The following is a 72,089-nucleotide window of genomic DNA, read 5'->3' on the forward strand; positions in this document are numbered from 1 at the left end:
GTTTCTTTTTTTAAGAACAAATACTGAAGTTAAAATTTATGAAATATTAAAGCAGTATACAAAGCATAGCAAATATACTGTAAATCAGACGACATTTTACATCCAATAAGGATATACTTGTACACATTAAAATCATCCGATGGGGGAAAAACGGGAAATGAAGAGCTAAACCTTTGGAGGGATATTTCCTTTACGTTTTTGCAAAGGCCGAATTTTCTACTCCTCAACTGTATACCCTCTATGTTCAAAGCCATATTCACAACAGGGTTGCCATGTAAACACTATCCTCTCGTTTCACCTCAACGATTTTCTTAGTTTGTCAACATGACTGTTAACGTCACATAACACCAAAGCTTATTTGTGGCTACACACACTGGAAGTAAATGCGCACCATAAATAGCATGAAAACACGAAGCTATAATCCGATTACGATCAGACCTTTCACTGGTCTGGGCTGCGTCCAGCAGAGCTCCCCAAAATGACAGCGGATTTTGGAAAACGGTTACCGGTGAGATCTGTCGTCATAGCTTTTTTCCGGTCATCGGTGTTTTAAAAATGACGCTAGCGCAATAAAGCGTGCAAGGTACCAAGGCTTAACAAAAATTGTAAGATAACATATTTAAAGAGATAGATAACAACGTATTTTATAATTAAAATTAGAAAGTAACATGTCTCTTAAAATTCTCGCGTCATCAAATGGTTTCACGCCAATTAAATAGCTATAGTCCCATCAGAATCAGCAAGAGCTATTTGTATTAATTCCTCCATGTTTTTTCGCCAAGCTGAGAACTACGCGTTTTACGTCACGTTTTCCCAAAACCCGACTATTTTCTTTGAAGACCGCGCTGGCTCAGCGCTGAGCACCGTGACGTCAAATTCAAAAGCAAAATCCCGTCCTGTACGACACTGCTAACAGCGCTGAGCTTTGCTGAACGCGGCCCAGATATCCACCATGATTATAAAATCTAAGCCTAATTATTTAACAGTGTATTTAACTTTCGGCTCACTCTGAACCGTTAATGTCTCTGCATTACAGAAACGAAAACCAAACCCAAGCGTTTACTTTTTGGTTCACTAGGCCTATTGACAAATAGATGTACATTTGACCAATATCGTTGCGTTCGTTTTGAAATCACTATAGAAAGGATTATGCTATAAACAGATGTAGTATAGCTTAAGTAATATATAAACATCCATTTCAAATAACAATATTAAAAAACATTCTTGGAATATCAAAATGAAACAGAGCTTTAAAGCTACAAAAGTACTAAATGCATCGTAATTACGAAAAAGATTTCCACATATTCACTTTATATTATGAAAAAGTGAATATTAAGGTTCTGTAGGATTTCTTAACACATCAAAACAAAGCGAACTGCTAACTCGGCGCACAAGATTATCTTAAATATTAAAATAAATATAATTAATATTAAATATTTTCTTCGTTAGTTGTTCGCCTTATTGAGCGTTACATCGTCTTGATAAAGAACAATTAAACATTCTTGAGAGACTTGACTAATATTGGCGTTTAAAATGAAGCATACGCCGGTTGCTTCACCTTATTCTAATAGGTAGTATATAAGGATTTCGAATCGCAGCTATGGATAAGAACAGCGCAATTGCGTGAACCTTTGGTGGAAGCCCCGCCATTGGGAGGCCGGACGTTTCTCGTAACCCTGGCCGATCGCCGCGTATGTCTTAACCTTAAGGATGATGATGGAGTAGAAGCCAGGTGTGCAGACTGGTGTCCATGTGGGATGGACAAAAACTATGACCAGAAGATGGTGGTGTAGAAGCCAGGTGTACAGACTGGTGTCCATGAGGGATGGACAAAAACAATGACCAGAAGATGGTGGTGTAGAAGCCAGGTGTACAGACTGGTGTCCATGTGGGATGGACAAAAACAATGACCAGAAGATGGTGGTGTAGAAGCCAGGTGTACAGACTGGTGTCCATGTGGGATGGACAAAAATAAAGACGAGAAGATGGTGGTGTAGAAGCCAGGTGTACAGACTGGTGTCCATGTGGGATGGACAAAAACAAAGACCAGAAGATGGTGGTGTTAGAAGCCAGTAAGTACAGACTGGTGTCTTTGTGGGATGGACAAAAGCAACGCCCAGAAGGTGGTGGTGTTAGAAGCCAGTGAATACAGATTGGTGTTCATGTGGAATGGACAATTGACTAGTCAGATGAAATAGTAGTGGCCAGTTGCATTGTGGATAGCCTTAAGTTTTGAATTTTCCGGGAACTGTGAATGCGGTCCGGAAATGGCGAACACATTTGCTTCGATTCGGAAACTGCGAACGCGGTCCCCTGGGGTGTAAGTCAATAACAACAGCCTGACACACACACACACACACACACACACACACACACACACACACAGACATGCCTGTCGATTTTAGAACCTCTCCGTGACATACGTCACTCGGAGAGGTAAAAACCGAAAAATGAATCGGCCGCAAACAACGCCCCCTCTAACAATGGTCAACGCGCTGCAGGTACCCTCGAATGCTTTAAATGTGGAGGGCCCCACTTTCAAGATAAATGTAAGAGATTCAATAGAAATTCTTGGGCCCCAAATTTCTATCAAAACAACCATAGGCAGGATTATAACAGGCAAACGTTCTACCCTAGTCAAAATTTCGCCCCCCGTTTTAACAACCATAGAAATGGTGTAGTGTGTTATGAGTGCAATGAACCAGGTCATACCAAGTCGAATTGTCCGAAACTAATCGGATCGAACAATACCCATCAAAACACCCCCCAACAACCTGTACAGGGAAACTCTCAGCAGGGAAGGACTCCAAACCCGGTTCCTTCCCAGCCTCGACAATAAACCCGTTATTTTGTTATACGGGATCCACAAAGAAACACACTAAAACAAATTCTAAGAAATCAACAACAAATCCCAATTCAAAATTTAAAGTTCAATAGACCCTTAAAGAAATTAAACAAGCTGGACACCTTTTATCGCCGAGTCGGGATTTTTTTCGAATAGAGTACCAACGCCATCTAGTGGCGAAACGTTTCGTTGAATAAATTATAAAAACTTTACTAAGCCTTTGCCAAAATCTAAAACTGTGTAATTTCAATGACAAGCTTTGGAAATCTCCTTACCTTTCTACGATTTGAGACTCCATTGCGAAAAACAACAAGGTAATTACGTTGTGAGCTTGTGGTAAAGCGAAATCTGCTCTAAAACAGTTCCTAAATCACTTTCACCTGAAACTTCAGTTCCCTAGTTCCGCCATTAAATTTTTAAAGTACACTTCCTTGCCACTACTGCGCAAAATCGGCCCATAGCCGTCTAAACCAATCAGATTAGTATACTGATTACCCAGAATGCTCTGTCAATCCTCAAAAGACGGTTGGGAAATTTGAACGATTTTCTTTAAGGGTCTATTGCTAGCTAATAAAATTAATAGTAAATCTACAACACTAAATTCTAGTTCAGATTATCAGAAAAACCCTTGTTTAGCAAAAATTACAATTAAAGTTAATGGTTTAAATTGTGTAGTACTTGTGGACCCCGGATCAACTTTTACCCTTATAGATGACCAGTTTCGTGATAAAACAACAAACATAGTTAATAAAACCAGTAGGATTATGTTAGGTATAAAACTTGCCAATAAGACTAGAGTGACTTCCACAGGTAGTGGCATTGCGCAACTTCAACTCCCAGGGAAAACTACGTCATGTACTGTTTATTTTGTTAAGAATTTAATTTTCCCATGCATTCTGGGTATGAATGTATTACATACGGATGGTATGATTTTAGATTGTGGTGAGATGACGTTTAGTTGGAAAAATTCCCCTGGAGAGAAGTTTCAGTTTTTGCGCCACTACCCCAAACACGTTCCCATTAGTTACTTAGAATCTAAAGTAGTCTCTCTTAGTGCTCAAGCGATAGAAATAGATGAAACCGAGCTAGAAAAAGCCTTGTCATTGGCAGAGGTTACGCCCACACAGGGGTCAGAACTTGAAAATTTAGTAAATGAATTTAAATGTTTATTCGCTAAGAAACCTGGTATAACTAATATTGCAACCCACTATATCAATACAGGTGATGCATCCCCCATTTCATGCGCCCCCTATCGGTACTCTCCCCTTAGACGAACGCAAATAGATAAAATCATAAACGAAATGCTAGCCGATGATTTAATAGAACCTTGCTACTCCCCTTGGTCCTCCCCTTGTATTTTGGTTTCCAAGAAAGATGGATCTTTTCGCCTGTGCATAGATTACCGCCCACTGAATAACGTAACAATAAAAGATAGTTACCCCTTGCCACGAATAGACGACATTCTCGATCGCCTAAAAACCCCTAAATACATCCGCTCCAGCAACCTTTCAACGCATGGTTGATAATTTATTAGGACCACTAAGAGATCTTGGTGTTTGGGCATACCTCGATGATATCATTGTAATATCACCCACTTTTGAGGAACACCTGTCAACCCTACAAAAGGTATTTTCCACCCTTCAACAAGCTGGTCTCACTATAAAAGCTAGCAAAACAAAGTTCTGTCAGAAAGAGGCTAACATTTTAGGGCACGTAGTTTCGGAAGAAGGAGTGAAAGTAGACCCCGAGAAAACCTCCGCCATTAGCGAACTCCCCGCACCCAATACAGTAAAACGGCTACGTAGTTTTCTCGGTATGGCGTCATACTACCGACGTTACATTGAAGGTTTCTCCACCATAGCTGAACCTCTGAATACCCTCTTACGTAAAGACACCCCCTGGAATTGGACTTCGGTCCAACAGGAAGCCTTTGACCATTTAAAAAGCCTACTAATATCCGCCCCTATAGTACGTCCCCCTGATTACACACAATCGTTTCAGGTCCACACAGACGCTAGTAACACCGGTCTAGGTGCAGTTCTTAGTCAAACAATCAATGGTAAACCAGTTGTTATTCAGTATATAAGTAGTACCTTAAACAATGCAGAACGCAATTATTCGGTAACCGAGCGTGAATGCTTGGCAGTGCATTGGGCAATTAACAAATTCCGACCGTATATTGAAGGTAGTAAAGTAGAGGTCTTTAATGACCACTCAGCTTTGCAGTGGTTACGAACAGCTAGGGATCCCACGGGCAAATTAGCTCGCTGGCGATTAAGCATAGAACCTTATATTTCGGCCATACGTCATGTGCCCGGTAAGCTTAATGAGGTAGCGAACGCGTTATCTCGTTCTTCGGAGGAGGAGACTGACTCGCTGGTCGAGAAAGAATCCAACCCCGATGACGCACCTATCCTGGCATCTGTCGCGTGCAGCGAAACCGCCATTGACTTTGAGGAGGACGTCATCATCAAAGCTCAATCGGCTGATATTAAAATTAATGCTATTAAACTTTATTTAACTAATCAAACCGAACCCTCGGACAATAAGTTGAAGGAATATGTTAAGACCCACGCACCCAAATGTACGATTATAGAGGAAATTGTTTATCGTGATATTTTAAGGAAAGGTACCTCGGACAGCTCGTATAGAATTTGGATCCCAAAGGAATTAGTCCCACTGGTGTTACAGTTGAACCATGATTTAAAGATTTCAGGGCATTTAGGAATATTTAAAACGTTGAAAAGAATTCTGTCCCGTTATTATTTTGAGAATATGCCTCATTTCGTTACCCATTATGTAAGATCTTGTAAACCATGTCAGGCGAATAAAAACCCCCAACGCGCTCCAGCAGGCCTTATGAAATCAGCCGAACCGTCCGACCCATGGCAGGTAGTGTCAATCGATTTGAAAGGACCGTTTCCTGCTGGTAAAAGAGGAGCTACCCAATTGTTAGTAGTTTCTGACCTTATGACCAAATGGGTTGAGTTATTTCCCTTAAGGCGAGCTACCACGAACACTATAGTTTCAAAATTAGTCGATGAAGTTTTTACACGGTTTGGAATACCCTCTACAGTTATTAGCGAATATGGTAGCCAATTCGCTAGCAAAATTATGACTTCCGTTTGTAAAGAACTGGGTATTAACCACCGGTTTACGTCATTTTACAGTCCACGCGGAAACCCAGTAGAAAGGTTTAATAAAACGTTAGGTACTATGTTGGCAACATATGTTGAAAACCATAGGGAATGGGATGTCGGCATTTCGCAGCTCGCGATGGCATTACGTACCGCACCCCAGGAAACAACCAAGTTCACGCCTGCATTTTTAAATTTTGGGCGCGAACTCCGCACCCCTTTTGATATAACCCCAGCAGTCGACCCTCACTTAATTACCTCTGAATCTAATATTGTTGAGCAAGCCGCAAGTATTCAGGAACGTGTAACGTCCGCACTTGAGCAGGCAAAGGATAACATTTTAGCAGAGCAGTCAAGGCAGTCTGCCTATTTTAATGAGAAAAGAAGAGATGTTGAATTCTCTGAAGGTCAATTGGTCTGGCGTAAGAAGCATAATCAGTCTTGCGCAGGTGAGAGAATAGCTGCCAAATTATTAGCTAATTGGGATGGGCCTTTCAAAATTCATAGGAAATTAAGTCCTCTCACCTATAGATTATTCAGTCCCCCAGGTCTAGTTCCCCCGATTCCATGATAAGTGACCAACTATCGTATCGCAGGCGGTTTAGGCCTAGGAATAGGATAACTAATAGAGTAATTAATACTCGGAATAATTAAATATAATTCATGTCGGATTTACGAAATTTTGTTTTAGTATGATTTAGAGTGGTTTCTCTTGGTATAAACAGATAATTTAGTGATATAGAGTGGTTATCTCTAGGTGTAATTTAGTATGATTTTTTTTAATAGGATCCTTGTATATAATATCATGATTTGTTTAACTTATTCTTAGTTTTTGCTGTTCATTTCTTTTCGATGTTAATTTGTTTTTGATATATTTTTTTGGCATCACTTCGTGCAATTTTTTTTTGCTCTCTCGAACTGTATAAGAGTTTTTTTTTGTAAATATGTTTTTTTATCGAACGAGGTCGTTCGAAGCCAAGTGGAGGGGAATGTAACAATAATTTATTTGACCTCCCTAAAAATCGATGTAAATATCGCTTTAGATGTTTTTTAATATGTTAGCAAAACAAACTAACCCTTTATGAAGGGCCCCTTTTTTACTGGTTCTGGTCGCGTTTGGTTTTTTACCTGGTCTCGCGAAATCACACTCGCGACGTTAAAACGCGGGCACGAAAAAACTATAAACCTCGCGAAATCACATTGGTGACGTCAAAACGCGGGAACGAAAAAACTATAAAAGGAGGGGGCACACAATGGCTCTCTCTCTCTCTCTCGCTCTGCTCGCTCAGTGATGCCAGATTGAGGGAAATTTCCCATATCTGGGGAAATTTTGACTCCTAAAAACGGTAAAAAGGGAAAAGGGAAATTCCACCAAAAATTTGCTCAATCTAGGGAAATTCCATGGGAAGAAATATTTTATTCAAAACCTACTATCTCAACATAGAAAATTGAACAACTTCATCAAATTGACCTATTAATTACGTTGGATTCTTATTAGATGGCAACCCTGCTTCTGTTTTTAGTAATTTCCAAACACTGAATTACCGAAAGTCGTCTGTTAAATAAATGACCCATTGTAATCGTTACGAAAATACATCGCCAAAAACAGTTGTCAAGCTATAATTCTAACATTTTCTATGCGCAGAATCTGGCAACCCTGAACTAGGGAAATTTTGGTCCAAAAAGGGAAATTTTTAGGGTTAGAAAGGGAAATTCCATTTTTCCCACCTGGCATCACTGTGCTCGCTGCCGCCACGCCGGCCGATGACCATCGTTCCAGGACCCGAACTCTAAGGACGTTAGCCGCAAGGCCCCGGGATGACCCGAGACGATCCAGCCGCCCAAGGAAGGATCATTTTGGGCGCCAAGACTTCAACGCTGTTAGTGCGCGCAAAATACTTTAAATATCGTGTCGAACAAAGGGTCCGGTAGGCCTGGAAATTTAACGCGCGGGACAACTATGTCGGAACGACGGGCAACGCCTCTTCAAGAAAACCATGGTATCGTACTTTCAAATTACTTAACATAAGAGCTCTTCGCGATTATTGACCAGAACCAAACCAAACGTTTATAGTGAATATTTTAGTAGTACTATGTTAAACTGTAACTTCTTAATTTTATCAATGCTGACACTGTTAAATATTAAATATTAATTCCCCTAGACAAACGACCAAAAGTATCCTTATTATTAAACTTATCACCATGCATAGAAATAGTGTCGCTGTATTTCCGGTTTTTCTAATTGGCTGGTGGAACTGTGTTTAGGAAGTAAATTCGTCTCGGCTCGGAGAGGTTTATTTTGGTTTCCCAACTTGTTAAGTTATACGATGTGCTGGACCACCAAAAACACCATGTTGTTATGTATGGGCAATTTACCGAAAAACTGTGATTTTTTTAAGCAACGGAATGATGTGGGTTCTTATCTAGAAGGGCCTACCTCTAGAATACAGCCCGCCAATTGTCGGTATCCACTTACTGGTTTCGTGATTTAAGTTTACTTTACATTGTTTCCGCATAAAACAGCAAGCCGACGTCATACCAAATTACTTCAACTGCAACTTTTAATATAATTCTCAAAAATGAAATATTATATCAAATATTTTAATAATATATTTTATCCAAATTATAATGATTGATTTATAAATTATTTTGAATAGTCGACACAAAAAGTGGGAACCAATAGAATCATGGTCATATAAGTGCAGACACAGAACAAACGCATCCTACAGCAGCGTTGAATTTAGTTTTACTTTTATGGTTCCAAAAGAGAAACCTTGAAAATAACCCCTAAGCGAAGCTCTGCTATTTAAAACGAAGATGAGGCATGCCTTTAAACTGAAATACATTAATATCTGGGACCTCAGTCATTCCATTATGTTCTCTTATCCTTTAGTTTCTCTAGTTTTTGTCCACTAAGACCTTTTTTTATTAATTTATCAATGAACCACCGATTTTAAAACTTTGAAACTTCGTAGAATCGTCGAAAGTAATATCCTGATGAAATTTCAAGAAAAAACGCTCCAATCGCCATTAATAAACCATAAATGTAAATTTTGAAGACGGGTTGAAGTGTTTCAAATAGCATTACAGAGCAAGCAGGTTCTTTAATTCTCTTCATCAGTACCTCGTTAGTATGAAAATTCTTTTTCATGGCCTTCCTTGTATTTTGGCTGGTTTCAATGTACCTCAACATACTGTAAAAATTAAAAATGTCACTTTTCGAAGCTATGAATTATTAGAAAGGTGAACGTGAATAAATATTTGTTCTTTTATAATTCTGGTAATATGAGGACTGAAACGCCTCGGTAGTATAGTCTTAAGGTCCGTCCACACTATGGCTTTTTTTCGCGTCGCAAGCTACGTAACGCTCGCGCGCGCGGTACGTCGCTTCGCTCGGATCGTTTACACTACTGAAATTCGCGCCAAAGCCATGCTCGCAAGGTCTTGCAAACCTCGCGAAAATCTTTGGCATGTCAAAGATTTTCGCAAGGATTGCAGCCTCGCAGCCAATCAGAGGTCTCCTGGTTGGCGCAGACGCCGTGTATTCGAGATAGTTTCACGAAAACAAATATGTCTCCGGTTAATAGGCCTAGTGTTTCTCGTAAACGAGTGGAAATCAACAACTATTTTCGTTTTTATTAATAAATCACCTTAATAGAAATTGCACGAGAAGAAGGATATGGGTTCGCGAAGTTTTTGCAGAGAGAAAGAGTTGGTAATTACCATCATTTAATTCCAAAACTTCAGTTATATAAAGAGCTTTATGATGATTCCCTATATGTTCAATATTGTTGACTAACCCCCTTCTCAGTTTGATTATTTATTAAGGTCTAAAGTTAAGCCGGATATAATATTCAGCCAATGATGCTCTCGGATATGCTGCGAAGTTTGTCAACGAGGGCGTATACCTTAGCGAATTTCTATAGTGTAAACGATCCGAGCGAAGCGACGCACCGCGCGCGCGAGCGTTACGTAGCTTGCGACGCGAAAAAAAGCCATAGGGTGGACTAACCTTTATTTTTTTCTGACAAATCCTACTTCATAATTCAGATTTCCAAGCATGTAAACGAGGAGTCTGACGTGAAAAGCAAAGTTTCAGGTCGTTCAAGGTTCCGTTAAGCGGCGCCTTACACAGCTCTCTTAATTATCATTATTTATGCAAGTTTGAAACGTATTAAGTAAAGGATTAACAAATGAAATGAAGCATATTTGGAAAAAGAGAAAATAAATCATGTAGTTGCATACATATAATGCGCGTAGTAGAACGCCAATCTTGAAGGTAAGATAATGAGATACACTTACATGTAATTAGCGCTTTCCAAAACGATTCGAGGGGTATGTTTAGAAAAAACTACAGAGTAGAAAAAATTGAAGTATTTCTCAGTTCCCAAGTAGCATGAACAAGGTGAAAATTTTGGTTGAGATAATAAATGCATCAAAAAGTCAGAGTCGTGAAAAATAGCGTTTTTCCCGCAGGTAAATGATTTTTCTAATCTTGTTGAAGAGACATTTATAGACGTTTTGACAAAATTACTAAACATTTCGTCATTCTCATTCTTGCGTTCACATAGAAAATTAAAAAAAAAATAAAGTGAAATACGTTATTAGACTTGTAAGGTTTTATATTAGTTTTGCTTGAATGTACGATAAGACTATCGTGACAAACATATAACCCTTTAAGAGTTACTAACTGCGCATGATCACAGCCTGCAGCATTGCTATCGGTGCCGCGCAAGGAACACTTTATAGAATAATAATAACTTGTTTCGGAAATGTAAAAAATAATAAAATGCTGAAAATCGCGTCCAATAGATTTCTACCCATTAAAATCCACAGGGTTTTTGTAGTTACTTAATCCATAAAAGTCACTTTTATTTAATTGGTCAAGCCATATACGGTGCTGTTTTCCCTTTTGCATAACGAAGAGAAAAATCCCCTGATTAAATTTCCGATTGAATATAAATAAAAACCTCTCTCTATAATTAATTATATTATGTTTTCCCATAAATAAAAAATTTCTCTCTCTATAATTCGGCACTCGCAAAATTTGAAGCACAGTTACGATGACAGGGCGCGCGGACAATACTCTAGATTACTCACTCTCGTCATCTCCATAGCAGCTGACCCCTGCGAAACTAATGGTACAAGGTTTTCATTTGATAAGAGATCCTCAATGGAGTCAATATATTTTGATCTGTCTGTTGCTAATACGCTTTTTAAGTTTCCGTTATAAGCTTTCATTATGATACTGCACATAAGAATCCAACTACCAATAGCTATTCGAGTGGCGAAATTTGCTGTTTGTATATCGTACCCTGTAGATAAAAAGATAAACTCATCAAAAATTATTGTTAAGCCTATTTTATTTATTTGATATCCATATTAATCTACGGATAAACGTATAACTTCCTATGAAAATGTAATTATCTTCCTGCATAGGTTCATGAGATATGTTCCATAAGTTTGTCAATGGTTACTGCGAGCTTGTCATGAAGTGACGTAGGTGAAACGCCATAGATTCTTGTAAAGCGACGCTTGGTGGTGCACTGTCAAAGGCTTAGTAAAGACTAAATTTGAACATGAACTCCAAAACCACGTGTAGTCAATTTTCGCTTGTCGTTCTCGAACTAGCTCGAGCTGTAAGTCTCTAGCTTTACAAAGTGTAGGAAGTGTCATCTTATAAACTTATGCTTCGGTAGCATATTTAGGTTTGCGAAATTTTTATTTAATATCTATTGCCATAGAGATTATATAAAAACAAGCATCTGAAATGGCTTAAGTCAGTAAGCCAAAGTAAATTGCCCCTATTTCACCAAGTGATTAAAAGTTCTTATTTCATTTTACTATATTCAAGTCTTACCAGAAGTCCATTAAATTAGCATTGGAAGTAACCAAAAGCGGGGTTTGGGACTCCCCTCTCTTGTGTAGCAATACTGAAGAAGGGCGACACATTCGCCACCTCGCGATAATTTTTCTCAGATCTCCGGTTTAGGTGCGACTCGTACGCCAAAATTTGCCCTATCGAGAGAGAAAAAACTATTGGCCGAAAACGCCCCCTTCCACTGTAAAACCGAGCCCGCTTAAAAATAGGAGAAGGGATGGGGGTGTGAATTTTGGAACAGTCAAGGTCATTCAGTTTTTTATGACTCTTCATAAACCTATTGAAAAAAACTATTTAAAGGGAGGGTGAAGTAGAAAATCAAGTGGTTTTTTTATCGACTCCCCTACTATTTACAAGACCAGTCTGCATAGTCAAACATTCAGGAAATACTAGCTCCGAATGATTTTAAAATTCAAATTAGGTTCAGATTTAAAAGATAATTTTAAATAAGGACGTCCGACCAATCGCGTAACCCACTGCCTTTTTATAATTATTAGAAGAATCGATTAAAAAAACCACTTGATTTTCTACTTCACCCTCCCTTTAACAACCGTGGCCGTTCCTTTTTTTATTTTTTATAAAGCAAACAATCTACCCTTTAGAGATGCAGCGTTCATGGGCTGAAGAAGTCACGCCCCGCTCACGTCAAGAAAGACTTTCTAGAGAGGAGCTCGAGATTTAAAACTGTGTTAGGAAAGGGGAAAAAATTAAACCCCTATCCATGGAGTTAGAAGGAGTTTTTATCCCCGCAGAGACGAACGCTATACCAGCCATTGTAATTGTTCACTTTCTAGGCTAATTTAATGGACTTCTGGTCTTACTAAAACTATATAATATATCTCTCAAAGATAGAAATTACCATTTAGAAGGCTTGCTACATAGTACCAAATTATATCCGCTAATTTTTGCAATTTGGATTTAACATCTGACAAGTAAAGCTCCTTAAATAGTGTTGATACGAATGCAATCAGAATTATAGTTATAACTAAACAAAGCCAGACTGAATCGTCGAATCCTTGCACGGAAAATGTTTTAGATTCACGGGCAACGATTCCATTTTTTACTGGGTTGCAAGTTAATATTCCAGCTTTGGTATAATGATGAGGTGTAGTAAAATAACGACTCCGTATATATAATGGCATCTGCATCGCAAGCATAAAAGTGGTGTGGATAATCTTGAAAAAAAGAAATCGGTTAGTGCAGTTATAGTGTTAATATAAGAATAAAATAGTTGAAAATAATTTGACACTTTGCATCTATTCTCTCCTAATTTTTGCTATTTTTACCTTCTACATGCAATAATTTTACCAGAAGTATGATAAGGGACTAGAAGTGTCGAGGTAACCAAATTCTTCACTTGGCTAAAGTGAGTATTCTTGATAACACAACAACGGTTAACCCTCTGGTAGCGGTTTCTGCATTTCCCTCCAAAACGTGAGACGCTTGTGGTGGTAGACGGCGGAACTAGATTCAAGCACCCGCGTCCGTGTTCCGCGGCTTTAGGTTGTGGGGAAGGGGGTAGGAAATGTTTTTGGAACTCGACCACTTTTTTCTCTCTAGTTTAGGCGCGATGGAAGCGGCATAAAATCCTCAAATTTGTTCTTTGGTGCCAGGATCTACAGTAGATGATCTACTACCAATGCTAGAGCTCTTTACTTCTAGTCCCTTATCCTACTTCTTCTATGCCCATTGGACCTTGGCATAATTCCAGCGATATTGTTCTATCAATCCTCCTATTGACTCTATGATCTTGCACTCTAAGCCCTACTTTATTCAATCATTTTACTCCCACTGTGGATATTACCTCAAGCTTCAATTTGCTGATTTTATTCCAATTTACAAAGTAAGCCTATTTAAAACTTCTAAAGCCCGCGAAATTATTGAATTTTCTCACACCACTCAAAATGAAAATAACGAAAGCCCATAGTAGATAAACCTTTCACGATGTAGCTAAAAAGTGATGTAAAACTTTGTCTTAAAATGAAGAAACGATAAAACAGTTTTTATTATTATGTAGTGTTTTCTATATTTTAGAGTTCCCTTCATATACTGAATGAAGTGGTATTCGGAAAATCGAATCATCGACGTTTTCTCAAAACGCGATGGAAGTTTTTTTATTCGTCCTCCGGACGGAGCACGTATCTCCCAGCTGAAACAAGCTGAATGTTTTCTCCGAGGTTTTTTTAACAACTTCATTCTCGAAGTTTTAAATAGACGAAATGCGTTTTATCGTTTTTGTCATAAACATAATCCAAACTTACTCCAGTGTGGACTCCTCTTGAAAGATAAATATATTCTGAACTTTTAGAAACTGGATCATTTTGTTCCGCCAAACGACTTTTAACTTGTTCACGGGTGATATACCTAGTACTAGAAAGCAGTGTTATATGTATAATTACAACATTTATGATTTAAGTTAGTGTCTGCCTAGGTAATTGTTGTTTCATTGAGGCATAAAAAGTTTATCAAGCAGATTTTATATGATATTTGAAGAGATAAGTATTATTATAAACCGAGAAAATATTAGACCTGCGTGAATAGTGATTTTCAAAACGCAATCGAGTAGTTGAAAATTCGTATACTCGGTTTTAGCAGACGACTATTCGTTACTAAAAGATTAATAGCTTTTTAAATACACGTAGCCGTCTAAAAATATTGTAATTCGCGTGAAGAATGTAAATTTTCCTTTCTCGGATCCTCACGCCAAGACTGGGTATGGCGTGAGAGACAAATAAAACATCGAGAACTGTGCGATCACATTGAAATTCCAAAAAAAAAAACACGCTTAAAATATGTGACCATGGTCCCTCACATTTCCTGTCAAATATTATTTTTCTATCCGTGTTTAAAATATTTAAAACAATTACTCAGTTTAGGAAACTGTATTCGTATTTAATTCGGTTATTCGAATAGCCGTTTTGAATATATATATATATATATATATATATATATATATATATATATATATATATATATTATATAATATAATCTCGATGAAGAAATTGCGCCGTTATATATTTTTTGAAATCGGCGCAATGATTTCGTTGAGATTGAGAAGGAAAAATAACAATTATCTTGCAATTTTTTGCAGGCATCCCCTCTTTTTCCCGTATCTTGGCCAAATTAATGCCCTTAAAGATTTATTTTATGAAAATGATGATGAATACTGCCCTAACATAGTCTCAACGCTAATTTAAAAAATCTTATGCAGTAATATATTAGAAAATGAAATTATATCGTATTTTAAAATGTTTTAACTTCTCGACGTGTAGATGATAAAATGTTCAATTGAAAATTTAAAGAAAAAATTTAAATACCTGATGTTACAACAGTTATTCAGTTTATTCATAATGTAGTTCTCAGTGTAAAAAATCGATGTAGAATTTGGACTCTCTTTATTAAAATTGTCGTGATACTGCATTTTGTAAAGAAACAAACTTTATTATGATAGGGATAAAACATATTTTTAATAAAGCTTTTTATTTGTTTTTATTTTTCCTATTGATATTAAAGCTTCAATATATGATCGAAGACTGGTGTAATACATACAGATCGGGTTGAGTAAAAGAAAACGTTATCCATATTCAGTTTCCTAATAATGACAAGTCCTGACTGACTGATAATCAACGCCCAGCCCAAACCGCTTGCCCTAGAAGGCTGAAAATTTGCAGGAACGTTACTCATAAGAAGTAGGCGCGTTCTAAGAAAGGTTTTTCCAATCAGCCGCCATCCTAATAAATGGCGCCCAGAAATGTAAAAAAATATTCTCTATGCAACAAAGTCCGCATGTTTCATCCGATTTCGCAAATAATTAGTACACTGGTTTCCTTTAACCAATAGACGGACTGATTGGTCTTTTGGGTTCGATTTGTTGACATCATATTAAATGGCGGCCAGAAATTTGAAAACCTTTCTTTATGGAATAATGTCCGCATGAAAAGTAATAAAAAATGTCCCGACGGGCAACGCCGATTGCCTTCGCTCCAAGGGTGCTACAAAAATATTAGTCATCAGTAAAATCTACCCATTCTTTATATCATTTTGCTGGAAGTTCTTATTAAACGCGAGCGACGCCGCGGGTAACAGGTAAAAGGAAATATTTTTAAAATTAAAATTAGAAAGATGCACGTGGTTGGATCTTCGTGTAAATTTGGGTAATGGGAAACCAAATACGGGAATTAATCCAATGTCATTGACAATATCACTGCTACTAAAAGGTTCTGAAATGTTCATTTAATTTTGAAAAAGTTTTATAAAGATATATTTTGCGGTTCTCAACATCCTCCGTACTGAGGAGGATTGTGTTTGGTCTCGAGGCATTGGATAAGCTTGTTGTGCGGCATCGACAATGCACCAAGGGTTACGAGAACACACTCGGCCGCAAAAGGCTAAGGATTATTAGGGCCCCCCTATCATGTGTAATACTAAATAAGGTTAGGCTACAACTAAATGCATTATTTGCGGACAGACTCCAAGATATTTCGAGGAGAACGAGAACAAGGCGGATGCGCTACAGTAGTGAGCTTACGAGAGAACCCAAGACGGCGTATTTCACAGTCTCGTTGTTGGGCTTTGAGTCTTGCTATAGATAGCAGTCTTTCCACGTTATCCGTTACTAAGGTAACTGTTCTCAGAGAGGCAAGTTGAGTTTGTCCAAAATCCTTAGCAGATTTTTTACTCGAATGATACGAAAACCTAATTTAACCCAAGTTTTACAACAAAGCGATAAGAATATCTAGCATTACAAATATCTTTCCAAGTTTGCAAACATATTTGCTTTTAGTACATTAGGGTTTTAACATATAAATGTTCAAATTTGCTTATTTTAGTGCCTTCTATCAGGTATGCTAATTATTTCGACATTTGAAATGTTGTAATAAGGATCATTAGTGAAATATTTTTTCCAATCTCGCGAAAATTACATTACTATGCATTACATAGAATATTAAAATTTTAAAGCTATGTTTTTCTCGAGAACCAATAAATATCTGCATGAAAAATACATTTGACTTATGTAACATTCTAAAGAGGTTAATGCAAACACGGTATCATTACTGTCTTTTGTAAATAGACGCGCAGAGTTGAAAAACAAATAGCACGGGTCAGGAGCGTTTGATCGGGTTTGAAGAGATTAAATTTCTTTAAACAAAGAAGAAATTGCCGAAAATTCATAAAAATGAGGAGGTGAAATTTTACGGGCGCAGATTTTTCAAAAACTACTCATGTCCAAACCCAATTGATGAAATGTCATAGATTAATACTCTTAAGAATAGTCTAAAGTTAAATCTTGAACGAACTTCAACAAAAAATTGAATAATTTGATTTTATAGCTATACGGTTGCTCCATAAGAAAATAATAAATAGCTCTTATGGTTGCTCTGATTCCGTGGTTTCTCTCTCTCTAATAGGTTGATCTTGAGCTTCCAAACTTGGCCTGAAAGTCTCCCCTTTGTGTCTCAAGGGAATTAAAGGCTCTGTTCTAGATTGTCTTACCCTAGGCTTCTTCGAGTTGATTTAGCAGCTTAGTGGTTCTTTGACAAATTAAGCCTCTAGCTTCCTTTGCAGCTTCCATATCGTGGATCAGCCAATATAGCACCTCTTCAAGTCCTTCTCAATGACTTCCCTTGAACTGTCTCGTAATTTGTGCTATATTTGAATGACACGATATTTACTTCTCGTAATCGGCTGCCAGGTTTCGGCCAGGGCCGTCGAGAGAGGGGGACAATTGGATACCTCTCGGGGGCCCCGGGACTTAGTACTTTGTTAATTCTAGTGGATAATGGTTGTGAAAATATAAATATATAATTTAAAAATGTTTTCTTCAACTGATTTTAAAGGGACAGTAAAGCGGTCGGCGGACCGTTGAATATGTTTTGAAAAAGGCTCCCTCCCCCTCCCCTCCCCCAAAATAATTAACGTCAGCAGCTGATGTAAAACGCGTCAATGAGGAGTTATGTCGTGATTGTAAATCGGTTCTTCTCATCAGGTTAATTTCTCTTGTGACTGGTTGTGACCCGCCCCGCACCGGAGTTTCAGTCACCCCCAAACCCCCGCTGCGTTTGCTAGAACCAGCGATCGTACCAATATCAAAGGAGCTGGGATTGGCCCAATTGTATCACCTGCCGGATAAGGCTCAAAAACGCAAAAATAGGAAAATGCCTTAACACTGTTTCCTGCGGGGGGGCTGTGACGTCAATAACGACTTTTTCCAAATAAAAATTCAACTGTCCGCTGAGGTTTTTACAGACACTTTAAACAGTAAAAGGCCAAAAAGATATTGAAGAGTGGCAGTTTTATAACTTGTAAATTCTCTTAAAATCCTCCCAGTCTTTTATTCTCCTCACTCCTCTCACTAAGCATGAATCACTCAATGTAAATTATAAACGAAGGTTTAAATTTGGTTTCTCATGGGAATAACCCTAGGGCACGGAAAAAACTTCAACATTGTTACAGTTGTTTCTTTTTGTGGACAATCGGGCAAGCATAAATATTATTAAATAAATCATAAGCCAGTAGGTCATATACCAACAGCTTTCTAACTTCAAAGCTGACGGTTATGCGTTTAGGCAAAGTAAACTAATAATTTAACAACACAACAACGTCAACAAGTAGTACCAACCGGACAGCGCCTCGCAGCCGCCCATAAATCGGATGCGTAATTGTAACTTGATATTTTGTGAGTTAAAATTAAGGAAGCCAAAATAGTATTCTAGGAGAGCGGTCGCTCTCTTAGATAAGACTTGATACTGCCTCTAATGCTAAAGGAGGGTTCTTTGATTGGCCGTAACGTTTTTCGTATTGTGTTTGCTTGCTGCTTTGAAATTTTGCCAGTGAACTAAAATTTGGGCCCTAATTTTGTGGTTAAAATTTCAAAGAGATCCAACTAATATTTAATTCTATAAAGATTAAAGTTGTTAAGGGTGGTTTTAGAATAAAATGAATCAGACATTCGGTGAAAAATATTATATATTCTCGGTTAAAACCAAAATTTTGGATTTGGAATTAAACTTGAGGCAAATTAGGTGTGATTTATTAATATTTTCATAAGAAAATCTCTTTAAAATTTAGTAGAATACTAGAATTACTTTCAAACGTAAAAATCACCCGTTATTAAGCAATTACGCTAAGCCTCGGTCAAAAAAGCGTTATGTTGATGTTATATGCAACATCAACTTTGGTTATTTGGGATAAAAGCCAGACATTACGAATACTTGAGTTAGGTTTAAATAAATTATAAACCAATTAATTATTAATCTTACTGGTAGAACAATCAATTACTACATTATTATCTGTGAGAGCTGGGACATTTAATGAGCTATTGAGGTAAATTTTACACCATAATGATGAAGCCTCGCTGACTAAACGTTGGCGATAACTCTTCAAGGGAAATAATGACAAACAGAACTGTATAGATTCTTTCATTTAATAACATTTTACATTTGCATTATTTAAATTCTAATTCTACATTAAAGGTAAAAATATTGCTGTTCATTGGATCTCTAACACGATTTGTTAATTTTGACATACCAAGGTAGCTCTTCCAATTTGTAACTGTGTTTTTTTGAAGCCTTTTATAACACAATGTTTAACTATATGATATTATTTTCGGTTTATGTAAAATATGTAACACACTGTTCAGCGGTTCTGCTACTAAGCTTTCTCAAAGAAGTCAAAGTCTATGAAATTATTGGGAATAGATGTTTTTTAGACGCAAGTGTACGTTACCAAAAATTGTTTCAAACTTACGCTCATGGGTCGTACTTCTGGTTTTTAAGAGGATACCATACTCAAGCTTTTTATTTTATAACACTTTATTGTTAAATTAATTAAAATCAATTCTGGTTAAATATGTAACACTATTTTTTATTAAGTTTCTGAAATTATCAGAGCTAAATATCAAAGACACATATTTAATTGCTCTCATTTCGACGCAACTGCAACCGTATAGATTCATTCATTTAATAACATTTCTCTATTCTAATTACTTAAATTCAATCTAACCTGACTTGTCGGCTAAGAAGCAAACAAATACCTGGCTGCCAGGCTGTCTCTTACACAACAAAGTTGGCCATTCTCGCTTATGAGAAATGTATCCTTGTCATATGCATCTGTGGGTAGTTCAGCAACGAAAATCTCAAGGAAATCGCTGTTTTCTTGATGTTTGGTTGATGGGCTCGAGACGTCACAGTGACGAAAAAGGTTTTTGTACGGAAAAGTGACATTTTGAAGTTAGCGCTGTTTTCAAAAATGGAGTTGGGGAAACGTCTTACTGGCCCTCAAAACGTTACGAAGCGCAAATGGGTCTATTCAATTATTAACGAGCTCGTAAATAATGAAATTGTTTAAGAAAATTATGTCTATTTGAATGGTAGAAATAGTTTTGTAAAGCAAACTTATACAATTAATACCTTGAAACTATCAAATAAAGTCAGCATTAATCACGCGGACAAATTTTGCAACCTGATTTAAGTTACTGATTTGAAAAAGTAAAGTATCTCACCCTTTGGTGATTGCAGATTCCGGACTTTCGTGGAAACCGCTCAAATAACAGCATTTCACCGCTTGTTCGAGAGAGACTTTCACATCGAACTTAAACCTCAACATTCGACGGCTGAGAATGAAGCCAAGTTCAGATTGTGGGCGGCAATGCTTTGAGTCGCTTCTTTCGTCTTCACCGACAAGCTACTGACAAGATTCCAGTTTCGAGAACCACTGAACATCATTAGGCTTAAACGAACATTGTAGGAATAAAACCCCTTGTATCCGGAAAGTGATTTAAAACGATTCTGATCCGAACAAACACATCACTCTGAGTAGGTTCAGTCTAGTATTTGCACGAAGCATAGGTACCTTCAGGAGCAGATGACATCTGCTCTTGGTACCTTCATGGTTAAATCACACAGCAAAATAAAACATTTGAGGAAGTTTTAGAATACACAATTGCAGACGACGGTAACCGCGAACTAGCACAAGGCCTACTTTTAGGGAGTGAATAAGCCTAATATAGCTACGCCGATTCAACGTCCAATCATGGCGAAACTCTGATGCCTCGCGACTTTTGGCATTTTCATACTTTCCCCGCATCCACTTTGGGTGATACTAAGCTACTTTATTTCTTATTGTCGTTCGAGGATGAAACCAAGTTTATTTAAATAAGTGACACTTGGAAATCACCATAAGCTAAAGTAACTATAATGGCGTGCAAATAGCTAACGCAATCTTTGACAAATACCCAACTAACCAAAGTACTAAGTGAAACAATTACAATGAAACGGTTACAATAATTGTAACCGTAAACAAATTCTGTCATCGAATGAAACCAGTATTTTTCAAAATTTTTAAAAATAAGCATGATCTAGTGTGGGAGCGTTCCAATTAGGAAATCCAAAGTTCATAGTATATACTACTTAATTCCAATATTGGAATAGCAAATATTTTTGAAAACTCGCGATGACTTGAGAAGAATTTGTTTTCGAGATATTTAAATTATTACATAGACATTGACTAAGAAATAAATGGAAAATAAATAAATACTAAATGCATTTTTGGGAAAATAAATAATTACTAAATGTATTTTTGGGAAATTAAATAATTACTAATTGTATTTAAGGGAAAATAAATAAATACTAAATGTACTTGTGGGGAAATAAATAAATACTAAATGTATTTGTGGGAAAATAAATAAATACTATATGTATTTTTGGCAGGGTTGGCACGCTGGTATCCAGTCCGGTTTTATCCACCTGGATTAAACCGGATTAAACCACGATGAAAAATCCAGTGGATTTTTCAAAAAATATAATAATAGAGTACAGCGCAGGCACCATAAAGTGAGATGGAAGGAAACGTTTGACCCACATGTCTATACCTCTTTATTTCATCGAAATGGTCGATTCCCATATATTGTTGGTTAGTTTGACGCGCCCTCCACCCACTGCCTCACCCGAAACTCGTGAGACTGAGTTGAATTTCGCAACGCTAAATTGTTGGGTCGGACCGCGCGTTTAGAAAAATCTTTATCAGACCCTGCCCTATTGAAGATCACAAAAAAAAGCCTACCCGGGCCCTACCCTGCCCTATTGAAGATCACAAAAAAGCCTACCCGGGCCCTACCCTGCCCTATTGAAGATCACAAAAAAAGCCTACCCGGGCCCTACCCTGCCCTATTGAAGATCACAAAAAGCCTACCCGGGCCCAACCCTGCCCTATTGAAGATAATAAAAATGTCTACCCGGGTAGACTGTATGATAACCCTACCCGACCCGACCAGCAAAACATTTTAAGTAATTTTCTCAACAACCCGACCTAGGATTTTCCGACCCGACATGGGTCGGGTTGGACTGAAAAATCCCGAGTAAATCAGGGTCCCTACTCATCTCTAAGGGAAATGTCTATAGTTTTATCAACTTTTATGTACAATAAAAATGATTCGGCCTAGCAGAAGACATCTAGCGCACTAAATGTAAAAAAGAAGTGCTCAAATTAAGCACTAGAGAGTAGTTTAAAAAAAGCCAGTTAAATCCAATAAAATCCGGTTTAAACCAGCAAAAAACCATACCAGTGGCTTTTTCAAGAAAAATCCGGATTTTTCCAACCCTGTGTAAAATGTGTAATCGTGTTAGCGCGGGGTTAAGCATGATGGATTAGAACTTGGTCATTAGTGAGAAGAAATCTTCATTATCCAATTTCCACACAATTATTATTTAAAAGATGTGTTCCCCACTCTTTCTCCTCCATTTTACGGAAGTTAATTCCATTTACAACCATCAACATTTTATTGAGAAATGCCTGCCCAATTCAATACTCAAGAGATACAGTGACCACGACTCTATAAAGTGCCATTTCTAAGTAAGCATACATTTTTTCTCTTTTCCTAAATAGTTCAAAATCAACACAATCACAATACACCCAGAAAAAATAATGTCAGAATTTCATTAGCCTAAAAAGTAAAGGTATAAACTTACTAGCCAACTGAAGGTGTTCCCAGGGTTGGCAAAAATCCGGATTTTTCTTGAAAAAGCCACTGGTATGGTTTTTTGCTGGTTTAAACCGGATTTTATTGGATTTAACTGGCTTTTTTTAAACTACTCTCTAGTGCTTAATTTGAGCACTTCTTTTTTACATTTAGTGCGCTAGATGTTTTCTGCTAGGCCGAATCATTTTTATTGTACATAAAAGTTGATAAAACTATAGACATTTCCCTTAGAGATGAGTAGGGACCCTGATTTACTCGGGATTTTTCAGTCCAACCCGACCCATGTCGGGTCGGAAAATCCAAGGTCGGGTTGGGTGAGAAAATTACTTAAAATGTTTTGCTGGTCGGGTCGGGTAGGGTTATCATACAGTCTACCCGGGTAGACATTTTTATTATCTTCAATAGGGCAGGGTTGGGCCCGGGTAGGCTTTTTGTGATCTTCAATAGGGCAGGGTAGGGCCCGGGTAGGCTTTTTTTGTGATCTTAAATAGGGCAGGGTAGGGCCCGGGTAGGCTTTTTTGTGATCTTCAATAGGGCAGGGTAGGGCCCGGGTAGGCTTTTTTTTGTGATCTTCAATAGGCCATTCTATAAAATTTTCGGAAAACTTGTGGTCTTGAAATCTTGTTTTTCCTGTTGCCTCCTACGTCACAGAAATGACGTTTTAGTGACATCACTGACATGCGCAATGAGAAAGTCTTACATTATTTCCGCTTTTCGTCTGCATTTTTTTTTCATGGCTCGTTAAGCCTTTGCGGTATTTTTCGGCGGCCCTTCCCCTACTATGCGGGCTTAAGTCTTTGGAATAAAAGTTAATTATGGAAAAGTAAGAGAGTTAATTTACGTAATTTTGAGTTTATAACTAACATTTAAACTTTTTTGAATAACAGAAAGAAAGGCAAGAAAACAGCAGTCAATAACAGGGTAGCCCTTCCAAAAGGTAACTGGACAAAGCAATTGAAAATTATTCCGCATATATTTAAGGAAAGCTCTATAACCAAGCATCATGACAAATTAAAAGCAAAAAAACATCTCGCTCTTGGTTACCGTATGTTTAAAGCACATAAAGTTTCTGAAGTTTTCTTGAGCCAGGGAAAAATATATAGCGAACCTTTGTCATCCAGAACGCCTAATAATGAAGAATCCTATGTTTACATTAAAAGTAAAGTGGAAGGATCTTTTAGCATACATACTAAATACAACATAGCAATAAAAATGAAATCTCTAACTGGAACGGTTGAAACGGCATGGTGTGGTTGCAAAGCAGGAGCTGGTGGTGCTTGCAAACACGTTGGAGCTTTGTTATGGTATATTTTGGATTGCAAAAGAGAAGGGAAAACCTTTTTGCCAGATGACCAAGCATGCACCGAAAAGGCAAGATCTTGGAGTGCCCCTTCAGTAAATAAGACTTTATCAAAAAGAAGCTTTAATGAATTAGAATTTATCAAACACATGCCTGGAAAAGATAGCGAAAGGCAGAAAGAGATATTAAAGTCACTACTTGATTATGCCTGTTTGGCAGATTTTGAAACCCCACGCGATAATAACATTATGAAAGAAAGAATTTTAAACACAACTGCTAAATTACGTTTGGACAAAAAACGCGCAATGTTATGTAGAATTCAAGAAGAGAATGACTATCACCCAGCAATTAAACCTACCGCAAAATCTTCATTGAGCCCTAATACTCCCGAACTGTCATCTGGAGTACAACAGATCTCTCTACCGTTAGGACCATTGGACATCCCACACTGTTTAAAACCCCTTTTGACTCGGGCCTTATTGAAAATCCCAGACTCCTTAAAATTAAATTTAGAAACTTCGCTAACCCTCGAACAAGAAACCAGGGAACAATCAAACTGTCTCTTGTGGAAAACTGAAAGAAAAGCACGAATAACCGCCTCTAAATTTGGCGTTATATGCAAACGAAGAAAAGAGGTTAATGAAACGTTTTTGAAATCTGTAATTAATGGTGCCGATCTATCAAGGAATAAATACGTTCAAGAAGGACTACAGAATGAAGGGCTTGCCAACATCAAATATAAACTTATCTACCCTAATGCTACCACATTCTCAGTCGGACTATGTGTCAACCCTACACTTCCCATGTTTGGCGCATCACCTGATCGCTTGGTACATATTCAAGACATTGGCTATGGACTATTAGAAATAAAAACATTAGCAAAATGTAAAGAACTCGGCCAAAGTATCGAGGAAGCAACACAAGCCAAAGAACCTACAACTAGATTTTTGAAATTTGACGAAAATAAGAAGCTAACTCTAGATAAAAACCATAACTTCTATTTTCAAATACAGGGTCAGTTAGCCTTAACGTGCCTTAAGTGGTGTGATCTAATAGTAGACTGCGGTGATAATACACCATTCTGTGATAGAATCAAATATGATGAAAACTTTGTGAATACAAAAATGGTTCCTAAACTCTTAGCTTTTTATGTTGACCATGCATTGCCATACATGGAAAAAAATGTTTGAAAAATTGTGATATTTTAAAAACCCTCAATTTGAGGCAACAAAAAAGTACAAATTTCAAGGTTGCAATAAAATTTATTTTTTTACATCCAACAAAGGTTCATTACAGAAATTAACTAAATAAGCACAGATTTTCCAAATTTTATTTAATTGGCTACTCATATTATTAGGGAATATTGTACTCAGAAGATGGTACGATTTTACACTCCTTATGACTCTTTCAACGTGTATCCGCAAGCTTGCTATTTCTCTTGTATCTTTCTCTTCTTGTAGAGATAGTTGGGCTTTATCATGCAAAAATGGTGGCATATTTAGAGTAACTCCCTTTTCCATAAGCAAATCTTCTATGAGAAATCCACGGTCTGCCATTACAGAGTCTCCATGACTTAGGAGGCTAACTAAACCACTTTCTTCTGTCAGTTCTTTATCCGACATTCTTCCTGGAACCAAATCCGAAACAAAACTAATAAAGCCGTTAGGAGTTATACCTATTAGTCCTTTAGCAGTGTTGTGTGTTTTGTACGATGACCACGTGTCACTCTGAGTTTTAAAGTCGTTTGGCTTTTGTACAAAAAGTTCAGTGGCATCTATTATTACTCTGGTTTTAGGAAACTTTAATTTGAAATCTTCGGGCATAAACTCGTCCACCACCGCGCGTGACGGCCAAATTTGAAATTTAGTTAGTCTTTTTTCTAACAAATCAAACCATGTAATGCATAGGTTACTGACAGTTGAGACAGAAATACTGAATCTATAAGCCAAATCTTGCTCTAAAAGGCCAACTTTTAAACGGCAAAGAACCATGAATAACTGATTTTTAAAAGATAATAACATTGGACGACCTTTGGTATTATCATTTCGTTTGTATTTGCGTTTGTATCCTTTGGTTCCATTATAAAATTGTAAATTATTTGTGTCAGGTTCGATAAATTCATACAAGTCATTAAAACCCTCGATATTCTCGCAACCTGTATAAAATTTCATCATTGATGGCGACTGTGATATCTTACTTAGGGAAAATGGAGGTTGTCTTAGCGACTTTTCTAGTAGTTGAATTTTAGATTTATATTGCAGACATTCTAGCTTCTGCGATGAAATTATGTTCTTAAGGACAACATTTTCTGTTTTCAGTTCGTTAAAATCTTTCATTTCCGTTTCCATTTTTAACACCTTAGTTTTCAAAGCCAGGTTTTTGGTCAGCAACTCGTTACATTGGTTTTTCAGTTCATCATATCCATCTAATTTTGAACGTAGATCAAGTAGAGAGTATCTTTGATGTTTGATAACGCTAGCTAAAGAACTAGGCTCATATTCTAGACAGTAATTATGATCCGTTACCGTTGTAGTGTCAGAATCACTACTCTTTTCTGAAATTTTTCCTTCCAAGTTTGCAACCTCAGGTTCAAGCTCTTTGCGAAGGTTAGGGTTTTCGCTAATCTCAATCTCATGTGAAAAGGCGAGATCGCCTTGACCAGTTGATTTCCAAAAATATATGGGGTATTTGTCCGTTTTAAGTTTACAACCGTCTTCTCTGAAGTGGTAACCACATAAAACTTGATATTTTGTGCCCAGTGGCTTTCTTGCAATGGGTGTAGACCATGGTCTTCTTTGTGGAACTTTGAAATTTACGTCAGTATTATATAGTATAATGCGTATCCATTCATCTCTTTCATCTGGATCTTTCGGAAATTCACTAAAAGTCACGCCTTTGTTTCTCAGAGTCGAAGATGAGCAACCTGGAACGCAGCAATGCCTCCCAACCATTTTTTCTTAACAAAATAACTTAATGCAACTCCTTAGTTTCAACTCTCAGTTAGTACGGTCCAAAAATCCAATTAAGCAACCAAAGACCAAGGCTTAGTCAAGTTCAGCCGTGTAACTCCAGTCTAAGTTTCAGGCTGTCGGAATTTTTTATTTTTTTTTGAAATTATTAAGGTAAAATAATTAATATTACTCTAATAATGCGTATGAGAAACTGTTTTACCTTCTGATAGCAAGCCAAAATAATTTACTACTGCCGTTCCGTAGTTTCACTTCTTGAACGTGACGACCATATTGAAATTCGTTCGTCTTCCGGATATGGATAATACTAAGCGCTTAGAGGCGCCTGCGTGCTTTACCAGCAGTGACGTAGTAGGCAACAGATTCTCGAATGGCTACTCCCAATTTTTGGAAAGGCCTATAGGGCAGGGTCTGATAAAGATTTTTCTAAACGCGCGGTCCGACCCAACAATTTAGCGTTGCGAAATTCAACTCAGTCTCACGAGTTTCGGGTGAGGCAGTGGGAGGAGGGCGCGTCAAACTAACCAACAATATATGGGAATCGACCATTTCGATGAAATAAAGAGGTATAGACATGTGGGTCAAACGTTTCCTTCCATCTCACTTTATGGTGCCTGCGCTGTACTCTATTATTATATTTTTTGAAAAATCCACTGGATTTTTCATCGTGGTTTAATCCGGCTTAATCCAGGTGGATAAAACCGGACTGGATACCAGCGTGCCAACCCTGGGTGTTCCAGATGTCTATGAAATTTTGAAAGCAACCTCACCGCGACTAATCGGCTCCTAGTGAGGGAAGGCTTTCTGTACATGTATATAGATACGAAAATTGGATTTGAAGGACGAGTATAAAAATTATTCTAAACTTCTAGAAACTATTATAAGATACGTTTCAACACTCCTTTTGGAAGCCTAGCTTTTTACTGAACTTCTCTTGCCACGATTTCTGAACCAACAAAGCTGTCACTTTTATCAGACCCCTTTACGATTGAAATATAAATTGAATCGCGTGCAATGCCTTTTTACGTGCATCACGGGTCCACTAAATAACTAAGTAACCAACTGGGTATCAGCGCAATACTCCGTTGGTTTTTATATATCCACACGTAATAATCAATTGGTCTGGACTTGATTCTTAGGTTTGTAGATTAAAAAGTGGTTCTCGGAAACAATATTCTGTTGAACGGAGGTTAACCAAATATATGGGACAAAATATTCTGTATTTTCATTGGTTGCGTAAGGTATGGTTAGGTTACGATTGTTTATTGGGTGTTAAGTCATTAGTTTGAATGACATAGAGAATAAAATAAAAATAAAGACTCTTCAAATGCTGCTAATTAAGATAGTATAGATTTTGAACTACAATTTTAATTAAAATCAACGCTGTCTTAGGAGAAGGACAATGGTCTTTTTTTGTTCAAGATAAAGAAGTCGTCCGACTATTTGCAACATTTCGACTCGGCACGGGCCATCCACATGACCCCATTATGTAACACTCGATTTAAAGTCGGGTAGATTGCCAACCAACTAATCGAGCCGAAGCCGTTGCGCTGCAGGGGCAGCCTCGTATTTTAATATCCGATGATTCCGATCCTGCGCGAGTGCGAATCTAACTGATCATTATGGCAACTAGTGTTCCATTCATATTTGCCCCTCTCATTCTCTTAAATGTTTCAGCCAATCACGTAATCAAAATGACTTCCAAGTTCTACCATGGAGCCTGGAGGAAGTGCTCCCTGGGTTTACTTGCCTTATGAAACTGTGTTTGTTGGTCATAGAGTTCGATTATGGTCAGATATTTAAAAACAAGACGACTCAAGGGCTGGGCTCGTATAGCAGCCACATCGTACCGTACTAAAAAAGGCGTACAGAAAAATTGAGTGAAGAACCCTCGATGAGCTACCATTAACTGTGCTAAAAAGATTACCCGTAGGCCTAATCCTAACCTCAAATAATTCTGTTATTTTTATGTTAGTGCGACACAAACGGAAAACGTGAGTGAATAGCCCCTCGATACGAAGTCTTTAACAGCGCTAAAATGATCCACGTAACTTCTATTAATGAATTAATAAATACCGTCTTAAGATCATTCTAAACATAACGTCAGGATATATTTGCTTTTGCTTGTAAAATTTCCCTCGATTTCTTTGAATGTTGAAATAAGGGAGCGGGATTGAAAGCGTGAAACCCTTATTGTTAACGGGTGACAGAAATTTTAAATGGAGTAGGAAACCTTCCATTTAAATTAAGGTAATAAAATAATTGTCTCTCTCGCTTTAAAAATGTCGAGCAAACTTAAAACACAATTCAAAATGCTTAACTTTGCTGGTACAAATAAATCCAATGCTTAAAGTGACTATTATAATTCTCTTCCTTTTAAAATACACGAACGAAAAAAAATCACCTCACCCCATTTCTCTCCCATTCACTCTCCCTTCAATGACGAACGAAAAGTTATATACTGCCTAAGGCATTTCTCTTTCACGACACCACCACCACCGCCAACAACAGGCCATGTCAAACTAAGACCCACATCGTAGATGTTCATCATACGATGTGGCTAAAAAGGCAAAATTTTTACCTCTCCGAGTGACGATGACGTCAAGGAGAGGTCTTACACTGGACGTGTCTGTCACCGCGTTCGAAGTTGGCAAATCGGAGCAAACTTGTTCGAATAAAGCAATTTCCGGCTTCATCTCCCATCGTTAGCGAGATAATTTAGGGTTACAAGGAACGTCTAGCCCCCCTCCCAATGGCAGGGCTTCCACGCACCAAGATTCAGGCAATTGCGGCTTTTCTTATCATGTATTGTGAATCAATCGCCTTAAATACCCTTTTCCAAAAATTGTTATGTTTTAAACGATTTTATTAACAATGTTTCTTTAAACGACTTAACTAGAATTAAGGTAAATTAATGACGATTAAAATAATAATAAAAGTATATTTATTTAATTATTTAAGAAAAACCTCTTAATTGCGTCTCGACTCGGAGAGGTTCACTTTGGTTTCCCAACTTGTTTCTTTTAGCTCAAAGCGTACCTTACCAAAGACCATTTCCAAAACGTTTGTTCATTGGTGATACCCAGAATTTACGCCAAGTTCAACTGAAAAAATATCAGACACGTTCTGTCCAAGTGAAGGGCAATTCCGTCATGCAATTGGCGTGAAATATTTCCGTTGAACTTCTTTCCAATGTATTCTGTTGTGATTATTCCGCCCAGTAAGAACTAATCAAACTTTTATTACCGGTATTCTATAGCTATTTTTCCTAATATTGAACCATCATTATCAAAGCCATTATTGCTTTGACAGTAAACCGAGATTATATCTTTGTTTTTAAATTAAAGGCGTCGTAACGCTGTCGAGTTTCTACTTTATTTCGCAAATGTGCGTGCGACACAAAGTGTACTTTTAAATGACTTTTATAAAACTCCGAAATTGCTTCTTGTAAATGTCATCACTTCAAAAAGTCATTCCAACTGAGGGGCTAGCCACTCAGCGTAGTCAGCGAACACGTCTGCACACTTGTTTTTATACAAAATAGATAGCCGTAATCTATAAAAGCCTACACTCTAAGAAATGGAAGTGTTAAAAAGGTGTTAAAACGGTGTAAACCCCGTAAAAACACCCAAAAGAGTGTTTTATTACCTTGAGTTTTTAGAGGCCAATTTAAAGTGTAAATTCGGTGTAAAATAACACTATTAAAACACCGCTCGAAATTAAACATGAAAAATTATATTACTGCTGGTTTCTTAAATAAGGTCTTTCATTTATTTTTCATTAATGTTTTAATATTAAAGTCAATACAAACAGTAAAAAATTATTGAAAAACGTGCTTGTTAAACCTATTTTTAAAGATGATATTCATGAAAGAAAACAGTTTTATCCTTTAAATAAAATTAACAAAGAAATTGGTAATCTGGCGATTTGTACCTTCATAAAATATGCTAAACGTGTTACAGGTGTTAAGCGATACTCTTACAGGTGTTAAGCGATACTCTTAAAAAACGAGACTAGGTTAGATACTGGCCTCACAGTAGGGCCAGCTTGAGAAGCCAAAGTGGGGCACTTGCTTTTGTGACATGTTTTATCATTATTTTGAGAAAAATTAGAGTACTAAATGGATTTTTTTTTTTGGAAAATCTGTAGTGCAAATTAGATTAAACGCGTTTCTGGTGCTCGAAAAACTCTTAGTGAAAAGAGATTATTAAATTTAACAAGAACGTCTATATCTACTGCTTGAATAGTATAGCCTCCAAAACTATTTTAATACCCTATGCATTTGTACGAAGTGAAAAACTTTCTGCCTTTTTCAGAAGTTTATAAACCCATAAAAATGAATTTATACGCAACAACCCTCACTTAAAGAGGTATAGTTCTGCATGTGAGAACTTTCCTTCCTATAGGTGATGAAGTCCTCTCAAGGAAGAACCCTGCTATGAATATAGCATTGATTGCTAATAATACTGCGGAATGGCGGATAATCAAAATTTAATTAAACAGGAAAACCATACTCGATATTTGAGTTATGCCTCATGAGTGGTCAAAATGTAGGTACTATAGTGTTGTTACGTCATCGGTTTTGCTCTTAAGTCTATGAAAAGTACTAGAATTTCTACTACTATCCTACCAAATAATCTCCCACTCTTAAAGGTGTTACGCGACACTCTTAAAGGTGTGAAGCGACACTCTGAAAGGTGCTATGCCGCACCCTTTAAGGAGTTGCACAACACTAATATGAGAGTAAAAATTCACTTTCAGTGCGATATAAGAGTTAAAAAGGTGTTAAACTGCACCTCTGTTGCACAATTTTATACTTATCTTTGCCACCAATTGCTCAAATAAGTGTTATTAAACCCTTTCAGGGGTGTAAATGAACACCTGTAACGGTGTCAAATTTGGACCCATATAAACTACTTTTTAAGGTGTTAAAGCACACTCCATTTTCTTAGAGTGTATATGACATTTCATCAATTGGGTTTGGACATGAGTAGTTTTTTGAAAAATCTGCGCCCGTAAAATTTCACCTCCTCATTTTTATGAATTTTCGGCAATTTCTTCTTTGTGTTAAATCACACCCCATTTTTTGAGTGTAAGTGTGATTAAATCCCTTCAGGGGTGTAAATGTACACCTGTAACGGTGTCAAATTTGGACCCATATAAAGTACTTATAAATGTGTTAAATCACACTCCAATTTCTTAGAGTGTACGTAAAATTCGCGGCAGTGATTTCTATCGCGGCATCTCAGTTTTCACTGGATGAAAAACGTGCAAATAAACCCGCAAAATACGAGAACATTGCGGCTATCGAAGTCATTCTGTTATCATTTATCCCATTTGTATAATTTCTAATTCACGACCAAGTACAAACCAAGGCTTACCACATACGCTCGGCGAGTGTAGATTATAAAATGGCGACCCAAATCAAAACCTTTACCCACATGTTCAATGACGTCAAACCAAGAAAGTCTATGATTGGTCGGTTAGTGCGGAAGAAAAAACCGCAAAGGAAGAAAAGCGAAAAGCCGAACGTGACCGCGTATTCCGTAATAGGTGGACCGTAAATCTGAGAGTGATGAGCCCCTCGTTTGGCGCTGTTAATCCAACTCTGTTCTCGTGAACTTATTTTTAACTAACTGGTGTCGAAATACTCTTAAGGATAATGATAACAGCAAAATGAGCCTGTGGTTTTAACTGAAGTCTTCGGTCGATTCCGGCGGTAAAACTCGATTTGACTTCTCGTGGTGAGGACACGCTGAAGATTCGACCATTTTGTGTCTTCAAATTTAGCGTAAACTTGCTGTTGGAGAAGGGGCTTCTCTTTGCTTAACATGGAAGAAGAGGTCTATAACGTAAGCGTGTTCAGTGGCTTTGAAAAGGTAAGTTATCGATATCTGAAAACGTTTGAGTTGTGAATTCTGATGTCGAAATAGTCGATTTGTGCATCGGAGTTTTTGAGGTTGAAGAAACTACGCAATGAGATTCCGTGTCTTCCGATTTGCTCAAGGCTTTAGTTGTGGTCTTTACGATAATATATTAAATTTAATCCTCTTATCTGAATGATACTTAAATTTGTAGATTAAACGTTTATTTTATAATTAATTTTATTTTCCTAGCCGCTTTGGGATTTACCTAAATACTCTGTCTACAAAATGATTTATTGCTTATTTGAAAACACTAAACGCCTCCGGTAAAGTATGCCAATTAACCGCTACTCAAGAGCAAATGGAGGTGGAGTACAATTTAAAGGATACTGAGTTTAACTTGCGACTAACATTTGCTTTTAGGAGATTCAAATAATCGGATATCAAAAAACATTTTGCTTGAAAATTTTAAATTTTTATATTTTAAAATTGGAAATATTGTGAAAAGCTATACAACACGTTAATTTTTAAAACTTAGAATACAATTAAGGAATAGGTTTTGTTAAGTTTTCATACGGTTTTTATTTTAATCAGCTCTCATTTTATTCTCCTTATAGGGCCGAATTCTTAACCTAATTGTAATTTATTGAGAGAAAATAAAATGCAAACGCGTACTATTTTTAAAATGACGCGTATTTTTCATGTTAAAATATTTTACTGAAGTAATTTTGGTGAAAAAAGTAAGATAAGAATTTCTTAAAATAATTCATGTTTTATAATCTTGTCTTCAAAAGTGAAAATTTGAATTAATTTTCTACACTTAACTTTTACAATTTCCTGTCTTTTTTTTTACAATGACAGTTTTAGCTACATCGTAGTATGCCTATAGGCTCTTAGTTTGACCCGAGCTGTAATAGTAGTAATAGTAGTAGTTGTGGCCGGAGTTTTCGCTTCGTTCGGAATCGTTATCGTCCGATTTTAGCTTAAAAGGAACTCTACAGTACCTCAACTCACCAATAGGGATAACTGAGCTTGGTTAGAGATTTTCTTTGATTAAAAGTTTTTCACATCGCACCCGGGAATTGAACCCGGGTCGCTGGCGCGGTAGTAAGGCACTGTTCCAAAGAGACTTGGTCCGAGTTTTTATCCTTTAGTTTATGTCTGAAGTGTAGGGGTGGGGGTGTTGAACCTCTTAATATGTGCGGACGGATATTTTTTAATTTTGATCTGTGGGGTCGGATACTTTTGAAATTGGAATCTTTATATTTATTTTATTTTTATTTAAATGCTAATTAAACAGATGACGATGTGGCTACTATAGTAGTTACATAGTATAGTTAGGTCAACTTGTTATTAATTTATTATAGTTGTCGTTGAAAACTTCTCCTGACCCTTCAATATATATATAGTTATAATCAGTTTTTAGCTACGAGTGTGAAAGATATTTCAGATTATGATCTGTGAGTGTGTATGTTTGTTCTTTGTCTGTGGAGGCTGGATACACGAAACGACCTTAAAGGGACTGCACAGAAGGCATCGGCGGGTGGGCAAAAATTATTTGAAATGCGTCACAGACATCAGGTGATGCCAAGAAACAAAGGCTCTACATGGAGTGGAACTTGACATCTAGTTCTTGTTTTTCGCGAGATTGCAGCGCTTATTTCATGAAGTGGTAGTTTTCGAAATAAAACGAACTGAGCTTCTTTGAACCACGCCTCTCCTCAGTCACGTACCTCTGACGTATTTCAAATAATTTTTACCCACCCGCCGATGCCTTCTTTACAGTCCCTTTAAGATCTTAATATTAATGTACTCCAACTGTTGGGCCATCTCGAATATTACCTTAGCGAAAGAGAAAACATGAATAATGTACTACATTAGCTCATACGAAACTCACACTCCCTCCCCACCCTCAACCACACGTAGCAAATACGGAAAATGTTTACGTGACTTGTCTTCATAACGGTTCCTATTTCACCCTCACTTGGAAAAATATTTCTACGTTATCTCTATGGGAAAATGTAGTCTTTCTCACCAAAAAGTCGAATTCAATTTATGGATTCTAAATCCACCCTTAGCAAACTTAATTTTCGATGAAATTTGTATTACATTGAAATTTGTTCAAGGTTCATAATGGGGTACTCCCTCTTGGTTTGCTCCTGGTGTTGTAAAAGACGCTTTCCTAATTGAGCTTATATTTTAAGGTACATACACGTGAAAGACAAAGATTCCATTGAGGTTTGTCACTATAAATAAAACATTTAAGCTCTAAGTTTGAAAAAGGCTCCACTCCCTCGGTTTTATTGTGTACTATTCAAGTTGCCAAGCAGATCTAATAAGAGAGGAAAGTTTGAAAATTAGCACAACTCCCGCTGCGCAGTCTGTCTTTAACTTCTTGCAAATCTCGCAACGATAATACGTAAACCATATTGATGTCGAGATTGCAACGAGCATTACCTTCCCTCTTCCGCTAACGCCTTGACTAAAAAAACTTAGCGCTCAAATATTGCACTTATGCGTGAATTAAAAAATTATATTATCACTTCGCTGATCAATTAAGCTTTAAAAAGAGCTTGAAGGGTTGAAGAGAGGAACTGGGTAAACTTAAAAGCGATGTCCACCGACTGCGACTGCTCTAGAGCACTCTGGGCGAGTTTTAGTCCGCCACTGCGAACACGAGTGCGGAGTGAAACACTCGCCTTGAGTCCACTGACCCCAAAAACTGCCAGAGAATTGCTCTTTCTTGCTCTGAAAAATTTCAAGGGAGCGTTGGTGATCGAGTGTGACGTAGTAGCGTGTTAGATCGTGTTCCGCTGCCGAAAGGATCTCGGTCAAAACTCGTCGAAAGCGGTAAAATCTTCTCGACCCGAGAGCACTCTCGGCGCATCCAGTGGAAATCGCTATAAGCTCCTGGTTTTCTTGACAAGGCCTATTTCAAATGGCTGGTCGAGCTTTGCTTGGAAATTCAGAATAAAAATGTTCGAGAATACATTTCAGGCAACATGAAAGTCGTTTATAACCTTTTCGAATTTCACTGTATGATTTAAAAGCGAATGAGTTCAGCTTGTTTAAACCCTTCATGCTCCCATTAAATACCAACTACAAACTGTTTTTCACATACGCATTTCCAGAAATCAGACCTATTAGCAATTCCAATGAATTACGAAAATGGCATAAGAGTTTATAGTTTAACAACATCGACAGAGCCATTCATGTACGCCCATCAAAGATTGCTGTCTGTCAAAAAACTGACGTTCAACGCTGCTCCAGTCGGAGCCTTCGACGATTTAAAAACTATTTCCATAGGTGTAAGTAGAGATTTACTGTCCGTAAATTACCGGTAATTTGCCAAATACCGCGTAAATTACCGTAATTTTACAATGGTAATTTACCGGTAAATTACAGCCTGCTATAATATAAAATACCATAAATTACGGTCATTTTTGTTATTCCAAAATTTTAATCGTATATTACGGGTAATTTTTCGGTAATTTACCGTTCCATTTTTGCTAGATGTGATTATGTACCCAGACCTTGCTTTGCTAAAGTTTGCTCTGATGATTTGTGCGTGTGGGTGCGTGTGTGTGTGTGTGTGTGTGTGTGTGTGGCGGGGGTACGCCATGACAAGTGTGGCTAGATATCGATTAAGACAAGATCCGGTTCATCCGCTACCACATTGCAGCAATGAATTGCGAAAAAAAGTACATTGGGGCTTTTGTAAGCGTTTCAGCAGTTTAACTGACTTCGGACGGACGTAAAACCAGTTAGTCGGTACACTTGTTAAGAAAAGATCTTCTTCTGGCTTTTGGGAGTATTGAGAAGGAAGCAACATTGGCATCGTCAAAGAATTCATCCTGTTATATTGAGGCAACCCACCAATTTGGTTTAAGTTGATGGACAGCTGTGGCGAAGCCCATTCGTTGAAAGCGTTTCAATTTAAAATATTTTCTCTTTACTCCTGTGTTTGGGGTTAACGCGGGGAATGCAGACAAGGTTCTAGAATGAGAGATTCATTTTCAGGCTGAAAATGTGTGGTAATACTAAATAAACACATCATTTAGTTTGTGGGCTGCTAGCGACAGGATAGTGTAACCAAAAATGTGATAAGTCTTCATAAAAGTCTTATCAGACTTTTGGTGTAACACCGCGATATTCAAATCGTTCCCTACATGTAAGCTACGACCAAAAGTAAAGTAACAATTAGAGTTACGAAATGTCAAACTACTCCAACCAATCAGATTTACTCGTCGAGGAACGAGTTAGAATTCCTCCAGTTCCAAATTATGCTCTTGTTTTTGTAAAATCTAACTTTCAAAATAGTGATGTAGACCAGAGTGTACATAAAATATTAATAAATATGTCTTCGTGTAAATCTCCAGCGTATCCAAGAACTCTGTTGTTAGTGCCTGTTATGTTAAGGTTAAGCCCTTTGCTTGAGAGCCATCTTGTAATAATGTAATTACGTCTATTTATTAACAAAGTAATTCCTAATCGTTGCTTCTCTGAAAACACATTTTCAGATTTGGACCGGGTTGCTTTGCGTGATGGGAGTCTTAACGATGATTGATATCATTCACAGCGAGTGAAGAGAATTCCAGGATCAATGATGTACTTCGCTGCTCAGAAACTCTTTCTTTATTTCGGGGCCATTTTGGGAAAAGGTAGAGTCTCATTTTTCGGAAGCTAGGAGTGGGCATGATTTTTAGCTAGGTGTGGATAGGTAAATACACTTAGTCCTTGGGCTAATGGATTGTATGTGCGTGTGTTTGTGAGTTAACCCCGGGTACACGAAAAACAAGCGTGGGTAGAAACTGATTAAGGAAAGATCCACCACCACCTTGGAGCTCTTAATGTGAAAGAATTGCGAAAGGAAGTACATTAGCGCTATACTATGTGAAAACATCAGTTTTCCGACTTCGGATGGACGTAAAACAAGTTTGTTCGGGCGCTTGTTAAGAAAAGATCCGTTTCGGGCTCTTAGTAGTATTGGGAAAGAAACTAGATTGGCATTGTCAAAGAATTCACCCGGTTTGATTGCGACAACCATCAAGTTTCTTTTTAATTTGATTGACGGCTGCATCGGAGCCGATTTAACTCACAGCGTTTAAAATTAAAATATTTAATAGGAGCTAGAATTAGAGACTGTTTCAGTCGGAAAGGGCACTAAGTAAAAACGCTGGATTGCTGTTTTTTATTTATAGTTGTCGTTAAAAAAAATTCCGTGTAAAATTTAAAACATGAATAATGTACTACATAAGCACATACGAAACTTACACGCCCTCACCACCCCAACAACACCTAGCTAATACGTAAATGTTTTTAGCCACATCGTTACTCACTCGTACGATGTGGCTACTATTACGAGCCCTTGGGTCGTCTTGTTAGTAACGTGTTCTTTTCATATTGACGATAGAATAAGGCGGTTGGTTAAATGTTTCTCTGAAGCAAAGCAAAAGCACCGAATTCGAATTCAAAGGGCGCTTGACAGCGTAATTGCTACTTTAAACAAAATCTTTTTATGAAAAAATTTACCTGAATTTTAAACTATTTCGATAAGCAACTGCAGGCGTTAAAAATAAAATATTATAAAAGTTTTTAAATCTAAATTATAAAGGCGTTGACAAAATTCACCCTAATCAAGACACTGACGGCCATTAACATCAACCGGAACTCCAGATACGGGATAAATGGCAAACTCAACTTGTAAAAGCGATAGGTGGCGCGCTTGGATGTCTTGGAAGAAAGTGTAGCCAACGTCCAGTACTTATAAGGAGCTGTAATTTGGTCCACTTGTGCTGAAGCTTATCTCTAGAAAGAAACACAGACAATGTTCACAATATATTGCTCACTATTTCTCTATCAGACCTATACTTACGACCCTACGACGATGCAGTCATTATCCTTTCTTTATATTAAAGGAGCATTCAATGTGCATTTAACTATCAGCTCATTATTAACCATTAAGGCATCTTCATACAGGACACGAACCACCGTGTCCATCGTAGTTCAGTCCTTGGCTGTCTTTACTTTTTGGTTCAATTCAAAAAGACAAAACCTCAATGGAAGGTGTGAAATTAAGAATATTACTCTCCCTTGCATATCGCCAAGTCTATATATCCGTTTTGACGATACATAATCGTATAACAATTTGAAATATTAAATGATAAGTTATGCCTTTTTCTAAATAGAAAGGCAAAATTATTAAAAAAATAATCTCTTACTACAAAATAATTAGCATTTAAATTGTTTCAATTACGAAGACTACGGCGCCGCCATTGGTTTAGGGGCATCTGCCGAAATGAGCCCGAACGGGATTGGTTCAATTGTCACAGGCTGCAAGCATGTAATCGGTAATTATTATTATTATTATTATTGTTGATGAGGCGGGGCTCACGCCCTAGCACCGATGCCAAAGGCATATTGTGCAACCTCATAATCAGGCCTTGAATAGGCCCGTAGCCGCAGCGTAGCGAAGAATTCGCTCCACCGTAAGAGAGGAGACCCGCGAGGGCTCCACAGTGTGTGAATCAAAATGTTCTAGTCTAAGCGAGGCGAAGAAGTCGCACTCGCAAAGTACGTGAGCGGATGTTTCTTCCTTCTCCTGGCACGACCTGCAGAGGGGGTCGTCAGCAAGACCCATCAGATGGAGGTGCCTATTTAGCCGACAGTGTCCGGTCAGAAGACCGGTGGCCAGCCTAATATCCCATCTGCTGAGCGAAATTAGGTCTCTAGCACGAGACCTGCAGGGACCATTTACTAACTGTTTTGTCTGTCTCTGGCCATCCATGTCATGCCAGAGCTGGTTTTGTATGACAGTCATCCTGTCATGCAGGCTCCGTTTGACATGCCCGTAGGGGATGGGGACGGCCGGCTCCGGCCCCAAGAGCTTGGCCTCCGCGCCCCTTTTCGCAAATCTATCGGCTTGCTCATTGCCATAATAACCGCTATGCCCTGGCACCCAGTACAACAGAACCCTGTTGCAGGACGCCAGTTGCGCTAGCAGATCAAGGCAGCTACGCACCAGTTGAGAGGTAATCTGACACTGGTCCAGCGCATTCAGGGCGGCCTGACTGTCAGAATAGATCCTCACAGTCCGTCCGTTATACCCTTTGTTAATGCAGTAGTCTGCGCAATAACAGATCGCGGCAATTTCCGCTTGGAACACACTAGCAAAGGTGCCCAGGCAAGCAGAAAAACCGACCCTTGTAGTTTGGCAGTAATAGCCGGCGCCAGCGCCGGAATCAGTCTTGGAACCATCGGTGAACCAAATAGTTTCACCCCCAGTGCCAAGAGGCAGCAGGTTAGTCCACTCAGCCCGACTGGGAAAGTGGATGCTGAATGGCTTAGTGAAATCAAAGCTGGTAACGGTTTTGTCAGAGCACATCGTTAACGACGGCTCAAGTGCAGCGTACTCCCGAAAGAGCTTCGTATGGCTGTAATCCCAAAGTCTTGGAACCCAACAGCCATTAATATGGAGCCTGTAGGCCCCCATGACAGCCTCCTCCTCAATGAAAAGATGAAGAGGTAGCATGTCAAGAAGCACCTCCAGGGAAGCAGTTGGGGTCGATCTCATGGCCCCTGTGACACCAATGCAGGCAAGCCTTTGAAGCTTGCGCAGGGCAGCCTGCACCGTCTTCAGCCGGACCCTTGTCCACCAGACAAGTGCCCCGTAAGATAGTATGGGTCTGATGATCCCAGTATAGAGCCAGTGTACAGCCTTGGGGTTGAGGCCCCAAGTCTGGCCGACTGAGCTCCTGGTCCTCCAGAAGAGCATCTTGGCCTTCTTGATACACCGATCAAGATGCGGCTTCCATGTGAGTCTGCAGTCAAAGGTCACCCCCAGGTATTTCACCTCGGAGGACTTTGTCAGGACCTGGCCAAAGAAGGAGATGTCATTGAACAGATCCTTAGTATTCTTCCTCGTAAACGGAACAAGGACAGTTTTATCAGGATTAACGGAAAGGTTAACCGCCTGACACCATTGCTCCACGCTAGAGAGAGCAGATCTCATAAGTGTGGTGACAGTATCCGGGAACTTCCCGGTAAAGACTATTGCTACATCGTCCGCATACCCGAAGCAGCTACAGCCCCCAGCACCCCCGAGTCTCTCCAAGAGTTCGTCCACCACCAGGCACCACAACAGGGGGGAGAGCACTCCACCCTGAGGGCAGCCCCGGCTGGTAGTCACCCCTAGGAGGGACGCCGACACCTCGCGGTCGGTAAGCATGGACTTGATCCAGCGGCCAAGAGTGTCGCTGATGCCAAATCTCTTAACAGCTTCAGTAATAACCGAGCTAGAGACCTTGTCAAAGGCCCCCTCAATATCGAGGAAGACGGCCAGTGAAATTTCCTGAAACTCGAATGCCCTGTCCAGGCAATTCGTGAGGCCGTGAAGGGCCGTCTCAGTTGATTTACCTTTTTGGTAAGCAAATTGTGAAGAAGAGAGAGGAGTTACCGAAAGTACCTCGTCTCTAATGTACCTGTCCACCAGCTTCTCCAGGATTTTGAGGAAGAAGGAGGTCAGGCATATGGGCCTAAATGCCTTCGCCTCGAGGTAGGAAACCTTCCCGGGCTTGGGAATAAAGATGACCCTAACGTGTTCTTTTCATATTGACGATAGAATAAGGCGGTTGGTTAAATGTTTCTCTGAAGCAAAGCAAAAGCACCGAATTCGAATTCAAAGGGCGCTTGACAGCGTAATTGCTACTTTAAACAAAATCTTTTTATGAAAAAATTTACCTGAATTTTAAACTATTTCGATAAGCAACTGCAGGCGTTAAAAATAAAATATTATAAAAGTTTTTAAATCTAAATTATAAAGGCGTTGACAAAATTCACCCTAATCAAGACACTGACGGCCATTAACATCAACCGGAACTCCAGATACGGGATAAATGGCAAACTCAACTTGTAAAAGCGATAGTTGGCGCGCTTGGATGTCTTGGAAGAAAGTGTAGCCAACGTCCAGTACTTATAAGGAGCTGTAATTTGGTCCACTTGTGCTGAAGCTTATCTCTAGAAAGAAACACAGACAATGTTCACAATATATTGCTCACTATTTCTCTATCAGACCTATACTTACGACCCTACGACGATGCAGTCATTATCCTTTCTTTATATTAAAGGAGCATTCAATGTGCATTTAACTATCAGCTCATTATTAACCATTAAGGCATCTTCATACAGGACACGAACCACCGTGTCCATCGTAGTTCAGTCCTTGGCTGTCTTTACTTTTTGGTTCAATTCAAAAAGACAAAACCTCAATGGAAGGTGTGAAATTAAGAATATTACTCTCCCTTGCATATCGCCAAGTCTATATATCCGTTTTGACGATACATAATCGTATAACAATTTGAAATATTAAATGATAAGTTATGCCTTTTTCTAAATAGAAAGGCAAAATTATTAAAAAAATAATCTCTTACTACAAAATAATTAGCATTTAAATTGTTTCAATTACGAAGACTACGGCGCCGCCATTGGTTTAGGGGCATCTGCCGAAATGAGCCCGAACGGGATTGGTTCAATTGTCACAGGCTGCAAGCATGTAATCGGTAATGCTCATGGGTTGTTTTTTCTGAGGCTGTGAAATAACTAAACATATAGCATTTAGAACTTACAGGTATACTTCATACCGTACTTCACCCATATGATTCATAATCGGGAAAAACAGAAAAAAATAAATGATCATCTTTACCGTTTACTTAGAAATCTTGGGGTTGGTCCTCGTCTCCTCAAATTATAATAGCATCGATAAAATGTTTTAACGGTTCTTCCTCGCAAGCAGTTTGATTTTAAAATTGAATGCTGACTCACACATTTCACGTCGCGATATAAGCATTTTCATCAAGCCTATCTTCTTCATCACTATTAGCTCCAAGGAAAAGAAACACATTAGGTATTCGTCAACAGCCAATTACGCCATTGGTAACATCGGCTGGATTTAATAGAGAGCTTTCAGTTGGAGGAGGAGCTGAGTCTCGTGACATAATTTTCTCCTGCCATATTGGTGGGTTCAAAGCAGGAATAAAGCTGAGACCACACAAGGAGTGTGTGGCGTACTACTATCCCATCTGAAAGCTTTCTATAGGGTGTTAAGCCGCTGGTAAATTTCCTGACTGTCCAAGTCCATATTCTCAGCTCCATCGCTTAACCAATCTGGTATACAGTTACCGCAATCACAATTATTATTTCTAGCTGAAGGCCTCGCTCTTGCTGATGTCTAACATTTTATTCAACGACTCGCTGCCTTCTTTGCGGTATTTCTTCTTCCGTGTATTCTGGCTTGTACATATTAAATTAAACCGTCTGTTGTGTTTCTTAATTAGCTGCTAATAAGAACACATTTAAAGTTACTAAAACGTCAGTTTATTTAATGCACATTAGCACGCGTCCGGGATAACAACTGTCGCGAATAAAGGCGACGATCCGTTTATATAATAAGACTGGGTTCAATCCAGTTCAGTTCAACTTTACAATAAGAGATCTAATATTGGAGGCGCAATGCCAGTTATACAACATCCTTCCTACAAATTTTTCAAATATACATTTTTTTGTTATACACTTTATAAATTCAGTCTATCAATTGGTTTTATAATTCGGCCACTACTCGTCTTGGTAACAAGCAGTCGCTGTTGTTGCGTCATAGGGTCAGCCGTCGTACGTTGTCGTGGTTTTGTTACAGGCCCGGGTATCGGAAGTCTCCGTGTTTGTACGTCTTCAGGCTCTTGCAGCTGCGGCGGTCGTACTTGTGGTATGTCTACCGGCTCTTGCAGCTGCGGCGGTCGTACTTGTGGTATGTCTACCGGCTCTTGCAGCTGCAGCGGTCGGACTTGTGGTAGGTCTACCGGCTCTTGCAGCTGCGGCGGTCGGATATCGTCAGAAACCCGTTCCTCTGGGATTGAGGTAGGATTTTCCGTGACTTTAGTACTCATTGGCATGAGCACATTGGCATGCGTTGTCGGGCTGAACCTGGGGTATCTCAGAACTTGGTTTTTCATTAGTGTTGTTGGTTGTATCGGTAGTAAGTGAAACCGATTTCTACGTATTTCCCCATGCGAAGTCTTGACGATGTAAGATCTGGGTTCCGGGGCTTGTCGGGCTGAACCTGGGGTATCTCAGAACTTGGTTTTTCATTAGTGTTGTTGGTTGTATCGGTAGTAAGTGAAACCGATTTCTACGTATTTCCCCATGCGAAGTCTTGACGATGTAAGATCTGGGTTCCGGGGCTTTACTCTGGATGACTCCTTGCTGTCTAACGTCCGTTACCCATACACTGTCCCCTTTATTTAGGGGTTTGAGGTCCCTTGACTTATGTCGTTGATCGTAGTCCTTTTTCTGGTTGATGCGACGTTGATCTTCACGTTGACGCACTATCTTAATAGATGGTATTCTGAGGCGAAGTTCCGTATCTAATATGGGTAGCGTGGATCGTAACTTGCGACCCATTAGGAGTTCGGCGGGACTAAATCCATTTGCCAGGGGTGTCGATCGATACGAGAGAAGAGCCAAATGAGGATCTTCGCTCTTCTTTAGTGTTTGTTTAACGACTTTGACAGCCGCTTCGACAAAGCCGTTACTCTGAGGATAACAGGGGCTTGAAGTTATGTGGGTGAATCCATATTCCTCAGCAAACCGTCGAAATTCTGATGTCGGTGTCTTGCTAAATTGCGGGCCATTATCACTTCTTACGACTTCCGGAATACCGTGAGTTGCGAAAATGGACTTTATGTGATTTATGATGGCGGCGGTGCTCAAGTTCGTCAATTTCCGTATCTCGAAGAACCGGGAATACATGTCAGTAACCAGCAAGTACCAAATTCCATGTAGATAGAAAAGATCTGTAGCCAGAATTTTCCAAGGTCGATCTGGAAATTCCGATGGACATAAAGGTTCATGTCGGTTGGGGGATTCTCTCGTACATGTTGCGCATTGCTTGACCTTATCTTCTACGTCTTTTGATAGCCCGGGCCACCATACCGTCGTGCTTGCCCTGGCTCTGCTTTTTGTGGTGCCTTGGTGTCCTTCATGGATTTTTGCCAGGATGTCTTGACTTAGCGACGGTGGAATAATGAGGCGTGACCCTTTTAGTAGTAATCCTCGGTGAATTGAAAGATCACGACGGTGGGGAAAGTATTCATCGAGGTCATGGACATGTGATCGGGATTTTGGCCATCCATGTTCTATGTAGTGAGCTAATGTCTTGCAAGCCTGATCTTCGTTTTGCGCTAATCGGAGGCCCCTCAGCCATTCGTCCGAGATAGGTACATGCGATGTTATTAGTTGTATGTGAGCTGTTATTTCATTTTCCAGGTCGCCCTCGTCGCTCATTATTGGTCCCCGCGACAATGTATCTGCGATAATGAGGTCCCTTCCAGGAGTGTAATATATCTCGTAATTATATCGCATTAAACGGATTCGCATGCGTTGGAGCCGTGGAGACAAATCCTCTAAGGATTTACTTTGCATAATAGGAACGAGCGGCTTGTGGTCCGTTTCAATATAAATCTTAATGCCCAGGATGAAATCTTCGAACCTGGCACAGGCCCAGGTTGAGGTTATCGCCAAGGCCTCTTTCTCGATTTGGGCATAACGTTGTTCAGTTGGGGTCATGGTCTTAGAGGCGTATGCTATAACTCTTACTTGGCCATCGTCCTGTACTTGCTGTAAAAGTGCTCCAAGGCCATAGGACGAGGCGTCGGCGGAAACGATGGTCTTCTTTTTTGGGTCATATGTTGCCAAAACAGGATGTCGGGACAGAATTTGTTTGATGTCTTCAAACGCTTGTTGCTGAGGTATGTCCCAGGTCCACGTGGTTTTTGTGCTCAATAGAGACGTCAACGGCCGTGCTATCTCTGCCATTGATGGAATAAACTTGCTCACGTAATTCGTCATACCCAAAAATCTTCTTAGATCTGTTACATCCTGTGGTGTTTTGATGTGGATAATAGCCTTGATCTTGTCCTCGTCGGGGTGTATGCCATTGGAGTCGATTATATGCCCAACAAATTTGACTTTGGAGACCGAGAATTCACATTTGGCCAGATTGAGGGTTATACCAGCTTTATCGAGTTGGCACAGGATTCTTCGTAGTTTTTCGTCATGTTCGGCCTGTGTACTCCCATATACTAGTATGTCGTCTTGTAAATTTACGTTACCTTTGAGTCCTTCCAAGGCAATGCAGATCTGCCTTTGGAAATGTTCTGAAGCGGAGCTTAGTCCAAATGGTAACCGATTAAAATAGAAGCGTCCGAATGGCGTGATGAACGTTGTTAATAAGGCGGACTCCTCCTCCAGTGGGACTTGCCAATAACCGCTATTGGCGTCGAGCTTAAAAAATATTTTCGCACCGGCTAACTGTCCGAGTAGGTGATCGACAGAAGGCAGCTGGAACCGTTATCGCCTGATGAATTTGTTCAGGTGGGTTAAATCGACGCATAACCTCAGATTCGGGCGTTCGGTAATTATATCCTTCGTCATTTTGGCCAGCAATTTCTCTTCTTTCTTCTTGACGACGACCATGAGAGCACACCAATCAGTTGGTTCGTCAATTTTTGATATCACACCTTTCTGAACCATATGTTCTAGCTCGTGTTTTACTGCATCCATCATTGGAATTGGGACTCTTCGAGGTGTTGTGAGCGAGAAAGGCCTGGCGTCTGGTACGAGCGATATCTTGTACGGTGTCTTCATTTTGCCCAATCCATTGAAGAGGGTCGGGAACTCCTTTAGTGGATCGAACGGTGCTTTTATTGAAGTTTCAATGTCTCGAACCATAGTTATCAATGAAAGGTCCTCGCTAGCCCTGAGACCGAGGAGCGGGACTTGCAAATCGTGTTTGACGTAAAGGTCATCCTGGATGGTGGAACACCCATAGCGGAAGGACGCTCGTATTTTTCCGGCGGTGCTTAGGAGAGTTTTACCAGGGCCATAGAGGCGTTTCTCGGAATCCAGTAACGTACGTGATGTGCTTGAATTTAGAATGATATAGGATCGTGGGGATGACATTGACATCTGCTCCCGTGTCGATTTTAAATCTGACAGTGATCATCCATCGATGTTGTTTTGATATGGTCCGAGTCTCTTGAAGGATCGGATCGGCAATAGATCCGATAAAGAAATCATTGGACATACCATCTGCTGTCTCAATGTGGGTGACTTCTGCATCTTCGATTCTCTCAACTTGGTTTATGTTGCGCCGTTGGCAAATTTGTGAGTAGTGGCCCATGCTCCCACATTCGAAGCATCGTACATTTTTGGCTGGGCATTTCTCCCGTGGGTGGTCGGGAAGGGCTCCGCAACGAGGACAGCGATTGGTACTTTGAGAGCGGAACTCTTGAGATGGTTTCTTATACTGGAGGTCTGACGCAGGAATTCTTCCGTTAAAACGTTTAGGCCTTTGAGGCCTGTGGTTGGAGGTTCCGATGCTGTCGACTTGTGGAAGCGTGTTGAGGCTGTTGAAGCTGTTCAAATCTCTCTGTTCACGTTGTCTGTCTTCCATGCTGCGTACGCGTTGGATGGCTTGCTCCAAAGTGAGGGCAGGATCATCTTGAAGGCGTTCAGACAACGCTTTATCTCGAATTCCAACGACTATACGATCCCGGATTAATTCGTCCCTCAGGTTTCCACACTGACAGTGCTCGGCCAAGGCATATAATTGCGTAATGAAGTCGTCGGCACTTTCCGCTTCTCGTTGGGCACGAGAGTTGAATTTTGCTCGATCGTAGATGGTATTTCGCCGGATGATGAAATGACTGGTGAATTTGTCACTTACAGTCTTATATTCTTTTTGGTGCGCAGGTGTGAGGCCAAAAGAATTGAAAATGTCCTCGGCTTGTTCTCCCATGAGATATATCAACGCATTAACTTGTTCTTCTTCTCCCTTATAGTATTGAGGCCTGATGCAAGGCGAAAACTTTCAAAACGGCGCAGCCATTTAGGCCAATCACTGGGACAGGAAAAGGTGAATGGCTCAGGGGTAGACACTTGAAACGCTTTTGACGCCATGAGGGATACGGAAAGCACGGAAGAAAAACCGAACTGTAGCGGGAAACGCGTGAAACGCGACGTAAATCGTAAGCCTCGGCACGAGGAGAAAAAAAAAACGGCGCGACTCACGAGAAACCGGGGAACGGGCGAAAAAGCGAAGCAACTTCTGACACCATGTTGTGTTTCTTAATTAGCTGCTTAATAAGAACACATTTAAAGTTACTAAAACGTCAGTTTATTTAATGCACATTAGCACGCGTCCGGGATAACAACTGTCGGGAATAAAGGCGACGATCCGTTTATATAATAAGACTGGGTTCAATCTAGTTCAGTTCAACTTTACAATAGGAGATATAATATTGGAGGCGCAATGCCAGTTATACAACACCGTCCTTATACAATTTTCTTAAATTCCTTGAACTTTGAATGCGGTATTGAGTTTGCGAACACGTTTGCTTCGATTTGCAAACTGCGAACGTGGTACCCTTGGTTGTATGAATGCAAAGTTGCAAACAGACACACCCACATTTCCAGTACAGTGAATTGTTTTAGTCAAACAAAATGAACAGTGCCTTCAACAATTCAATTTTTCAATTGGTTTGTGTCGCTGCAGGCTTCGATATTCCTTCGTCACTGGCGATTCGCTTCAGCGTTGGAGTTTATCTCTTGATAATAGTGGTTTTCGTCACTTTGTTCAACGGAGTCTTGAAAGCCAATTTCTCATCTCAAAAAAAGGAAAACATTAACGGAATTCCGGATTTTTTGAAAGTACCCAACGTCAGAGTTATCATTTCTGATTCAATAATCGACAATGTTGAACAATCGGTGGAGATATTTAATTACTTTTATCTCAATCCTAAATTCCATTAATAAAATTTCAATCCCCTCAGACTGACGATGAAATTAAAATTCTTTGGAATCAGCGAGCAATAAGCATTGAAGCGGGAGACCTACAGTCAGGAAAGCAAGTATTGTTTGGAGATTTACCTTTTTTGCAGATGGCCTTGTTAAAAGTCTTCGATGAGTCAGAGCTGAAACTATTGCATCTTCATCTTGGTTCGGTCAAGTACTTGCAACGAGCGCTAGTTTTATCAGCTAATAATAAAACAATTAACCCTAAAGCTCTGAAGTACATCAACCAAAGGTTCGTTAACTTTCGTTTTCGTGTTTCTTCTTTGCACATTGACGATGATCTTTAATATAAAACGTACCTACTTGAGTGTTCTTCAATAATTATGTACCTCTATTAATTGGCGTTCAGGTGCATTGACTAATAACGCTGGAAAGTTGCTAATTATTATAGATCTACTACTACGTAAGAAAAAAAAACAAAGGTTTTATATTACTTTGAAATTTTGATCGAGCACACAATCGCAAGTTCAAGAGCCGCGTATCGCGTCATGATACTTGCGTAATTTAATCAAAATCGGTATAATTGTCGTCAACTCTTCATTATGTCACTTGAAATCTTTGGGGAATATAATTTTTCAACTCCCTGCAAAAAGTGTCGTGTATACCTTGAAACTATCAAATAAAGTCAGCATTAATCATGCGGACAAATTTTGCAACCTTATTTAAGTAACTGATTTGAAAAAATATAGTATCTCACCCTTTGGTGATTGCAGATTGCGGACTTTCGTGGAAACCAGCCAAATAACAGCATTTCACCGCTTGTCCGAGAGAGACTTTCACATCGAATTTGAAACTCAACAGTCGACCGCTGAGAATGAAGTACACTTACTCATGTTCAAGGACATTGAAGCCAAGTTCCGATTGTGGGCGGCAATGCTTGGAGTCGCTGCCTTCATCTTCACCATAGAGATACTGACAGGGTTTCAGTTTCGAGAACCACTGAACATCATTAGGATGAAACGAAATTTGTTAGGAATGTAATCCCTTGTAACAGAAATTTAAACCGGAAACTGATTTAAAACGATTTTGAACCGAACAAACGCATCACTAAGAGTCGGTTCAGACTATTTTTTGCACTAAGCATTGGTGTCGTCTTCATAGTTAAGAGCATACACAATAGCAGGCGACGGTAACCGCGAACCAGCACAATACCTACTTTTAGGGAGTGAATAAGCCTGATATAGCTACGCCGAATCAACGGCCAAAAATGGCGAAACTGATGCCTCGCGACTTTTGGCCATTTTCAAACTTTCCCCTCATTCACTTTTGGTGATAAGCTACTTTATTTCTTATTGTCTTTCGAGGATGAAACCTAGTTTATTTAAATAAGTAACACATGGAAATCACCATAAGCTAAAGTAACTATAATGGCGTGTAAATAGCTAACGCAATCTTAGACAAAGACTCAACTAACCAAAGTACTAGTGAAACTACATAGAAGTTCTTTCACAATAAGGAGCTTACAACTGGGTGGCTAGGCTGAAGAGATAGTCTGACGTCACGCAGCTCGAATTTTTGCGCGTAGAATAGTGATTCCAACCGTTAGGGGGGATGAAACTCCAGTAAGAGATAAAAGGGTGTCACTTTTTAGGGTCCGAAATGTTAGCTCCCTATTGTAACCGAAAACAGATTCTGTCATCGAATAAAACAAGTCTTTTTCTAAATTTTTAAAAATAAGCATGATCTTGTGAGGGTGCGTTCGAATTGGGAAACAAAAAATAATAGTATGTACTACTTAATTACTTACAGAATTGGAACTACTAATATTTTTGTAAAATCGGGATGACTCTTAAAACGAAATTACGCGTAAGAATTTGTTTACGAGATATATAAATTACTACATAGATATTTATTGATGTATTCTAAGAAATAAATGGAAAATAAATAATTTCTTAATGTATTTGTGAGAAATTAAATAATTTCTTAATGTATTTGTGAGAAATTAAATAACAAACTAAATGTATTTGTGAGAAAATAAATAACAAACTAAATGTATTTGTGAGAAAATAAATAATTGCTAAATGTATTTGTGGGAAATTAAATAATTACTAAATGTATTTGTGGGAAAATAAATAATTACTAAATGTATTTGTGAGAAAATAAATAATTTCTAAATGTATTTGTGGGAAATTAAATAAATACTAAATGTATTTTTGGGAAATTAAATAACTACTAAATGTATTTGTGGGAAAATAAATAATTACTAAATGTATTTGTGGGAAAATAAATAATTACTAAATGTATTTGTGGGAAAATAAATAATTACTATAGTCTGTCAAACGAAAGAAGAGCCCTGAGAAATTTGTCCAAATTGGTGTCGCCACCATCGACCCCATAGTACTTTATCAACTTGTTTTGTTTTGTCAATAGTCGTCTGTAATATAGTCTGCTATAAACAGATAGGCTTAATCGCAATAGAACCAATAAATTTTGCTATATATATTTAATATGTTTATGTTTCATGATGTTTTACGATCATCGAGTATTAAAGAATGAAAAACAAAATTAACGACAAGACACCAGTTTTATCTTTGTTGAACTAGCATTGCAATATATTTTAATGACATAAGTTAAAGTACTGTACTTGTCAAAAAGTAGTTCAGCATCAAAGCGTCTTCAGTCCACGTTTTCATCAGTGTCTTCGCTGTCTTCTTCCATATTAATTTTAAGAGGTTCAATTGTGGGGATGATGGGATCTTTTTCCCAATACTCATGCATTATATTCTCGACGTGCTCTATTGCCTTACGCCAATTCTCTGGTGTCACACGTTCAATGGTCCTCAATGTTGAATCTTTGACCGTCGAGAGTTTGAAACCCGAATTCTGCTTCGCAACGTCGTTCTTCACTTGTGCCCATATTAGTTCAATCGGGTTAAACAGGCAATGGTACGGTGGAATCCTCACTACCGTGTGACCTCTACTTTTAGCAACCTCGTCAATTTCGTACTTCAGGGTTCTGGACTTGTGACGCTTTATTATTTCATAAAGTTCACGTCGAGAATATAATGCATGAGTATTGGGAAAAAGTTTCCATCGTCGAAACCACAATTGAACCTCTTAAAATTAATATGCAAGAAGACAGCGAAGACTCTGATGAAAACGTGGACTGAAGACGCTTTGATGCTGAACTACTTATGGACAAGTATTTTAACTTATGTCATTAAAATATGTTGCAATGCTAGTTCAACAAAAATAAAACTAGTGTCTTGTCGTTAATTTTTTTTTTATTCTTTAATACTCGATGATCGTAAAAAATCATGAAACATAAACATATGAAATATATATAGCAAAATTTATTGGTTATAATGCGATTAAGCCTATCTGTTTATAGCAGACTATATTACAGACGACTATTGACAAAACAAAACAAGTTGATAAAGTACTATGGGGTCGATGGTGGCGACACCAATTTGGACAAATTTCTCAGGGCTCTTCTTTCGTTTGACAGACTCATTGAGTTCTAATATATGTATTTCTAGAGTTTTTGTTGAATTTCCTCCTCGCGTACTCGGATTCGTCGAATTTCAGCTGTTTGAATTTAGAGTTTGAAAATTAGGCTTAGGAAGAAGTAAAGCGCCAAATATGAAAGTTAGGTAATTGAAAAACAGTAAGTGGAGCCTAATAAATAAAATTTGATATTTAATAAATGGAATATTGATCAATTTCTTATTAAATGCGTGTTTGTACTTGGGAATTATATGTTATTAGTTATTAAAGTAACACATTATGAGAAAATGTATTAAATTTTAAAATTGATTTGAAAATGCTCAGTAGAAAAGTGTGTCAACACTGGTAGAAATAAAAATGTTTTGTGACATAAGTATCCTGGTATATACGTATAGAAAATTAATAAATATTTAGATAGTTCAACCCTTTTTGAACTGTACCATTAAGATTCCCTACAAAAAATTCGGAATTACCAAAACAATGGTGTCAGGCCATTAATGGAATTGAATGGACTCCAAAAAAAGACATTTGCGGTGATCATTTTTGTCAAGTTGACTATCACGAAAGCTCAAAAATACATATACTATCGGTTAATGCAGTTCCTTCTCTGTTTTTACTCGAATCTAGCAATTTACTTCCATTATCATAGCGGTTTCTAAACATTTCCTATCTATATTAAGAAATTATAGCAGACGCCATAGTAACAAATATGTGTTTTTAAGTGAAATAGATGGCGCCACCACCTAATGATAAAGTTATCCGTCCGTCCCATAATTTCAAAAACGATGGTCGCGCGAGCGCGAAAACCCGATATCCAAATAGAACTCTAGAAAGATATATGTTCTGAACTCAATGGACAGACTATAAATGTACTAAAAATAAATGTATCAACTTACTAGCCAGCTAAAGGTGTTCCAGATATCTATGGAATTAAGAAAGCAGCGTCACCGCGACTAATCGCCTCCCAGAGAGGGAAGGCTTTCTGTACATGTATGTATACTAGTAACCAACTGGGTATCAGCGCAATATTCCATTGGTTATTACAAAAGGAGATGATCTAAAAGGACATAGCTTTCCAGCCTAGGAATGAAGGTATTGTGTGTCAGGTTCTCTCTAACGAACGTCTCATCTCGAGTGTTCCTAAAACTTGATATCCCAAGGCTAGGCCGAATGTATTTACTGTAGAGTAAATGGTAGTTGAAAACCCAAATTTTTTCTCTCCTAACATTTTTTCTCGGCGCCAACTAACATCAGCCGCAGAAAGCTGGGTCTCACTAAAAAAATTCCACCCCCCTTAAAAAATGTACGAAACTTCAATTTTTGGACTGGAGGTTGGGTCCGCTTGTGGTGAGTCACTGAGCCAATAGAGAGACAGATATCTTATAAGACGATCGGAGTTTACGTTATGGCGGAGCAAGTTACGAATAACGAATCGGGTGTAAATGTATTAATTTAGAAATGGATAAAAGGCTCTCAAAACAAACTCAGATATTTCCGTGCCAGAAAAATATAATTCCGTCGGCTTTCTTTAAAAACATTTGCACTCCACACGATACACCGTTGCCATAAAAAACGCAAAAACCGTGCACTTGGATGAACCCTCCATGCTTGAACTTACTCGGATAAAAAAATTAACCCCGCCTGTTTTACTTCACTCTCCACCGCTGTGGAGCGCTGCTTCGAAAGCTCGTTCTCGGTCGTGCCCGATATTTTAGAAATTTTATCTCTCCATTCACGCGAGCTCCGTTGGGAACTTTAAAAAGCTTAACGTCAGAACTTTCAGACACAGAGGCTACGGCAAAAAATCTTACATAGGAACTTGGTGTAAGATTATTCTACTTGTGGTTATTACAATAACCACACGGAATGATCAATTGGTCTGGACTTGATTTGTAGATTAAAAAGTGGTTCTCGGAAACACAGTCACTGCTCTGTTGTACGGAGGTTAACCAAATATATGGGACAAAATAGTAATATATTCTTTATTTTCTTTGGTTGCGTAAGGTACGGTAGTTTATTGGGTGTTAAGTGATTAGTTTGAATGGTATTGAGGATAAAATGAAAATAAAAATAGAGACGATTCGGCTGCTGCTAATTAAGAAAGGGAAGATTTTGAATTACAATTTTGATTGTAATCAACGCTAACCTAAGAGAAGGACAATGGTCTGTTTTGTCCGAGATACAAGAAGTCGGCCGACTGTTTGGTGGGTGCGACATTTCAACTCGGCACCGGCCATCCACGTGACCAATTATGTAACACTCGTTGCCAACCGACTAATCGGGCTGAAAGTGCATTCTCCTCTTTCAGTCTGAGATCTTGCGAGTGCAAATCTTAATGACAAGAGTTGTGATAAACATGGTAACTACTAACTAGTGCTCTCTTGATATTTGCCCTTAACTTTCAATTTAATGTTTCAGCCAATCACGTAATAAAACGAAATTCAAGTTGTACCATGGAGGAAGTGCTCCCTGGGTCTACTTGTCTTATATATGCAGGATGTGGTGTTGGTCATAGAGTTTGATTATGGTTTGATTTTTAAATAAAAAGGCAAAATCTTCCCGAGTGACGATGACGTCACGGAGCGGTATTACACTGGACGTGTCTGTGTGCGTGGATTAACTTACGCTAGGGATATTTCTTTCCCCCTTAAAGGAGAACCGTCACCAGAAAAAATTTGTTTAAAAACCATGAAAATATTTATAGGCCACCAAAAAATGTTTAATCTCCAATTTTCATCGAAATACGATAAAAATTTAATTAGGTAATTTACAACGAAAGATACAGTTTCACCCCCCCCCCCAAAAGTTTAGTTAGACCGCCAGAAGAACCTACGTGTAGCGCCATCTCTTTCGCGTCGAGTTTCATTCCCGGTTTTCCGCTGACTGATCTAATTTCTATCATTCTATGGCAGCAGTCTTGTGGTATTAGGCCTCGGCTACTTTTTTCAATTATCCGTTATCGCTAGTTAATTACCATTTGATCGAGATTTATTTTGCGATGCCTTACAATAAACGATGCGCGATTCTTGGATGTTCAAGTTGTTTAACAGAAAAAACTAACATAATCCGAAAAAGTTCCCTTGACAAATCCTGTAAGCCTTGGCTTGACCCGACGCGCAGTCGCGGGAGCTACGGAGTACGGACCCGGTCTACCTCCTAGAAATGAGCGGTAGTACCGTAGTTACGATCATCTGGCGTCGATAGTTACACTAAATTCCCTAGAGAGGCGCTGCACGGGGGTTAAACATAGAATCTTTAAAATCTGAGCGGCTATCCTATACAATTTGAACTTTTCGTAATAACATTTTAAATAAATTTTTAATAATTAAATCCTTTGAGAGGGATAATATTTGATATAAAATCTATCACCCTGTACAGAAAACACGAAAATTTTGATTCTGTTGTCGGTGGTCCTTTAAAGGTAAAGTATACATGTTCCAAACGCCCCCTAGCAGCAGCTACTTTCTCTAACAGGAGGTTTTAGGAAAATTGGACCAAATGTCACGTGTGCTATGACGTCAAAATTAAAATTCCGCCTAAATTAGAAGCCGCCATCTTTAAAATTCGCAAAACCGATTTATGTTGCCTAGAGATGGCGCTTTATCTACATCCATTTTGGTTCAATAAATTGGGGGAAGAAATAATTCGGAACATGTAGCTGGCGATATTAATATATGGGAAACACTGTTAGTGAACAATCCTTAGCGGTAGTTAATCCATGCTGTGTGTGTCTGTCACCGCGTTCGCAGTTGGCTAATCGGAGCAAACGTGTTCGCAGAAAACAATTTCTGGTTTCTACTTCCATCGTTAGGATTAAGAAGTACGCGTCGACCGGCCAGGGTTACGAGAAACGTCAAGCCTCCTCCCAATGGAAGGGCTTCCTTCCACCAAGGTTCAGGCAATTGCGTGTTGCGAATCAATCGCCTTATATACCCAAAATTTCCTTAATTAATTAAGTTTCTTAAAAACGATTTAACTAGAATTAAGGTAAATAAATTACGATTAAAATAATTAATCTCAATTATATTTATTTAATTATTTAAGAAAAACCTCTTAATTGCGTCTCGACTCGGAGAGGTTATTTTTTGGTTTCCCAACTTTTTTCTTTTAGCTTGAAGCATACCTTATCAAAAACCATTTCCAAAACGTGTGTTCATTGGTGGAATACCCAGCATTTACGCCAAGTTTACCCCAAAAAATATCAGACACGTTCTGTCCAACTGAACGGCAATTCCGTCATGCAATTGCCGTGAAATATTTCAGTCGAACTACTTTCCACCGTATTCCGTTCAGATTTTTCCGCCCAGTAAGAACTAATCGCGGTCCGTGACATTTAGGCGCCGCCACTTAGGCGCTGGTTATTTAGGCGCCGCCATTTAGCCGCCAAGACAATTAGGCACCGTGACATTTAGGCGCCGTGACATTTAGGCTCCGCGACATTTAGGCGCGAAATATTTTTCCACTATTTCTTCTAAAAATCCGTAATGACCTCTCAATTTGGCAACCCGTGTTTTGTCCCTATGCAATCCTCATTAAAGGACACGAAAACTTACCTGTTTTTACAAAACATTTCCTAAAATAACAAAAAAACATAAACCTAACCTAACCTCAGTTGGGAATTCAATGAAAATAAACAACAATAGGCATGCTATTTTGGGAAGTCATTGAAGATAAACAACAATATTTTGGAAAAGGCATATTATTTTGGGAAGTCAATGAAGATAAAAACAATATTTAGGAAAAGGCATATTAATCTGGGAAGTCAAAGAGGATAAACAATAATTTGGAAAAGGCATATGATTTCGGGAAGTCAATGAAGATAAACAACAAAATATTTTGGAAAAGGCATATTATTTTGGGAAGTCAAAGAAGATAAACAACAATATTTTGGGAAAGGCATACTATTTTGGGAAGTCAATGAAGATAAACAACAATATTTTGGAAAAGGCATATTATTCTGGTAAGTCAATGAAGATAAACAAACAATAATTTGGAAAAGGCATATTATTTTGGGAAGTCAATGAAGATAAACAAACAATATTTTGGAAAAGGCATATTATTTTGGGAAGTCAATGAAGATAAACAACAACATGGTTGAACTCTGATGTCAGTTGAATAAAAATAATATAAGCCTAAAAGTACTTGTCTTGTTCCTTTATTCAATATCTCAAATCTTTCACGAAAATTTTACGGCAATGTCGCGGCGCCTAATTGTCTCGGCGCCTAAATGTCTCGGTGCCAATTTGTCGCGAAGCCTAAATGTCTCGGTGCCAAATTGTCGCGGAGCCTAAATGTCGCGGCGCCTAAGTGGCAGTGCCTAAATGACCGGCGCCTAAATATTGGAGCCCAAATGTCCCGTTCCGACTAATCGAAACTTTAATTACCGGTATGCTAGCTATTTTTCCTAATATTGAACCATCATTTCCAAAGCCATTATTGCAACTTTTTGACAGTAAACCGAGATTATATCCCTGTCTTTAAATTAAGGGCCATTTTCAGTCAACTTTTTCCGATCTTTTTGCCTTGGCCTTTCCTTTCGAACATTTGACGCGTTTTCGAACACAAAAGAAAATCGAAATCGAAAAGCTGGAACTCGAATCGTTTTTAAACAAGCATCAAATGAATAAAATTGACTAAAGAGGGCGTAACTCAATTACTTGTACTTTAAGCGGTTAAGACTTAAAGAAAATGAGAAGCAAATATCAAACTCTTTTAGATATCCGCTTCTTGAACTGAATTCAAAGCTTGTTTTAAAACTATCTACAATTTGTGTTCCTGCCTTCAGACGCAAAGGTTTATTTTTTGATTAAAAAAATCTTGATTGAAAATGGACCTTTAAAAATCAACATTCAACTTCATGGCGTCGTAACGCTGTCGAGTTTCTAGTTTTGATTTCGCAAATGTTCGTGCAAAACAAAGTGGACTCTAAAATGACTTCAATAACGAACTGTGATTGCTTCTTGTAAAAGCCATCATTTCAAAATGTAATTATTCCAACTAGCCGTCGAGGGGCCAGCCACTCAGAGTAATCAGTGAACCTCGCTTGTACAAAAATGGTTACGCGTAATCTTAAAAGCATAGCGAGGCTCCAGTGGATCCCCTACAAGTTGACTTTCCTTACGAACTCCACTTTTGGCTTGGTGAAGCTAGCGGCATTTGTGGGCGGGATTTATAAGTGCATGTATAAATCCCGCCCACTAGCCTTTGCGAAGCCAAACCCGGAGTTCAGGAGGAAAGTCCTCTTGTAGGCGATCCACTAGAGCCGCGCTATGCTTTAATAGGTGGAGCGGTAATCTGAAGGTGATGAGCTTCTCGTTTGGCGCTGTTAATCCAAGTCTGTTTTCGTGTTTAGAAATGAACGTTTTAAGAAACACTATTCAGACTCTGTTTTGACAGGATAATGATGACAACAAAATGAGCGTGCGGACATAATTAGACTCCTCGGTCGATTTCGGAGGTAAAACTCGATTTGATTTCTCCTGGTGAGGACACGCTGTAGATTCGATCATTTTGAGTATTCAAATATAGCATAAATCTGCTGTTCGACAAGGGGCTTCTACTTGCTTAACATATGGAAGAAGAGGCCTATACAGGGTGTTTCTGATAAGCATGTCATAAATTATTATTAATTTGGGTCAAACTGAGTGAAAAGTGTCAGAAAAACATGGGTCTACAACGCTTAGTTTCGGAGGTACGGGCCCCCAAACGTTGACCCCCAAATCGTGAAAAATGTCACAAATGTGGAGTAAGATATATCAGCTTGCCCATCTTGTTTAGACAATTCCAATACCCTCCCATCTTAGAATTCTAATGAGCCATTTTATAGCAGAAGCGTATTATTAAAGGTAGAAGTGTGCAAGGACTGTTCAATAAAAGTTGATTCAAAGTGACAAACAAAGAAGAGTATCCAGTTAATGTATCATTTATTCTTACATGTACAAAGTTAGCAGCAGTTTTAGAGGTATAAAAGTTGATTCAAAGTGACAAACAAAGAAGAGTATCCAGTTAATGTATCATTTATTCTTACATGTACAAAGTTAGCAGCAGTTTTAGAGGTATTGTTCAAAATACTCACCATTAGCATTAATGCAAACATCATAACATGTGCCCGTCTAACGAACGATTCTTGGACATGTTGAAAAATGCCTAATGTGTTTCGGATTGTTTCACACCCTTCAAGTATTCGTTGTCGCAAGTCGTCCACATCACGGACTTCACACTTGTACACCAAGTCCTTGAGATGACCCCAAAGGTAGAAATCACACGGATTCAAATCGGGAGATCTCGCCGGCCACGCAACTGGTCCTCCTCGTCCAATCGACCTCAAAGGAAATGTAGCGTTGAGATGTTCTCGAACCATACGGCTGAAGTGTGTTTGTGCCCCGTCGTGCGTGAAGCACATGTCACGTTGCAATGCTAACGGTATGTCCTCAAGTAGTTGCGGTAAAGTCTCTCTAAAAACCTCGCCATTTAGTCTGGGTGGTAGAAAATGAGGCCCTAATAAATTAATAAAAACTGTCTTTGTACACAAAGACGCGAAAAAGTAAGAGATAAGTGTAGAAAATTAATTGTTTGAAGTAACAGATATTCAAATTTTCATCTTTGAAGACGTGATTATAAAACATCAATTATTAGAAAAAATTTCTTATCTTAGTTTTTTTCACCAAAATTCCTTAAGTAAAATATTTTATCCTTAAACATGTGCATCATTTTAAAAATAGAAAACGTACGCATTTTATTTTATTTTTAAAATTTAGAGTTAGTTTGAGTATTCGGGCCTAAAAGGAGAATAAAATGGACAGAAAATCGTTGATAGCAGACAAAATAAAATAAGCATGAAAACTTAACAAAACGTGTACGTTAATTTTAAAGTTTTCGAGGTTTCAAAAATTGACGTGTTATATATCTCTCCAAAGATCATGATCAAGCTACAGATCCTTTTGACTCTAATAACTACATCACAGTCAAAGGGCGAATGTAATTTTCGGTTCGAAATATTTTCAATTTTAAAATAAATGATTCTAGCTCTATTTTTCAGATATCCGAGTATTTGAACTTCCTCGAAGCAAATGTTTCTAGAAAATAAACAGTAGTATCAAGGTAGTTTCTCTGAAATTTTTGTGAAAAAAACTAAGATAAGAAATTTTTTCTAATAATTGATGTTTTATAATCACGTCTTCAAAGATGAAAATTTGAATATCTGTTACTTCAAACAATTAATTTTCTACACTTATCTCTTACTTTTTCACGTCTTTGTGTACAAAGACAGTTTTTATTAATATCTGTCACTTCAGTCTTAATATGAATTAAAACTGTTTAGAAACTATTATTTTAAAACTTGTACTGAAAAGCAGGCGCTCTATTTAAGTCTTGTGGTGTTGCGCGTTTATTAGTTACCGCGTATGAACTAACAAGGCCCTAACCATCTATTATAGAAGTATTAATCTTGATTGCTTCAACGCCCAGTCCAACTCAAAATGCCTTCCCGTCGTTTTCACGTGCAAAGCACAGTGGATGCAATAATTCTTAGACTTAGGCTAAAAAAAATAAACAATATATACACCTGTGCACAAACATATTCCATAGACCTGTGCTGGGTGACCACATTTCCTAAATTTTATAATTTTTCCAATTTTCGGATGTCTTCCTATATTAGTTCTCATAATTTCGATAATATTCCTATATTTTCCTATTTTTTGAAATTGTAGATATTTTGTGCGCTCTCGCTTTTGGTTTTGTTATATATCACTCAAAACAGAAATTTGACAGAAAGTAATGGCGATTTCCACTAGCTACTAGCAATCAGATACCGTGGATTTACAATACAGGCTAACGCTTCTGTGATTCAGATATTCCGATCGTGTTTTAAGTTTAAGTTTAGTATTCCATGAGGTATGTAGCTAAAGCTATGGAAGCCTCTAAAAATACTTGTCACGGAAGTCTGTGATGTTTTAAGGTTATAGCATATGTTTCTAAGATTACGTTCCATAAGTATGACACTTCCTATATTTCGAAATGCTAGAGACTTAATGAGAGCTAGTTCGAGAACGACGCGAGAATTGACTACTCGCGATTTTCTACTACATCTTCCTATTTAGTCTGTACTAAGCCGTTGACACGGCCTCATCAGGCGTCGCTTTACGTGAATCTATGACGTTTCATTTACGTCACTTCGAGACAAGCTCTCAGTAACCAGTGACAAATTTATGTAACATATCTTACGAACTTATGATTATAATTAAACCAAAGTTCCTTTGTAAATCTTGTCTTATTACTTTCAAAGCATTTGCAACCTATGTATTTTGCTATTTTTTCAAGAGTAGTTCTGTCTTTTCCTGTTTTTTTAAATATTCATCTATATCTATATAAATCAAAGTCCTGACTGACTGATAATCATCGCCCAGCCCAAACCGCTGGCCCCAGAACGTTGAAAATTTGGAGGAACGTTACTCCTAAGTAGTAGGCGCGTACTAAGAAAGATTTTTCCAATCCGCCGCCATCTTAATAAATGGCGCCCAGAAATGTAACAAATCTTCTCTTTGTAAGAAAGTTCGCGCGTTTCAACCGATTTCACAAATATTTAGTACACTGGATTCCTTTAACCTATAGACGGGCTGAATGGTCTTTCAGGATCGATTTGTTGCCATCATTTTAAATGGCGGCCAGATATTTAAAAACCCTTCTTTATAGAATGTCTGCGTGTAAAGTAATAAAAAATGTCCCGACGAGCTGATGGGCGACGCCGAGTGCCTTCGCTCCTAGGATGCTACAAAAATATTAGTCGAATCAGTAAAATGTACCCATACTTGATGGAAGTTCTTACTACACTCAAGCGATGCCGCGGGTAACAGCTAGTCTCCTATAATTTCCTGTAAATCAATTGTAAATTTCCTATTTTCCTATAACTATTACAAGGCTTTGTTGTGGTCACCCTGCCTGTGCACAAACATATTTCGTAGAGCTGTACACATCCAGATACCATAGACTTGTGAAAACACATGTCATATAATTGTGTACAAACAGATCCCGTAGAATTGAGCTCAAACTGATGTCATAGACTTGCGCACAAAATGATGTCATAGACTTGCGCACACACTGATGTCATAGACTTTCGCACAAACAAATGTCATAAACTTGTGCACAAAGAGATGTTATATACCTGTACACAAAAAGATTCCATGGACCTCTGCACAAAAACATTCCATACCCCTATGCTCAAAAATATGCTCAAGAATATCTCGTACACCAGTGCACAAAAATAGTGCATATCCATTTGCACAGAAATATCCCGTATCCATTTGCTGAAAAATGTTCTTTAGACTTGTGCACAAACAGATGCAGTGGCCTTTGCAAAAACAGATTCAGTAGGCCTGTGCACAAAAATATTCCGTAGACCTGTGCACAAACAGATACCGTAGACATGTGCGCAAACAGATACCGTAGACATGTGCATAAACAGATACCGTAGGCATGTGCAGAAACAGATACCGTAGACATGTGCATAAACAGATTCCGAAGACTTGTACACAAACGGAAGTCACAGAGTTGTGCACAAACAGATGTCATGGACTTGCGCAAAAAGAGCTGTCATGGATATGTGCACATCAGATTCCATGGACTAGTGCACAAACAGAAGTCTTAGACTTGTTTACAAACAGAAGTCATAGACCTGTTTACATAGAGATTCCATAGACCTATTTACATAAAGATTCCATACCAATTTGTACGAAACGATTCCATACCAATTTGTACGAAACGATTCCATACCCATTTGCACAAAACGATTTCAAAGACCTGTGCACAAAAATATTCCACAGACCTGTGCCCAAAGAGATTCCATAAAACTGTGCACAAAAAGATTCCCTAGACCTGTGTTCAAAAAAATATGCCGTAGGCCTGTGCACAAACAGATGCCGTAGACCTGTAAAGAAGCAGATTCCGTAAACCTGTGCACAAACAGATGCCGTAAGCCTGTGTACAAACAGATTCCGGAGATCTGTGCACAGATTCCGTAGTCATGTGCACAAACAAATTCCGTAGACTTGTACACAAGTGGAAGTCACAGGCTTGTGCACAACAGATGTCATAGACATGTTCAAACCAGATTCCATAGTTTTGTGCACAAACACAAGTCATAGACCTGTGCACAAAAAACATTCTATAGAATTGTCCTCATCAAGTTTCCATAGACCTGTGCACAAAAGATTTCATGGAGATGTGAACAAAAGATTTCATGGAACTGTGCACAAAACATTATATAGGCTTGTGCACATAAAGATTCCTTAGACCTGCGCACTAAAGATTCCATAGACCTGTGTACATAAAGATTTCATACCCATAGCACAAAACTATTCCATAACCATTTGCACAGAAATATTCCCTAGACCTGCGCACAAAAATATTTCATAAAACTGTGCTCAAAAAGCTTCCATTGACCTATGCCCAAAATATTATATTGGCTTTTGTATTAACATGTGACATAGACCTGTGTACAAAAATATTCCATGGACCTGTGCAGAAAAACATGCCTTGGACCTGTTCAGAATTATTATTATTATTGTTGATGAGGAGGGTACGCGCCCTAGCACCGATGCCAAAGGCATATTGTGCATCCTCGTAATCAGGCCTTGAATAGGCCTGTAGCTGCAGCGTAGCTAAGAATTCGCTCCACCGTGAGAGAGGAGACCCTCGAGGGTTCCAGGGTGTGTGAATCAAAATATTCTAATCTAAGCGAGGCGAAGTAGTCGCACTCGCAAAGTACGTGGGCGGATGTTTCTTCCATCTCCTGACACGACCTACAGAGAGGGTCGTCGGCAAAACCCATCAGATGGAGGTGCCTATTAAGCCGGCAATGCCCGGTCAAAAGACCGGTGGCCAGCCTAATATCCCATCTGCCGAGCGAAATTAGGTCCCTAGCACGAGACCTGCAGGGACCATCGACAAACAACTTTGTCTGTCTCTGGCCCTCCATGCTGTGCCAGAGCTGATTTTGTATGACAGTCAACCTGTCATGCAGACACCGTTTGACGTGCCTGTAGGGGATGGGGACGGCCGGCTCCGGCCCCAAGAGCTTGGCCTCCGCACCCCTTTTCGCAAATCTATCGGCTTGCTCATTGCCATAATATCCGCTATGCCCTGGCACCCAGTACAGCAGAACCCTGTTGCAGGATGCCAGTCGCGCTAGCAGGTCGAGGCAGCTACGCACCAGTTGAGAAGAAATCTGACACTGGTTCAGAGCGTTCAGGGCAGCCTGACTGTCAGAATAAATTCTCACAGTCCGTCCGGTATACCCTTTGTTAATACAGTAATCTGCGCAATAACAGATCGCGGCAATTTCAGCCTGGAACACACTAGCGAAGGTGCCCAGGCAAGCAGAAAAGCCGACCCTTGTGGTTTGACAGTAATAGCCGGCGCCAGCGCCGGAATCAGTCTTGGAGCCATCGGTGAACCAAATGGTTTCACCCCCAGTGCCAAGAGGCAGCAGGTTAGTCCACTCTGCCCGACTGGGGAAGTGGATACTGAATGGCTTAGTGAAATCAAAACTGGTGACGGTTTTGTCAGAGCACATCGTAAGCGACGGCTCAAGTGCGGCGTACTCCCGAAAGAGCTTCGTATGGCTGTAATCCCAAAGTCTTGGAACCCAACAGCCACTAATGTTGAGCCTGTAGGCTCCCATGACAGCCTCCTCCTCAATGAAGAGATGAAGAGGAAGCATGTCGAGGAGCACCTCCAGGGAAGCAGTTGGGGTCGATCTCATGGCCCCCGTAACACCAATGCAGGCAAGCCTTTGAAGCTTGCGCAGGGCAGCCTGCACCGTCTTAAGCCGGACCCTTGTCCACCAGACAAGTGCCCCGTAAGATAGTATGGGTCTGATGATCCCAGTATAGAGCCAGTGTACAGCCTTGGGGTTGAGGCCCCAAGTCTGGCCGACAGAGCTCCTGGTCCTCCAGAAGAGCATCTTGGCCTTCAGAAACATTCCATACCCCTATATGCTCAAAAATATTCCACACCCATTTGCACAAACATTTTCCGTAGACCCGTGCACAAACAGATGCCTTAAACTAGCGCATAAATAGATTATATAGATTTGCGCACAAATATATTACGTAGACTCGTGCACAAATTGATTCCACAGAATGGTACACAAACAGAAGTCACACGGTTTTGCACAATCCGATGTTATAGACTTGTTCACAAACGGATGTCATATGCTTGTGTAAAATACTGATTTCATAGACTTGCTCAAAAAGAGATGTCATCGACATTTGCACAAGAGATTCCGTAGACTTGTGCACATAAAGATTCTTCAGACATGTGCACAAACATATTTTGTAGACCTGTACACACACAGATACCATAGACTTGTGCAAAAATAGATGTCAAATGTTTGTGCAAAAATAGATGTCAAACATTTGTGCAACAATAGATGTCAAATATTTGTGCAAAAACACATCCCGTAGACTTTTGCACAATCATATGTCCTAGACCGGTGTACAAAACATTCCATATATTTGTGCACAAACATGAGTCATATACCTGTACACAAAAAATATTCCACGGACTTCTGCACAAAAACATTCCATATACCTGAACACATGAACACAAAAATATTCCATATACCTCTGCACAAAAACATTCCATATCCCTATGCTCAAAAATTTTCCTTACCCATTTGCACAAAAATATCACGTACACCTGTGCACAAAAATATCTCGTACACCTGTGCACAAAAATATTCAGTATCCATTTTCACAAAAATATTCCGTACACCTATGCACAAAAATATTCCGTACACCTGTGAACAAAAACAGTTCGTACACCTGTGCACAAAAATATTCCATACAATTGTGCATAAAAAATTTTCGTACACTTGTGCACAAATAGAAATCACAGGCTTGTGCACAAAGAAATGTCGTAGACACGCGCAAAAAGAGATGTTATAGACATGTGCACATCAGATTCCATAGAGTTATGCACAAACATTTTCAATACCCCTATGCTCAAAGAGATTTCAAACCCTTATGTTAAAAAAGATTCCATACCCATTTGCACAAAAATAATCCGTAGACCCGTCATTCAGACAGAAGTCACTCGCTTGTGAATAAACAGATGTTATAGACTTGTGCATAAAGAGATGTTATAGACTTGTTCACAAACAGGTGTTATAGACTTGTTCACAAGCAGGTGATATAGAATTGTTCACAAACAGGTGTTATAGAATTGCTCAAAAACAGGTGTTATAGACTTGTTCACAAACAGATGATTTAGACTTTTGCACAAACAGATGATTTAGACTTGTGCACAGATGGAATAGACTTGTGCACAGATGTTTTAGACTTGTGCACAAACAGATGTTTTAGACTTGTGCACAAACAGATGTTTTTGTCTTGTGTACAAACAGATGTATTTGACTTGTGCATAAACAAATGTTATTGACTTGCGCAGAAAGAGATGTCATAGATATGAGCAAAACAGATTCCATAGACCTGTGCACAAACAGAAGTCGTAGACCTGTGCAAATAAAGATTTTTCACTTGGGCACATAAAGATTCTTCAGAATTATGTGCACATAAAGATTCTTCAGACTTGTGTGCACGTAAAGATTCTTCAAACTTGTGCACAAAAAATTCAATAGACCTGTGCACAGAAGATTCCATACTCCTATAATCAAAAGGATTCCATGCAGATTTGCACAAAAACATTCCGTAGACCTGTGTAAAACATTATTCCATGGGCCTGTGCACGAAAAGATTCCATAGACCTGGAAACAAAAATATTCCACCGACCTGTGCACAAAAAGATTGCATAGGCCTCTGCACAAAGAGATTTTATACCCCTTTGCACAAAAACATTCTGTAGGTCTGCGCTTAAACAGATTCCGTAGACTTGTACACAAACAGATGTTATAGCTTAGACTCGTGTAAAAATTTAATTACCTATAATTGGTAATTATCTTTAATTGCTTATTTTGTTTAATTAAGTTTAATCTGTACTTTGCAACTAAATTAGTTGGACGCGCAAAATTTATAATGACAATTAAGCTAGCTAATTGCCCTACCAATTTGATTATCCGCAGTTAAACGACGTAAGTCCTAGAATGACTTTCTTTATTACTTAACCCAAGCCAAAAAGTCTTAAGTTCCACAGTTTAAAGGTAAACCACGTAATTCGGAGCAGGTACTTAAAACTATTAAAAACAATACTTAAACTTTGTTTTTCTTAATGAAACAAAAATTGGCGCCCACTTTAAAAATGGGGCTTTCATTTAAGACCGTTTTCAAATCTATCAAACGTATAGTTATTTTTGTAAGGGTAGTTACAAAATGGGTAAGTTTGGAAAATTTCCCATGTTATTTCTATGGAGATTCTCTAGTTTTTCGCCAAAATCTGTGATTAATTTTATGGAAATGAAAACCACCCTTAGCAACATTATGCTTTATAAAATAAACTATTGGATGGATCATCTTCAAATTTTTACCACATATTAAGGGCCCGGATTTTAGTTCAGTAGAAAAATTTCAAAACAATAAACTTAATACGAAAAAAATTAAAACCAATCCAAAAACCTTCCTTATACATTAGAGCCGTCATCAGGCCTTATCTAAGGGAGCTACCGCTCCCTTAGAATGTGAGCCGCACCACACATTTAAACTACACTGTTAGAAAAAAAGGTGTTTCATGGGTGTTCGGAAATACCTTGAGGTGTTTATACACTCTTTTTCGAGTGTTTTTTAACTGAGATGGTGTTTTCTCCGTAAAAAGGTGCTAGTTGACTCTTTTTAGGTATTTTTTAAGGAAATTGTGATTCACTGGTACATAGACACACCTTTAGGTGTTAATTGACCCTTATTAAATTGTTTTTTAAACGGTAATAGTGTTTTTAATATAAATCTGTTCGAATGGTGCGAATAAACACCTTTGGGCTTTACTTTACACATTTTAGCTGATATGGTGTTTTTTATTAAGTGAAAGGTTATTGATATGAGCTTAGAGGGAAATAGTCTACTAATTCTACCTGCATAGTGAAGCATCCTAAAAATAACCCAAAGATTTTAAAAATCTAAATTATTTAACATTTCTTAGCACTAGCTTATTCTAATATTTGAAGGAATTTATACTTAGTTTGATTTTTCAATCATTGGAAAATAATTCTCGAAGAATTCAATATGCTGGAATGTCTTGGAATTAGAGTAATTCATAAAATTATCACTTGAATTTCCCCTTGACACAGGTTTTTATCTCTCCGAGTGACGATGACGTCACGGAGAGGTGTTACACTGGACGTATCTGTGTATCTGAGATGAAACAAAGCTTTATAGCTACACAACTACTAAAAGAATCGTAATACCAAAAAATATTTACAATATTTCCATTTAATATTCTGCAAAAAGAAAATGTTCTCGTTTTGTAAGAGATCTTATCATCCTACTCGCTTTATATTAACTTTGATATGCGTGTTGTGTCTCGATTCAGATGCAATCTTTATTACTCGTTCTATATAAACTCTCTTTTTTGTCATTCCAAAGAAAGAAGTTTATCTGAAATAATTAAATAAATATAATTGATATTAATTTTTTTAAACGTCATTATTTTACGTTAATTATAATTAGGTTGGTTTAAGAAATTTAATTCCTAAAATAATTTTAAACATAGCTATCTTCAAAGTTATACTTCTAGGAAACACCTATATCAGAACTTTTGTAAATTTTGGGTGTATAAGGTGATTGATTCACACTAAGAGATAAGAAATGCGGAATTGCGTGAACCTTGGTGGAAGCTCTGCCATTAGGAGGCTAGACGTTTCTCATGTCTCACGTGTGGCGTATGTGGTGTACGAAAGACTAGTGCATGGTGATGTTGTTCGAAACCATTAAACACCGGTTAGCATTGGGTGAAACAATTGGTTGTTAGACAGCAGATGAAGGTGTAACGGATAGTTAGTGATTGATGTTAAATAAGATGGATATAGCAACGAAGTAACATTTTCCGAATTTTTGTATACTGCGAACGCGTTCCGGAAATTGCGAAGACGTTTGCTTCGATTTGCCAACTGCGAACGCGTGACAGTCAGACACACAGACACGTTCAGTCAGTCGGAGAGAGGTAAAAATTCTACTTCATTACGCTATCGCCACACTTGCTTTTCTAATGGTATATACCGCATACAAGCTAATCTGTACTTATTGTCTTCTGACAACACCATCATATAGTCTTCTGTGTATACCACATACACGCCAATCTGAAATATTGGCTTCTACTCCATAATCATCGTTGGGATTAAGATGTACGTGCGATCGGCTTAAGTTAAGAGAAACGACCAGCCTCCCAATGGCAGGGCTTCGACCAAAGGTTCACGCAATAGCGCTCATTCCTACCATTTGTGAATCAATCGCCTTTTATACCCTAAATTTCCAAAAATTGTGTAAACGGTTTACGCTAGAAGTCAAACGTCAACAATGGCTATGTTTAAAATCATTTTAAGAATAACGTTCTTAAAACCACTTAACTAGAATTAAGGTAAAATACTGACGATTAAAAAAATTAATATCATTTATATTTATTTAAATATTTAAGATAATTTTCTTTCTTCGGAACGACACAAGTGAAAGTTTATATAGAACGAGTAATGAAGATTGCATCTGAGTCGAAACACTACACGCATATCAAAGTTAATATAAAGCGAGTAGGATAAAATTATCTCTTACAAAACCATAACATTTTCTTATAGGGAGCTAACAACTGGCTATGGGGGAAGAGATAGTCTGAAGTCACGCAGCCCCTCTCTGGTTGGCATTATTTGCGCGTAAAACACTGTTTCCAACCGTTAGGGAGGATGAAACTCCAGTAAGAGATAGAAGGGTGTGACGTTTCAGGGTCAGAACTGTTAGTTCCCTATTGTAGAATATTAAAGGAAAATATGTTAAGTATGTTTCGGCATTACGATTCTTTAAGTAGGTTTGTAGCTATAAAGCTCTGTTTCATTTCAATATTTCAAGAATATCTTTTATATTAATACATCAAGTTTGGTGTTTACTTTTTAATTCAGCTTTACTACATTTATATACAGTGTAAACATGAAATTTAACTTTCCTAGTTTCACTAAATGTTACTTCTAAATATTTTGGTTAGCGTTGTTCGGATTGGTTCCTTGATTTCGTGTGTCTTTTGGGGAGGTCTTGACGGTTCACAGTGAGCCGAAAATTAAATACACATTTGAATGATGTAAATCAGGTCCTTAAATAGAACTATTGATTATATACAGTAAAGGTTAAACGTAACCAATTCACACATACATATCAATTCTTTCACGGTTGAATAAGGCTTACAGCAGAAAAACGTTCACCCTTAATCCACTGGATTTTAGCAGCAGATTTTGAGCAGCTATTTTGAAAGACTAATCTATGGTAACTCATGCGTTTAGAAAAAAATAATTTCAAAAAACACCCTTTACAGAGTCTATATACACCTTTCTGGTATAATTATAATCCTCTATTAAGGGTGATGGTTTAAACCTAACAAGAATTAACAAGTCGGGAAAACCAAAATATTACCTCTCCGTGTCGAGAAGATTATATAACCTTAAGTATCCAATGAAAACGTCGACCTTTTGCCCTCATCCTTTCCCGCGCTTTGCGCTTCCGCATTTCATCCTTACTCTCAACATTATCTTCCTCCATTTTACATATAAAAATCAAATACTCACAAAAAGAAGTGGCAAAAACCTGCTGGCTCTTTACAACCACTTAATTTGACTTAATATCCAATTTCCAACAACAATAATATACCGGTAGTTTAATTGACAACCTACTAGCATCGAAATTCTCATAAGGAATGGCTCCCGCGGATAAAAAACGGCAATTTTCAACTAGGTGGGCGTTATCTCATAAGATTTGAAAAATATCATTTGTCTTTTTTACCAATGCCTAACCGTTTGGATTTTTTAAAGCAGTCTTAGCACCAAAAAATATTTTTGAATGAGGATAAAAAAGGTCTGTCCTCTCGTAATTTTTTAAGCTTTTATCATGATTACTCTATACAACAGTAACAAGGAGTATAAACGCATTAGTGGAAGCAGTATTTTTTTCCCAAAACAATGTCGCTTATGTTTATGCAATGAATGAAATATATCACAATGCACGGGCCTTGATAGATATAGGAGGCAATGAAGGAAATATATCGCATGCACGGGCCTTGGTAGATATAGGAGGCAATGATAATCTCTCTCTTTGCACGAGAGGTTTATCTTTAATATTTAAATAAATATAATTATTTTTAATTATTTTAATCTTCAATAATTAACATTAATAATAGTTAAATCGTTTAAAATAAAGTTATACTTATTATCTTCTCAAACTTTGCTAATATTGACGTTTAAAGTGAAGGGTACCCCTCTTCCCGCTTTCTTCAAATTTTGGGGTATATATACGATTCGTTTCCATTATAATAGTAAGGAAAAACCGCAAATGCGAAAACCTTTGGTAGCGATCCTACCTGAGGGAGGCTAGACGTTTCTCGTAACCCTAGCTGATCGCCGCGTATATCCTAAAACCAAACGATGATAATGGAGTAGAAGCCAATGATACAGATTGGTGTCTATGTGGAATAGACGGAAGACCAGTGGATGGTGGTGTTAGAAGGCATTGTAAGTGCAGACGGGTGTCAATGTGGGTTTGACAAAGAACAGAAGATGGTGGTGATTAGAAGCCAGTATGTACAGACTGGTGTCCACGTGGAATGGACGAAGACCAGAAGATGGTGGTGATTAGCA

At 38.5% G+C, this 72,089-nt stretch overlaps 4 protein-coding genes, 1 long non-coding RNA gene and 1 pseudogene across 8 annotated transcripts; 4 read left to right on the forward strand and 2 right to left on the reverse strand.

Annotated features, from left to right (window-relative positions):
- The first annotated feature begins 18,839 nt into the window (after positions 1-18,839).
- On the forward strand, positions 18,840-21,334 carry LOC149679052 (uncharacterized). 2 transcript variants are annotated; one of them, XR_016366293.1, is made up of 4 exons: positions 18,840-19,269; positions 19,336-19,394; positions 19,503-19,579; positions 20,380-21,334. It is a non-coding gene; the product is annotated as an uncharacterized LOC149679052 (long non-coding RNA). The 2 variants fall into 2 exon arrangements; XR_016366292.1 differs by lacking the exon at positions 20,380-21,334 and having other exon boundaries at positions 19,503-19,710.
- A 2,084-nt stretch (positions 21,335-23,418) lies between these two features.
- On the forward strand, positions 23,419-25,328 carry LOC149679053 (uncharacterized). Its single transcript, XM_089836867.1, has 2 exons — positions 23,419-23,661; positions 23,726-25,328. Exons 1-2 carry the CDS (start codon positions 23,654-23,656, stop codon positions 25,326-25,328), a joined length of 1,611 nt encoding a protein of 536 aa, XP_089692993.1. The 5' UTR covers positions 23,419-23,653.
- A 52-nt stretch (positions 25,329-25,380) lies between these two features.
- Positions 25,381-27,089, reverse strand: LOC149679054 (uncharacterized). Its single transcript, XM_089836866.1, has one exon. The coding sequence runs from the start codon at positions 27,087-27,089 to the stop codon at positions 25,401-25,403; it is 1,689 nt and encodes a 562-aa protein (XP_089692992.1). The 3' UTR covers positions 25,381-25,400.
- An 8,085-nt stretch (positions 27,090-35,174) lies between these two features.
- Positions 35,175-50,895, forward strand: LOC149679055 (uncharacterized). Of its 2 annotated transcripts, XM_089836887.1 has the most exons (6): positions 35,175-35,209; positions 36,103-36,279; positions 37,492-37,632; positions 48,576-48,787; positions 48,853-49,106; positions 49,588-50,895. In XM_089836887.1, exons 3-6 carry the CDS (start codon positions 37,575-37,577, stop codon positions 49,853-49,855), a joined length of 792 nt encoding a protein of 263 aa, XP_089693013.1. In that variant the 5' UTR covers positions 35,175-35,209; positions 36,103-36,279; positions 37,492-37,574; the 3' UTR covers positions 49,856-50,895. The 2 variants fall into 2 exon arrangements, with proteins under 2 accessions (XP_089693013.1, XP_089693012.1); XM_089836886.1 differs by lacking the exon at positions 35,175-35,209 and having other exon boundaries at positions 35,455-36,279.
- Positions 40,146-41,647, forward strand: LOC149679056 (uncharacterized). Of its 2 annotated transcripts, none has more exons than XM_089836868.1 (2): positions 40,146-41,525; positions 41,592-41,647. In XM_089836868.1, exon 1 carries the CDS (start codon positions 40,773-40,775, stop codon positions 41,163-41,165), a length of 393 nt encoding a protein of 130 aa, XP_089692994.1. In that variant the 5' UTR covers positions 40,146-40,772; the 3' UTR covers positions 41,166-41,525; positions 41,592-41,647. The 2 variants fall into 2 exon arrangements, with proteins under 2 accessions (XP_089692994.1, XP_089692995.1); XM_089836869.1 differs by lacking the exon at positions 41,592-41,647 and having other exon boundaries at positions 40,146-41,393; positions 41,463-41,564.
- LOC149679057 (uncharacterized) lies at positions 46,872-48,367 on the reverse strand (annotated as a pseudogene).
- Positions 50,896-72,089: the final 21,194 nt, after the last annotated feature.

This window comes from Phalangium opilio, unplaced genomic scaffold, assembly GCF_054372755.1.
Source record: "Phalangium opilio isolate 3A_F unplaced genomic scaffold, DU_Popi_V2 ptg000042l_1, whole genome shotgun sequence".
Classification (NCBI taxonomy): Eukaryota; Metazoa; Arthropoda; class Arachnida; order Opiliones; family Phalangiidae; genus Phalangium; species Phalangium opilio.

What these genes read in the sequence shown, in the direction of transcription:
- LOC149679054 (XM_089836866.1), bottom strand. Translation starts at nt 27,089, where the DNA reads ATGGTTGGGAGGCATTGCTGCGTTCCAGGTTGCTCATCTTCGACTCTG.
- LOC149679055 (XM_089836887.1), top strand. Translation starts at nt 37,575, where the DNA reads ATGATGTACTTCGCTGCTCAGAAACTCTTTCTTTATTTCGGGGCCATT. An exon ending in CGGGGCCATTTTGGGAAAAG is followed by an intron (nt 37,633 to 48,575) that starts GTAGAGTCTCAT and finishes GTGTCGCTGCAG; the next exon opens with GCTTCGATATTCCTTCGTCA. An exon ending in TCGACAATGTTGAACAATCG is followed by an intron (nt 48,788 to 48,852) that starts GTGGAGATATTT and finishes CAATCCCCTCAG; the next exon opens with ACTGACGATGAAATTAAAAT.
- LOC149679056 (XM_089836868.1), top strand. Translation starts at nt 40,773, where the DNA reads ATGCGGCTTCCATGTGAGTCTGCAGTCAAAGGTCACCCCCAGGTATTT.